This window comes from Raphanus sativus, chromosome 9 (genome assembly GCF_000801105.2).
Source record: "Raphanus sativus cultivar WK10039 chromosome 9, ASM80110v3, whole genome shotgun sequence".
NCBI classification, from domain to species: Eukaryota; Viridiplantae; Streptophyta; class Magnoliopsida; order Brassicales; family Brassicaceae; genus Raphanus; species Raphanus sativus.
The window spans coordinates 9,715,379-9,770,306 of NC_079519.1; the positions used below are offsets into that span (position 1 = coordinate 9,715,379).

At 33.8% G+C, this 54,928-nt stretch overlaps 8 protein-coding genes, 1 non-coding gene and 1 pseudogene across 10 annotated transcripts in view; 4 read left to right on the top strand and 6 right to left on the bottom strand.

Moving 5' to 3' along the window:
• Positions 1–3,117: 3,117 nt before the first annotated feature.
• On the top strand, positions 3,118–4,620 carry LOC108820794 (protein yippee-like At5g53940). The gene is made up of 5 exons (XM_018593798.2): positions 3,118–3,258; positions 3,843–3,886; positions 4,050–4,158; positions 4,258–4,313; positions 4,395–4,620. The coding sequence occupies exons 1-5, from the start codon at positions 3,163–3,165 to the stop codon at positions 4,468–4,470; spliced, it is 381 nt and encodes a 126-aa protein (XP_018449300.2). The 5' UTR covers positions 3,118–3,162; the 3' UTR covers positions 4,471–4,620.
• A 1,374-nt stretch (positions 4,621–5,994) lies between these two features.
• On the bottom strand, positions 5,995–6,101 carry LOC130500472 (small nucleolar RNA R71). Its single transcript, XR_008939096.1, has one exon. It is a non-coding gene; the product is annotated as a small nucleolar RNA R71 (small nucleolar RNA).
• A 4,693-nt stretch (positions 6,102–10,794) lies between these two features.
• Positions 10,795–11,724, top strand: LOC108836338 (uncharacterized). Its single transcript, XM_018609503.2, has one exon. The coding sequence runs from the start codon at positions 10,795–10,797 to the stop codon at positions 11,722–11,724; it is 930 nt and encodes a 309-aa protein (XP_018465005.2).
• Positions 11,725–15,577: 3,853 nt separating this feature from the next.
• On the bottom strand, positions 15,578–16,312 carry LOC108820242 (RING-H2 finger protein ATL57). Its single transcript, XM_018593208.2, has one exon. It carries the CDS (start codon positions 16,310–16,312, stop codon positions 15,578–15,580), a length of 735 nt encoding a protein of 244 aa, XP_018448710.2.
• Positions 16,313–19,968: 3,656 nt separating this feature from the next.
• LOC108820243 (phytosulfokine receptor 2-like) lies at positions 19,969–21,470 on the bottom strand (the record flags this gene model as incomplete). The annotated part of the gene is given in 2 exon segments (XM_056994726.1): positions 19,969–20,455; positions 20,457–21,470. Coding segments are annotated over 2 exon segments (1,389 nt in total), but the record flags the coding sequence as incomplete, so codon positions are not given.
• Positions 21,471–24,363: 2,893 nt separating this feature from the next.
• Positions 24,364–25,724, top strand: LOC108819476 (early nodulin-like protein 1). The gene is made up of 2 exons (XM_018592517.2): positions 24,364–24,731; positions 24,809–25,724. The coding sequence occupies exons 1-2, from the start codon at positions 24,548–24,550 to the stop codon at positions 25,570–25,572; spliced, it is 948 nt and encodes a 315-aa protein (XP_018448019.1). The 5' UTR covers positions 24,364–24,547; the 3' UTR covers positions 25,573–25,724.
• Positions 25,725–30,890: 5,166 nt separating this feature from the next.
• On the bottom strand, positions 30,891–34,167 carry LOC108818932 (uncharacterized). The gene is made up of 12 exons (XM_018591888.2): positions 33,880–34,167; positions 33,616–33,680; positions 33,444–33,542; positions 32,853–32,985; positions 32,644–32,703; positions 32,451–32,510; positions 32,244–32,366; positions 32,022–32,093; positions 31,795–31,932; positions 31,541–31,696; positions 31,343–31,447; positions 30,891–31,109 (listed from the first exon to the last, which is right to left on the bottom strand). The coding sequence occupies exons 1-12, from the start codon at positions 34,102–34,104 to the stop codon at positions 31,077–31,079; spliced, it is 1,269 nt and encodes a 422-aa protein (XP_018447390.1). The 5' UTR covers positions 34,105–34,167; the 3' UTR covers positions 30,891–31,076.
• A 6,414-nt stretch (positions 34,168–40,581) lies between these two features.
• On the top strand, positions 40,582–44,357 carry LOC108818799 (probable bifunctional methylthioribulose-1-phosphate dehydratase/enolase-phosphatase E1). Of its 2 annotated transcripts, XM_018591734.2 has the most exons (13): positions 40,582–40,902; positions 41,130–41,266; positions 41,657–41,704; positions 42,166–42,261; positions 42,355–42,474; positions 42,570–42,659; positions 42,737–42,892; positions 42,970–43,125; positions 43,217–43,366; positions 43,446–43,547; positions 43,626–43,735; positions 43,815–43,933; positions 44,047–44,357. In XM_018591734.2, the coding sequence occupies exons 1-13, from the start codon at positions 40,692–40,694 to the stop codon at positions 44,136–44,138; spliced, it is 1,587 nt and encodes a 528-aa protein (XP_018447236.1). In that variant the 5' UTR covers positions 40,582–40,691; the 3' UTR covers positions 44,139–44,357. The 2 variants fall into 2 exon arrangements, with proteins under 2 accessions (XP_018447236.1, XP_018447237.1); XM_018591735.2 differs by lacking the exon at positions 41,657–41,704 and having other exon boundaries at positions 40,603–40,902.
• Positions 44,358–45,013: 656 nt separating this feature from the next.
• LOC108821769 (G-type lectin S-receptor-like serine/threonine-protein kinase At1g11330) lies at positions 45,014–48,646 on the bottom strand (annotated as a pseudogene).
• A 5,977-nt stretch (positions 48,647–54,623) lies between these two features.
• The window catches only part of LOC108823995 (VQ motif-containing protein 33-like), a 1,210-nt gene continuing 905 nt past the window's right edge, over positions 54,624–54,928 (bottom strand). The window contains exon 1 of the mRNA XM_056993911.1: positions 54,624–54,928. This exon is cut by the window's right edge and continues 905 nt beyond it. Coding sequence (XP_056849891.1) covers positions 54,864–54,928 — 65 coding nt within the window. The 3' untranslated portion in view covers positions 54,624–54,863.

The window sequence follows — 54,928 nt, forward strand, 5'->3', positions numbered from 1 at the left end:
ATACAGATAATATCTATCTTATTAAAGCTGAAATACAATTTCGGTGTGTTTGGATACTTGGATAAGAGTATTAAAAAAATTTGGTGTGTTTGGTTACTTGGATAGCATTTATAAAGAATAAATTTGTTTGGAAACTTGGATTATAGTTAAAAAAATTGTTGGAAACTTGGATTGTAGTAAAAAAATTGTTTGGAAACTTGGATTGTATTTTTATTAAAAAAATATCTCTATCCAAATAAAATCAGCAAATCCATTTAAACTTCCTACATTTTAGGAAACCACTAATTGATTATATATGTTTTCGTGATACACAATATTTTTTCCCTAGATTTTTAAATTAAATAAATATCATTTGAATATTATAAATATCGTAGGAGGTTCGAGTTGTATCATTTTCGGTACGGGTTGGTTTGTAGCAACCTAAAAATATATCAATAAACTTTCATTTTAAATATGGCAGTAATAAATAATTTATATATTAAACTGAATTAATATATAAATATGTTATATTGCTATGTAAATAATTGTTTATAGATTCTTTAGTTGACTAATTTTTGATATAGCTTATATTGAAAGAAATTTATTTTAAAAAATTATATGAGCTGAAGAAAAAACGATATAAAAGTACTGTACATTTGAATTCAAAATCATTTCTTTTAACAACAATTAGACAAATATGTTGAATTGTATACAAATTACAATGTAAATATTTAATTAATATAGAAATATGTCACATTGTTTAAACAAAATATCAATGTAAAAGTATTGTACAGTTATATTTTAAAATCATTTATTTTAACAATAAGCCAAATAAATATATTGATTGAAAAGAGAATAAAATAAAGTCAGAGAAACACATAGTTTACCAGAGGTACTCTAATATGTCGAATTTATTATAAAGAAGTTTTAATAAGATAAATACATTCAATAATTACAAACAAATAATATTTTTCATAAAAGTGAAAAATAATATCCGCGCTTCCGAAGTGCAGGTCAAAATCTAGTATTGTATTATTAGTAATCTGTCGTATAGTATTATATGTTAGTAGATGTATTATTAATAATCTATCTTATAGTATAATATGCTAGTGGATGTGTCTAGCTTATAGTAAAATATATGCAATATAAGAAAACATGCGTAGTAGATATAATAATAAGGTAAGAAGTAAAAAACTTTGGTAATAGTTGATATTAATTATTTATAAAAAGACATGTCTAATAATAAATAGATTAATATAGCATTAATTACATAAGGTCCAACTTTAAAATCCACGTAGAAGAAGTTGTAATGTTTCTGTTTTAATAAGATAGACTAGGTAAAGACCCGTGCCTTGCACGGGGTGAGTTATTTATATAAAATATTTTTACATATTTCATAAACATTACACATTTTATATTAAAAACTTAGATGCTAACAATTTTTTTTTAAAGTATGTCATATATTTTCTGTCCCTCAAAATATAAAAATTATCATGGAAATAGCACAATATACCTCACGTTCTTGAGCATACTTTGCGTAGTCGAACATTGAAATCATTATCATAAGTGATATTTATATATTACGCATATAAAAATGGCTAGACAAAAAGACTTGGATTATTAAGATCTCTTATATAGAACGTGATGTGTTTGATTTTATTAATAAGACCAAGATTTGTCCAAGCTGAATATGGACTTAGAAAATCCAAATTGTTTGGCCTCCTTAATTGAATAAATTTTAGGTTGGCCCTAATGTTTTTAGAAAAAAATAAGTGGCCCTGATCCATTTTGTTGATATTTGTCGGTAATAAACAAAATCACTTACTCATCTCCACAAATTGAATAATTTTAGAAAAAGGATTACGGCTCAATCTAAAAACATCTCTCTCTTCGTTCTAAACTAATTCCTTCTACAATTTATAGTGTAAAGGTCAACCGTGGTATTAATAACGAAAGATTTTATAATAAAGACATTGGTGTAAATTTGACACAGAATATGGCATGTAAAATTTCGCATATTAATGGTACACGTTATATAATGTACCATTAATATTTTTCAGTGAGCAAATGATTTAAATATAATACTATGAGTTAATGAAAACTTCCTTTTCCACTTCCAAGTTTTGAAAGGTTTGTAATTCTTGCCGTGGAAAAAGTTTGATATTTATCAGTCAAATATAAGCTGCCTAATATGAGTATTATATTAAATTGCTATGAACTAAGACTGAATAGAGAGAATATTCACTCTAATGACAATATTGATTAAGTGACCGAGCCAAAACAGTGTAAGTACCAATGACACGTGAATATTAACCTGGTAAAATCGTGTACCACACGACTAACTCTGATACAGTCATAGATCAAAACCAACTCAAATGGAATATAACTTGAGCAAACAGTTGATTGAAATCCTTGCTTTGATTGAAAATATATAATATTGTTTAAAATTATACTAAGAAATACTCTTGTACGTGTGCAACTGATTAGAACGAAAACAACCCATAAGAATTGTGTTTTCGTTTTACCAGTTGGGCAGTACTCTGCTAGGCCACATTTATCTATGACTGTACTTTGCCATAACAACTGATTTTAGGTTTTTCTTCTGGTTATAAAATGTTTCGCAGCCGTTAAAGTTTCAAAAATGATAGATTTTTAAGTGCTGGTCTTTCCGGTTCAGGTAATGGAAGAGTTTTTCTGCAGGTTAGATAATAGACTATACGTTTTTTTTTCTTTTTTGATCAGAATCATCATGTGTTTAAAAGCACATGGAAATTAGAATAAACCAAACGATATGCAGGTTACATTTTTATTTACATAAAAGTTATACCAATGGCATTGTTTGTAATTACTCTAGGGATAAATGGGTACATATAAAAAGAGGCTGAGGAGAGCTCTTATGTTGACACCTCACCAAAATAGCATATTTGAAAATATATTACACTTTAAAGGTTTTTTTTATATTTTGCTTCTCTTTTAATAGTAAAGGGATAATCAATAGGAAAAGTCAACAAAAGCAACATAAGAATTTTGATCAAAAAAAAAAAGCAACATAAGAATTTTCTTGACGGGGAAAACTTTAAAATGAGCCCAATAAAGGCCCAATATATCACTTATAAGGCCTCTTGGTTCGTAAGTGACTGGTAAGAAACAAAACAGAGACGAGAGAGAAAGAAGAGAGCAAGAATGGGAAGGATATTCACGGTGGAGCTTGAGGGAAGATCTTACAGATGCAGGTTCTGCAGAACCCATCTCGCTCTCCCCGATGATCTTATCTCCAAGGTACTACTTTCATCTCTCCTCCTTCCAAACTTAAAATAGTAGATAATTCACTAGTTCACATCTTTACTTAAATTATAAATCATTTCTTCAGCTTGTTAGTTCGATTCCTATTTGTAGCATAGCTCCTTGGTGAATTATTTGTGGAAGCACTCTATATAGGTTTCTTAGATTAGCAACTAAGTCTTCATTCCTCTCCAAAAATATGAATTGCAAAAGAAATGAAGAAAAGCTTTATTTAGTTACTGATATAAATTTTTAAGTTTAGTATTTTTCTTCTGGGATTAAAGTATGAAGATTGGAGAATTAAACTTATACTTTACGATACAACATATACTTTACTAGATTTGTTATTACAGGAACTTATACTCAAACTCTTGTGTCATTAGAAAGAAGGTTTTTATCATTTGACCAACAAAAAAAAAAAAGAAAGAAGGTTTATCATTAAAATATGAGAAACTGAAGCAGTTATAGCTTATGGTATATTTTTTTTTAAAGTGCATGTTGTGCTTTTGAATATATCCATTTGGAGTGTAAACCTTGTTCTGCGTCACTGACTCATCTTTTTTTTTTTTGTGTGTGTGCAGTCTTTCCATTGCCGCAGAGGAAAGGCTTACCTGTTTAATCGTTCGTAAGTACAAACTTCTTTGATATTATTATGTACTTGTTCTGTTTCTTCAATGTCAAGCTGTGTAAAGTTTCACTTGACTATTTAACAATAATGTCAGGCTTAAGCTTTCTTTTTTTTAGCTCTCTAATGCAAGTCTTTATGCAACGAGTTTGGATATATGTAGAGTGAACATAAGTATGGGTCCTTTAGAGGAAAGAATGATGCTTTCTGGTATGCACACTGTTGCTGATATTTTCTGTTGCTGTTGCGGACAGAATGTTGGTTGGAAATATGTAAATCTCTCACCTAACTCTAACTCTTTCTTGTTAGTCTCACTACCACGTTTCTTGGGAGTTACTCATTTTTGGTTCTTGTTTTTTTTTTTTTTGTAGGAATCAGCGCATGAGAAAGCTCAGAAGTACAAAGAAGGGAAATTTGTTCTGGAAAGGTAACATCTTTCTCTTCTGAAAGTCCACACAATTTTAGCCATAAACTCTGTTTTTTATTGCAATCAATTTTGCTTTTATAGGGGAAGGATCGTGGATGAAATCGATTTATCAACAGAGGTTTACATCGATACTCCAAGCGACACAGAAGATTCTTGAATGTTAGCTTTAGATTCTTACCTTCCTTAGTTCCTTGTGTGTGTGTGTGTGGGGAATAATGTTCGTCAAGATCAGAGCTTGTTAGTGTAAAATATGTAGCATGAGGTTTATAAAAGGATGTGTTTGAGAATGAAGTTGTTGTGTTGTTTATTGTCTCAAAGACCCTCAAAGAGTTAGTTCCTTGATGGGGTCTCTTTGTTTTTTACCTTTTTTTTTCTTCTGTAAAAACTCATCCAAGAGGTTGAGTAAGTGCTTTGTGATGTCTTGCATATTTGCATTGTTTTAACCATTTATTCATAAGCATTTTCATCATATAGAATATAATTTAGACATGTTTAGGTTGCATTTTGCATGCATAAGTCTCTATTAGGTACTGGAGTGCCAAGTGAGGTTATTGGAGACATTTGAATGCACTTGGAGCTCAAAAGATGTGAAAAGGAGAATGATTGGACGAGAGGAGCCTGGAGCGACCTGCAGAGGTCGCTGTGAGACCTCGCTCCAGCCGGAGCGACCTTGACGATCAAAGCTGGAGCGACCACTCCAAGTCGCTCGGCTTTACACGGCTCGAAAACGAAGAAAATGCCTCCGGAGCGACCCCTCGCATCGACCACCCGAGGTCGCTCCCGAAGCCCAGAGCGACCTCTCGGAGCGACTGGCCGAGGTCGCTCCGCGTTATCAGTGCACAATTTTTATTATTTTCAAGGACTTTTTTGCAATTTATTGTGCACGTTTTTGCACTGAAAAACCTAATGTTTAAGTATTCTTTGTAGCCACCATTGGCAGACTATCATTTGACTTAGGAGTCTAGAAACTCCTAACATCAAATTGGCGCTGTTGCCAAATTCTAAGTTTGATTTGAACATTGAGATTTAGTCATTTGCTTGAGACTAAGTCATTTTTATTTTTGTAAGTTACTGATTCTCTTCTTCACTCTTTGTGATTTTCAGGTGTATGAACTTGAGGAGCAAGGGTACATCAAACCTTGTTCCAAGAGCCGAAGACATCAGAGCTTTAGAGAGAGAGTGTGCTAGAAAGAAAAGACAAGAAGAGCAACAGGCTCAACTGCAGCCACTGGAAGCTGCAATGGAAGAACAACAAAATCCTCAGAACCCCAATGGAGTCAACAATGTTCCACTACAAGGACCTCAACAGCGACCAGCTCGCCCCATTGGCACTTATGACCGCCCCAACATCCACGGTCCTAGACCGGGAATCCGAACCCCGGCTGTGACTGCTAACAACTTTGAGATCAAGTCAGGGCTGCTCAACTGCATAGAGAACAACAAGTATCATGGTCTGGCTGTGGAGGACCCATTTGATCACTTGGATAAGTTTGACAGCTACTGTGGTATGTCAAAGACTAATGGTGTGTCAGAGGATGCCTTAAAGCTCAAGCTATTCCCTTTCTCTTTGGGGGATAAGGCACGTCAGTGGGAGAAGTCTCTACCAAGTGACTCCATCACCACTTGGGAAGACTGCAAAAGGGCATTCTTGGAGAAGTTCTTCTCTACCTCAAGAACTGCTAAGTTGAGGAATGAGATCTCCAGCTTTCAACAGAAGAACTTGGAAGGATTCAGTGAAGCTTGGGAAAGATTCAATGGTTACCAAGCTCGGTGCCCACACCATAGATTTTCTAAGGAGAGCTTGCTGAGCACATTCTACAGAGGTGCTTTTCCTAAGTACAGAGCCAGACTGGATACAGCTAGCAATGGGTTCTTTTTGGGGAGAACTGAGGAAGAGGCAGAGGCTCTGGTTGACAACATGGTTAAGAGTGATGCAGTCTACAGTGGAGACCATGACAGAAGCAGTAGAAGTGATGACAAGCAAACAAGGAATGAGATAAAGGCTCTTCAGGAGAAGATTGACAAACTCATTGCTGATAAGGCCACACAAGCGCAGGTGAACTTTGTTGGTAACCCACAACAGGAGATACCTCGTACTGTCAATGAGGTTGAGGGTTTGGAAGGGCAAGAAGAATTGTGTTTCATCAACAGTAATGGTAGCTGGTACAAGAAGGAACCCAACTTTCAGTACAACAACTACCAACATAAGCCCTATTCAAACAACCAGCAGAGTGGTTATCAGCCTCGAAACAACCAGCAGGGCAACTATCAGCCTCAGCAAAACTCCTCTCCTAGCTCCTCTGCCCCTCAACAGAGCAGCACTGATGCCTTACTGAAACAGATCTTGGAGTCTCAGACTAGAAGTGAGAAGCATGTGGGCTATGAGCTGAAGAACCTTCACTCTAAGATTGATGGGAGCTACAATGAGCTCAACAACAAATTCACCCACCTCGCTTCTTCTGTCAAGAATTTGGAGACTCAGTTTGCTTCCATGAGCACCCACCAGAATCGCCAGCCAGGATCTCTACCTGAAAAATCTGATCAAAACCCCAAAGAAGCAAAAGCTGTCACACTCAGGAGTGGTAAGCAGTTACCACCTAGAACCCTCACCAAGGATGCTGAGAAACAAGGTGAGGAGGTAGCCATCAATCTAGATGATGAAGTGGTCATTGTTGATGAGAAGACAGATGATGAGATCTTGGAGAAGATTGAGAAAGATAAGGGTAAAAGAAATGTTGGAGAAGAGAAGAAGACAACAAAAGATGGTGAATCTGCTGCTCCAGCAAGTGAGAGCTCTCCTGTCCCCCCTCCCTATGAACCAAAGCTTCCATTCCCTGGTAGATTCAAGAAGCAGCTGCTACAGAAGTACAAGGCTTTGTTTGAGAAGCAGATGAGTGAAGCTCAGGATACAATGCCCATCATTGATGCTTTCATGCTGATTCCTCAATACAGCAAACTCTTGAAAGATGTTGTAGCTGCTAAGAAGAAGGAGATGGAGGGCATGATGGTTCTGAGTCATGAGTGCAATGTCATCATTCAGAGGCTTGATGCTCCAGAGAAGCTAGAGGATCCAGGATGCTTCACACTCCCTTGTGCTCTTGGACCTATGGTATTTGAGAAATGTCTCTGCGATTTGGGAGCTAGTGTCAGCTTGATGCCTTTGTCTGTGGCAAAGAAGCTTGGCTTCACTCAATACAAGAAGTGTAGACTCTCTCTGGTGTTCGCTGATCGATCAGTGAAGTATCCTGTGGGCATCCTAGAGAACCTCCCTGTGAAGATTGGAAGGTATGAGATACCTACAGATTTTTTGGTGCTTGAAATGGGTGAGGAGGCTCAAGACCCATTGATTCTTGGAAGGCCATTCTTAGCTACAGCAGGAGCTATTGTGAATGTGAAGGAAGGAAAGATTGACCTCCATTTGGGCAAGGAGAACATCCTCCACTTTGACATCAAGGAGAGGATGAGGAACCCCACTGTATTTGGTCAAGCCTTCACCATTGAAGAGATGAATCCTCCTCCTGCTGATGATCACTTTGATGAGCTACCACCTGAGGAAGATGGGGTGTCAACTCCACTTTCTGCACCTAGTCCAGCCTGATCCAAAGGAGGCAAAGTCAAGCTAGAGACTTAAAACAAGCTCACTTGGGAGGAAGTCCCATGAGTATCCTTGTATATATTGCATTAGTATTTGCATTATCATTTTATTGCATCAAACAATGGGAAAGTGAAGTTGTGTGCAGGTATTGAGCAGAAAGTCGGACACCAGAGCGATCTCATCGCAGCGACACCTCTAGGTCGCTCCACCTGGGAGCGACATGTCCAGAGCGAGAAGCCGAGGTCGCTCGCGTCACACGCGAGTGGAAACACAGAAACCGACCTCAGAGCGATCTTCTCCCAGCGACATACCGAAGTCGCTCCAGCTGGGAGCGACTTGTCGCAGCGACGTTCACACCTCGCTCCACGGAGGGTAACACACAATCCCACTTTTCTTTGTATTTCATATTTTAATTGGGTACCTCACTCACACAGAGACTGTGTGATTTAAGTGTGGGGGAGGTACCAAGTATTTGATCATGTTTGTTTCCATGATTTTGAGTCTCATGCATTGCATATTACATTCTTATTTGCATAGAAAAATCCAAAAAAATAAAAAAATTTTGAAAAGCACAAAAAGAATCATTTAGTTGCATCATTTGCATTTTTAGGATTGAGTCTAGAAGCATATAGGTTGCATTCATGCATTAGGGGGATTTCAACCTTGTAAAGAGCTCATGCTAAGTACTGAATTTGTTGACCTTTGTAATCATGACAAGTAGCTTGAGCACCATTTGGAAAGCTTGTAAACTTCGCGCCTTGAATGCTCCTCTTGAAACTCATTTGACTGTTGATATTCTCTCTTTGAAGCAAGCTCATGTTTTAATGTCTCTTGCATATGGTCCCTTGTGTACTAAGTCATGGATATATACACTTGAGTTGTCCCATCCTTTTTACCAATCTTCTTGACAAACTCAAGTGGTACTCCACTCCCAAAACCCATACCTCCTTTTTAAACCATCATTATTTGTTGAGTGAGGCCTCTTTGGAAAGCTTTACATGTGCATAATGTTGAGAGTATTGGGAACGACAATGCTTAGTCTCCATTCTTGCTAGATTAGTCACTTTATTGTCTAGCTATAGGAAGGGGGTGAGTGTTGTGATTGTGATTTGGGAATATGAAAGGTTTGACTCTTGTGCTTAAATGATTAGTCTTTATGGGATAAGTGGAGAAGTATCTAGCTCTTATTGTGAAAAGTCTTGGCCCCCAAATATTTAAAAAAAAAAAAAAAAAATGAGAATAAAAAGGGGGCTAGCAAAGTTGTTAGGAGCTGAGATTTGTTTTAAAATTGTGAAAATCCCTTATTGATTTCAAAAAGAAAGAGTGATGTGAAAAATGTTCTTGGGATCTTTTGGTGAGAGATGTGAGTTGGGTTTGACATTGAGGAATAATTGAATATCTTGTGTGTTTGGGAAAAGGTAGAACAATGGAGATTGAGCATTGTATGCATGAGTTGATCCCTTTCTTAGATATATTATGTGCAATGTCAAAGCTACTGTGTTTTGAGAGAAAACCACCTTAAAAGATTATTTTGAACCTCTGATTTCACTTGCATTAAAGCCTTTGTCTTACCAAACCAAATGACTTGGACCAATTGACCATTTGTGAGATGTCTATTGAGTTTGCTTCATAAATGTTAGAGAGATGTGGATTTGTGGTTTGTAGATGCATGGTTAATGAGTGTAGAGATCAAAGGAGCTGAGATAGGCTTAGAGAAGTTAGAGATGGATAAAATCTTTGTTCTTGCTATTTGGTATGATTATGCAAGGTTGTTAGGTTGAGAACAAAGAATAGTTTCTTTTGGTTATGAGTCCTCATTTTCAAACTTTTTCTCCTTGGTTCTTGAAAGTTTTACTTGTGGACAAGTAAAGGACTAGTGTGGGGGAGTTGATGTCTTGCATATTTGCATTGTTTTAACCATTCATTCATAAGCATTTTCATCATATAGAATATGATTTAGACATGTTTAGGTTGCATTTTGCATGCATAAGTCTCTATTAGGTACTGGAGTGCCAAGTGAGGTTATTGGAGACATTTGGATGCACTTGGAGCTCAAAAGATGTGAAAAGGAGGATGATTGGATGAGAGGAGCCTGGAGCGACCTGCAGAGGTCGCTGTGAGACCTCGCTCCAGCCGGAGCGACCATGACGATCAAAGCTGGAGCGACCACTCCAAGTCGCTCGGCTTTACACGGCTCGAAAACGAAGAAAATGCCTCCGGAGCGACCCCTCGCAGCGACCACCCGAGGTCGCTCCCGAAGCCCAGAGCGACCTTTCGGAGCGACTGGCCGAGGTCGCTCCGCGTTATCAGTGCACGATTTTTATTATTTTCAAGGACCTTTTTGCAATTTATTGTGCACGTTTTTGCACTGAAAAACCTAATGTTTAAGTATTCTTTGTAGCCACCATTGGCAGACTATCATTTGACTTAGGAGCCTCAAAACTCCTAACATCACTTTGATCAGGTAAACTAATAAAAGAAATCACATCTGTTCTTTTTACAATTCATCAATTTACATTTTCTTGGCTAAAAAGTTATACAGGTAACCAGTTGCATAGTCACTTATCGCCTCTTCTATAACTAGCTGATGATAGAGTTGATTGACTAAATTTTGAACAGTAGTTGTAATATTTCAAGGTCGGTCCAGGAATTTCTCCCTTTCCGAAAATCAATCCTGAGGAGACCAAACATAACTACAAGAAACACATTGTGAATGAGATAGTAACAAAGATTTTACAAGTGTCGAATTGAAAAACCCGTTTGCCTTCTTAGCTTCCGATTAGTATCCAGAACTAACATGCAGACAAATTAACAACTCATGTGAGTTCAAAGATACATCATTTCTTATGGAGATGCATATCAAATTCCCTACCGGTTGCTGAGAACATGAGGAAAAGACATATGGCAAAGGAAGCTCAGTGTGCTCGGTGTAATTCTGGAACAGAATCTATCAACAATGTTCTATTTCAGTGTCCGCTAGCAAGATTGGTATGGGCTCACTCTGCAATCCCGACGCCTCAAGGTGGAATCCTAGACAACTCCCTCTACTCTAATTTGTTTCATGCGCTAAATGTGGAGAAAGAGTACCCAAAGGATGATGTTCAATCGGACTTAGTCCCATGGTTACTTTGGAGATTATGGAAGAGTAGAAATGAGTTTCTGTTTCAAGGGAAAGACTATGAGGCGATGAGTATTCTGCAAAAAGCGAAGGAGGATGCAGAGGAATGGCGTGAAAGAGCAACATGTGAAAAAAGTGAGGTAGAAACAGAGAAGACTAGCACCCCCCTAAAGTTGAATCCAAAGCAGGTTTGGAAACCTTCCCCACCCACTTGGCTTAAATGCAATTCTGATGGAGCTTGGCACAAGGATAGAGCAAACTGTGGCCTGGGATGGATATGCAAAAATAATAAAGGGAAGCTAATATGGGCAGGTGCAAGAGCAGTACCAAGGCTTGGGTCATGTATTGAGACAGAGGCAGAGGCTTTAAAATGGGCAGCAGAGACGGTGGTGAGGTTTGGTTACATCAAAGTGATCTTCGAGTCCGATTCTTTGAACCTTATTAAGATGCTAAATGGCGAGGATCAGTTCTGGCCCATTCTCCAGCCGACACTGCAGGCAATCTACCAGCTGCTGTCTCAAATTCCTGAAGTTCTACTAAGGTTCAATCCAAGAGGTGCAAACAAGGCTGCTGACAGGATAGCAAAGGAGACTTTTACATTTATGTCTAATGTCCCTAAGTTATATTCTGTAGAGCCAAATTGGTTAAAATATCATGTGAGGAATAACATTTCTTTGTATGGTGAACCAGATGGTTAATGAAAGTTGAAAGTTGAGTTAAAAAAAAAAAAACAACTCATGTTTGGTTAAACATTTGAAAACATTTTCTATAACTTGAATCACTTTCTTTAAATTTTAGATTTTTTTTGTCATCAAAACCGATTTTAGATAACTTTAAGGGTTAATTTGGAAATGACTAAAATCACAAGTATAATTAAGTAGATAACAATGATTTTGACATAATTAAGTAACTAACATTTAAGGTAAATAACATTTAAGGTGAAAATGATCCGGTTATACCTTTTATTACAGCAAGTAACCGGTGACAAATGAAATAGAGATGACGTCGAAACTAATTTATATGGTCCACGATTTAGGCACTCTGTTCATTAAGGTAAAGTTGACATTCAAAATAGTATACCATATTGATTCATAAAGTTCTATATCATATCACCAGAATAGTACAAAATAGCATTTTTATCCCAACCTATAAATACTAAACCCTATTCTAATTCCACCCCAAGCTCTTAAATACTAAACTTTAATTTCTAATTAGTAAACCCTAAATCTCAAATATACCCTAAATCTAAATAGAATAGAACAAAATATTGCATGGAATTTCTATGATATATATTGTACTATTCTATTTATACAAAGTGGTACATGTGATAGCAAGAGAGAGAACACTTTCATACCATACAGTATCCTAAATCCAACCCCAACCTAAATACTAAACCTTAAACTCCAATCACTAAACGCAAATTCAAGTGTGAAATATAATTAAAATTTATAGTATTTTCAATAAACAAACTAAAAATAATACATAATTGTGAGACTAGAATTGTGAATTAATAATTTTGTGGTCGTATTAGGGATGATGTCGATGACCAAGTAACTTCTTTTCCTCTGTGTAATTATTAATTTAATATTTTTAACTGCAAGTTTGGCCAGTTGCATGTAATGACAAAGTAAGTATTATACATAAATTGCACTCAGTGTATAAGTATACTAAGTTTTTTTGTTTAAGTCGTCTAAACTAGTTAACTTACAATTAAACTAAGGGAAATTGGATTGTATAACACTAAAAAATCCATAATTTGCGAGATAGCCAATTGACCTACCTTTTTGATACATACATTATATTTAATGTAATAATGACATTTTGTCCCTGAAACTAACCGGAAATAAAAAAAAATAAAAATTCATAATTATTAAATGTCTAAAGTTACGTAGCATAATTAGATTCACATCCTATTTTTTGGTCACTTTTGAGAAAGTAAAAGATCTTTGTCGCCGGTTTTCTCCACCTATTCGAACCCACCATTTTGCTTCACACCTTCGCCACTGTCGGCCTTCTCTGAGTTTATTCGCTTCTGAAATCCTCCCCGTCGCCATCGTCTCCAATTCCAAATCGATTACAAGAAGACTTCGGTACAGTCCAAGTGGAGAGAAGGAGCAACCCGAACCTCTTCCCTTTCACATTGGCGCTTCGTCTCACATCAGTGCTTCATCAGATACACTTATCTCTTGTGCCCGTGAATTACTTAAAGTTGATCGGAGAAGATAAACAGTTTTTGTTATTGTGTTATATTCTATTATAAGCATATAGAATAAAAATGTAAAACAAATGTGTATTTTTTATATTTTATTATGCAATATATTTTACTATACTATTTTCCATTTAATTTGATGGTTTCTAAAAAATGCTCTATTTTGTTTAGAAATATAGTTTGTAATTTTCTTAAGTTCCCACTATTGTTACATGTTTTGAACCAGTAAAATCGTATTATAATCTATATTTTATAGTTTAATATTACATAATATATTTTAATACTACATAATATTGTGTACCTTTTAAATTTTGATATTTGGGTGTGGGGTTTATATTTGGGTTAGGGTTTAGTGATTATAATTTAGGGTTTAATATTTAGAAGGTGAGACGGTATGGTTAGGATCAGCATTAACTTCTTCCATTCAATCATAGACTATATTATTTATTTATATTCATTATATTTGGGTTTAAAGTTTAGTATTTACAATTTAAGGTTGAAATGAGATTGGGATAAGGTTTAGTGTCTAGAGACTGAGTTTAGAATATGTTTAGTATTTAAAGGTTATAGATAGAGTTATAATCCTATACTATTTTGGTGATATAGAATAGAAAACTTGGTGCATATGTATGTGGTCAATAAATGTATACGTGGATGACTTCTCTTTTTTTATTTAGAATAGTATTCAGATGTTTTTGACCTTTTTGACCTTATATTCTATTAGCCACATTATTTTCTTCTACCCTTTTACCTAGTACCTATAAGTACAAAGGATAAAACCGGATAATATGAAGCTTAAATGTTAGAAACTATATTATGTCAAAATCAATGTCATTTGCCTAATTTATATTCAAAACATGGCTAGTTTATAATTAGTATTATTGAAATTTTTTATTTATTTTCATATATTTATTTGACTATAATATATTTCAATTACAACAAAAAAATATCTATAAATTATATTTACTTATATAATATAATTTCTCAAAATCAATAACAATTTTTTACTGCTTATTTTTAAGAGATATTAAAAATAAAAATTGATTTTAATAGTAAACATCTTTTGATCAAATAATTACAAAATATTTTAGATTAACATAACACAATATACTTTAACAAGGTAGATATATTATATTTTTATTATTAAATCATATGTTTTCTTAATATTAAATTTGCTTTGAAATTTTATGTTTTAACCATAATAAAAATACCAAAGCAAATCTGAATTCATATTTTTAAGATTGTTAAAAATAAATTTCAGCTTACCATTAAATAAATCTAAGGCATAAATTATTTAGAATTTATAAAATATTTTACTTAGTGTTGATATTGATATGTGTTCAAGAGCTTCCAAAATAAATCAGTTACTTATGTATGTAATTTCCTATTGATCATTGATAAATATATGAAAATATATGCACGTTAAATGATAAATAATAAATAATTTGATATGACTTAACTATAGTAAAATAATTATATTTCAGTTTGAATTTCAAAGAATATACGCAACTTAATAAACTCACAACATGAGTAAATCGACTAATACAACTTATATCTAATAGCAAAGATTTAACTACAATAAGAATATATAATTTTATGGTAATAATTAATTTTATAAATATAATTATAGGATGACGATTCAAAACATATTAATAAATGGAAATAAAAGATTGAGCAATTGTTACAATTTAATTATTTGTAATATATATATATATATAGGCAGGAGACTTCACAATATCATCTTTATATTAATTTATTTAATTTGGAATCCTAAAGTTTAATTTATTTTTATTTTATTCTAATCACAATATATCTTAAGTTATAAATAATCATCCTAGAATATGTTTAGATATCTAAGACAACCAACCAACTAATATAAATTCAAATAAGAAATTTAATCAAAATTTTAATATATTTAGGATAAAAATTTATAATTGAATTTAAAAAAATAAATGCAAACGAGTATATCCAAATGATAACTAAATCGACTGTAAAAACAACAAAACTAACAACATATAACATATCTAAAACTGTAATATAACATTATTAATATAAATTATGCATATAAATTTTAAATTGATATAAAATTAAAAGTAAATAGCAATTAATTATTATATTATATTTACTTTATAAATATTTAGATCCGTGCTTGAACAAGGGAAACTCACCTAGTTATAACCAAAACAATAACACCTTAAACAAATTCATCACACAACAAACTTCGGTAGATCATACAAATTAAATCCAAAAGTCAAAAGAAATACATTGTCGTTGATATCTTTTATTGATAAATGATTTGGAAATCGTACAAAAACATCAGCAGTAGAACATAATTTTTAGAATTAATTTTTAGAACACAAACCATCATCTTCACATGGTAACGCGAACCTACACAATGGACAAACATGGTTAACCTTAAACCACTCCACAATACATTCATCGTCAAACTCGTGACCACAATCTAAAGTCACAATTTTTCGTCCGGTTTTAAACTCCTCCAAGCAAACTGTGCACCGATCAGCAGTTATTCTAGTCTTTTTTGTCCTGCAGCTGTCCGCATTAAAGCTGGTCTTTCGCTTTCTCTTGTATATTCTCCTACTTAAAGAGCTTACTCCTAGCTTACTTACGGGTCTAAACCGGATACTCCTCTCATACTCATCGAGTGAGGCTCGAATAGCCTCTTCTATTTGAGATTCATCGAGGTTTGATTCTTGCCTCAAAGGAACTACATCAAAGGTCAGCCGTATTGACAACGCGTAATGTGGAAAATATTCAACCGAGGAAGTTACTTCAATGGCAAGTTGGATAAGTATTTTCATTAGTACGATAGCATCAAGTTCATCGACTCTTGATTCTGTCAAGAAATGATAGAGTTCTTGTTTCCTAAGAAATTCTTCGTCGTCTTCCATGAGTTCTTTGCTAGATAATAAACATGAGAAACTAGACCGGTCTAACATCAGATCTATGTCCATTTGTGTGACGAACTCTGTGTAGATTAGGACTGTACCACTTTCTTGTAGTTCAGAATTTTTTTCGATTTGGTAATTTAACTCTGGAGTAGCTTCCATGATTTCCATTATGTGTATGTTGGACATAACAAAAAAAAAATGTGACTAGGAGAATTGAAAGTGGTATTGTATTTATAACACAATCGAGGCAGGATCCTATTTTTATAAGGATTTGGTATTCTATTTCTAGTTACATATAATTTCCTTTTTCTTTTTGGTTTCCTTTTTTTTTAACACTCTTTTTGGTTTTCCTATTTTTTGTTCTTTGCGACTTTGCCTACTTCTCTTTCCCTTTTGTTTTGGTAACTTTGTTCTTTCCCTTTTTCTAAGTTTCTAACGTTCCTTTTTTCTGTACTAATTAGCTTATTTTTTTCCCTTCCCCATCTATCTTATTAAAGCTGAAGTACAATTTCGGTGTGTTTGGATACTTGGATAAGAGTATTAAAAAAATTTGTTGTGTTTGGAAACATTGATTGTAATCTTTTAAAAAAAAATAGTTTGGAAACAAAGATAGTAGTATTAAATAGAAAAAATAATGGGCTTAAGTTATTAAGTCCATTATAAAAAAATGTTTTCAATATATATAAGAAAAATACAATACAAAACCAATTTGAAATACCAACTCAAATTATGGTTTTTATATTTCATATTAAGTTTTTAAAACATAATATATGTAATTATTTATATGATGATACGTATTAAATACTATTAATTACATGATAACTTATATGATAGTACATATAAAATACGATTAATTATATGATGAAATTATACGATATATAATAATGACTAAGGATGGGTTTTCAGACATCCATACGGGTTTGGTTCTGATCGGTTTGCGTTTCGGGTTTTCGAGGTCAAAGTTTCAGTCCTATTAGGATGTTTCTAAATTTTTGTTTGAGTTTGATTCAGATCTTTGCGGGTTTGGTTTGGGTTTGGATAACTTATTTAAATTATTTTTAAAGTTTTAAATCACTATATATTTAAAATTTCTCAAAATATATAAATAAAGTAATATATTACCTATAAATTTAAATAATATATGTCAGAATACCTAAGCTTAACATATCAATTGGTTTGATTTAAAAATTTGGATACGAAATCAATAATTATTTTAAGTATTTTTGGTGATTTGAGTATACTTTAACTATTTCAGATATTTGTTTTTGATTATCTATATATATTTTCAAGTATTTTAAACCAATTTAAAAGTATCATTCTTGATGTTTTATATACGTTAAATATAAAAATAATTAATATATAAGTATATAAATCTATTTTAGATAAATTCAGGTACACTAATACTTCGGTTCGGATCCGATTCGGTTCTCTAACTAACAAAATTTTGAATAATTTGAATATTTAATCAATTTATGTTCAGGTTTGGTACTATATTTACAGATTGGTATCAGTTATGTTCTTCGGATTAATTTTGCCAAACCCTAATAATTACATGAAAAACAAATATCATCATATTTTTTAAAATATACATCTGCGGAGGTGCGGAGATCAAAGTCTATAATCATTTATTTTAACAATAAGCCAAATAAATATGTTTATTGAAGAGCGAATAAAACAAAACTAGAGAAATACATAGTTTATCAGAGATACTCTATGTGTCGAATTTATTATAAAGAAAATTTTATTAAAATAAATAAATTCAATAATTACAAACAAATAATATATTTTATAAAAGTGAAAAATAATATCCGCGCTTTCGAAGCGCGGGTCAAAATCTAGTTACCTTTTATTTCCTTTTCTGTCAAGAGTAATGGTAAGAGAAAACATAATTACTAATAATGACCCTCGGCCTAACATATAAATCACTCATGAATCTCGGCCTAACAATGAATATCGCAATCTGTTCTTATGTGCTGTTGACAAAAATGAAGTACATGGCGGGAATCTTCTGCTATCAAAAAAGCCTTATTAGGGCAAGAAGAAACGTTAATATGACATACTGTACGTGTCTTCAGCTCAAACCAGATCCATATGTACTTCACGGCTTCAACAAGGTCTGTTTCCTCAGCTTTAAACATGTGTGATTCTTTGGTTTTGAAATGTGTTTGTAACTGCGAGTAAGCATGAATATTTTTTTTTAACGGCTTTCGTATTAATTTTTTTTTTTTAAACATACAACAACTTGAAAAAAAGAAAATACAAAATAGAACCAAACCAATAGCATTAAACTGGTTTACCAAACTGGAAAGGATACAGAAACCCCAATTGACGAGTAGGGCAAAAGAAGTGTCGGCCGCCACCGAATGTAATCCGCCGGAACCTTCCTCAGAAGAGGCACCACGTCGACTGCGATTTATCGCCTGAGCCGGAGCACCGAAGTTGAACAAACCGGAAGATGGAGCAACTGCCGACGGAAAGGAAACTGGAGAAGCAAGGCGACGAGAGCCACCAAACGCAACAGAGAAGCCCCGTAGAGGAAATGAAACCTGAAAAGAAAGGAGAGAAGCGCAAAGGGGATGAGGAAATCACCAGAAACCGGTTGGCTTCTCCGGTGCGGAGCAAGCGCTTGGGAAGATCTAGATCAGGCCCCGCAACCCACTCGCCTCCACCGCCTCCACGACCCACCGTCTCAAAACTCAGTCTGCCGTCCTCGAAGCAGACATACAAGCAGATAAGGCGTGCCACCGGAAGTCCAGAAACTGAAGAAACCCGCCACCTCAACGTCAAGCCACCACCCAAACAGAACTCGAACCATCACGCCTCTTAGCCAGAAAACTCTTCACCGCCGTGGATCTAGGGCCAAGAACCGAGGAGAGCTTGGGGTCCACTCGCCTGATCCGACCCCTCAGATCTGACTCGCGAGCTAGAGCCTCGGCCAAAAACCCCTGATCACCGCGCAAATCCCACCACCGCTTCGAAAACTCCACCCTACAAACCACCAACTATGGATCTAAACCATTTAACACAGCGAGAGGAGGATGAGATGAGACACAGAGAAGGGGCCCTCTCACGGCGAGAATCGGTCGAAACCGCCTGCCGGAGAGGCGAAACTAGGTCACCGGAAATTGCTCGCAGAGAGAAAAAAAGTAAGAGAGTGTACGTTAAATGATCGAAACATTTAAGTAAGCATGAATATATAGATCATCATCCCCTATATATTAATTAAGAAACATTTAAAAGGTTGTAACATGTATTTTTACTAATTATAAAAGAGACTTGATGGTGTGTAACTTTTATAATGTCAATTTAGTTTAGGTACGCTGCAGCGTAAAAGTTAATTGAATAATTTGTACATCCAAAATCTAATAGTTAGGAAATATTATATTAACCCAAAAATATAAGAAGCATGTATTATTTCCTTAAACATGCATACATGATATGATTAACATAATATGGTGGGGTCAGGAAGTAGTGTAGGAGGAGATAGAGGCCAAGATGTTGTAGGAATGATGGCCCTTCACGAAGCACTTAGAAGCGTCTGTCTTAATTCCGACTGGATTTACTCTGTTTTCTGGACCATTCGTCCCGGACTGTACAAAACACACATATCTTCTCTATCGTCTATTGTTGTTCTTTCTTACATCTTATTGTTGTTGTAACATATATGTTTTTTTTCTGTTATGTCAAAAATATTTTTAACATTTTGAAGATACTTTATAAGCACGTTACTGATTTGTTAGCCCTACACACACACGAATAAGATGATCTAAGTGCACCACCGTGTGTCACCTGAGAAGTATGATTCTTTCTTTTGCTGTGTTTCTATCTTGGATCAAGAAAAGTTCATAGCTTTACATGTATATCAAAAACCACTGATCTACACTCTTTCATTTCATTCCCAAAACTAAAGAAAGATCCTTTACAAAAGGGTTTGTTTCATTCTTCTTCAACAGACTCTACTGGAAAATCTTCAAGCCAAGCAACAACGTCTTCAATCAACGGTCTCCTTCTAGGGTCATGATCAATGCATTTGCACGCAATCTCCAACACCTCCAAAACCTCCTCCTCCTCCACATCTTCTTCACGTATCGTTGCATCAATAATCTCAGCTTCACGCTTCTCAGCCTTCATCCGAAACACCCGAGACACCAAATCCCTACAACCTTTCCCTTTACAAACCTCCACTGGTCTACTCCCCGTGACAAGCTCCAAAAGCACCACACCGAAACTGTAAACATCTCCTCTACACGTGGCTATCAAAGACTGGCTATACTCTGGAGGTATATAACCCAACGTCCCCACCAAATCAGTCTGTCACATGAGTATCGTACGGCCTAATCAACCTCGCTAACCCGAAATCCACAAGATGAGCTTCAAACCTGTCGTCTAATAAAATATTAGACGACTTCACGTCCCTGTGGATAACGTTAGGTTCACAGACTTTATGCAAGTAAGCAAGCCCACGCGCCGCTCCTTGAGCTATCTTCAACCTCACTTCCCATCTGAGAGCCGTACTACTCTCGTGCAGCCAATAATCTAAGCTCCCGGTCTCCATAAACGAGTAGATAAGCAGCCTATCGCTCCCGTGCTTGCAGTAGCCTTGAAGAGAGACGAGATTCTTGTGCTCAGCTCTCGACAGTGCTTCGACTTCAGCTTGGAACTCACGTTCCATCTGCCCGCAGTCACCAGAGAGCTTCTTGACCGCCGCTTTTGAGCCGTCGGGTAGATTGGACTTGTAGACAAGACCGAACCCGCCGCATCCTATAATGTTTGCCTGACTGAAACTGTTTGTAGACTTGAGCAGATCCGCTACAGTCAGGTCTTTGCATCCACAGCTATGGAAGAGCACGATCTTTGATGATGATGATGATAAGGGAGCTTCCTCGTCAACGTCGTTGACTCGATCATCAGCGTCTTTTCTCGAGAGTCTTAGTAGGATAACAGAGAGAAGCAGAGTGATCCCTAGGGCCAGACTTATCGCAAGTACAACAATGCTGCTTCTACCGAACTTTCCATTATTGTTATCATGACTACGTGAAGAGCCTTTACTCATCATAACATCGCAAGGAGAGTTAATGGAGCGACAAAGTCCCAAGTTTCCTTCAAAGCTCGAGTGAGGGAAGCTGTAGAACTGACCACCTGAAGGTATGCCCCCCGTGAGATGATTGTAAGCAACGCTGAACCTCGACAAGAAAGTGAGGCTCTGGAAAGAAGGAGGAATGGAACCGTGGAGATGGTTGTAAGAAAAATCAAGAAGCTCCAAGTTGTCAAGACCTGAGATGGTCTCAGGTATCGTTCCCGTGAAGTTGTTCCTGCTCAAGTGAATTAAGAAAATTGATTAGCCTTTTGCTTATATTTAATAATATATTAAATATAACTTTAAATATTTAAATATCTACAAACATGTTTTTGCTGGAAACCAGATACTCATTCCGTTTCTGAATAAATGTTAATTTGACATTTTTTCACACATATTAAGAAAGTGACGGAAATATATGTAATTTGTCATTAATTACACATTTCTGATCAATAGTATTTGAGATAAATAAAATTATTTATAAATCAATGCAGTTTGCAATTAATTTTCAGGTGAAAATAAGTATAATTTGCATTGAAATTGTAAAGTGATATTTTTTTGTATAACAAGAAAAAAAGTTAAAATGACACTTGTTATGAAACAGAGTAAATATTAAGATTTTGGTGGATAAACACATTTTTGCAATTCTGTCATACGATATTAAGATTTTAAGACTATGGAGGAAAATACACAATTTTTGGGTCTGGTGGAAAAATGCAATTTTTAGTTTTAACGAAAACCACAATCATGCGGTTATAACAGAAAATGATGTTTTAGTGATTTTAGCAGAAAAATGATATTATGGTCTCGTGGAAACACAATTTTGTAATTTTAAAAGGAAAACAAGAATTTGCGGTTTAGAAAACATGATTTTGCAGTTTTGGTGAAAAACTTGATTTTGAGATTTTAATGCGAAAATACGATTTTGCAATTTTAGAGGGAAAACATAATTTTCAACTTTAGCAAGAAAACATAACTTTTCGGTTTTTGTGGAAAACATGATTGTCCCAATTTATTAAGAAAACATAATTGTGTGGTTTTGGCGGAAAGATATAATTTTGCAATTTGGACGAGAAAACTTAATTTTATGGTTTTGTCGAGAAAATACGATTTACGATATTTTTTTTTTAAAAAGCAGACTTTAATGATTTTGAATGAACACATGATTTTGCAATTTTTGCAGAAAACTGGATCTTGTAATTTTTACAGGAAAATATAAAATTTTAATGGCTCAATTTTGTGTTTTTCAGAAAAAAAAAACGAGTTTAGGTGTTGACGAAAAACCTTAATTTTAGGGTTGTAGTGAGAAAATATGAATAAGTTTGGTCCAATTAAACAGCCAAAATATAATGTCTATATATGAGAAATTTAGGTTTGGTTTATTAAAAGTAATTTAGATAAATGATTTGGCATAGTAAAATTAGTTTAAAATTTTAGCCTGGTTATATATTTGATTTGAATTTATGTTCATTATAACATTTTATTGGTTTGGTTATGAATACCTCAATGTACACTACAATTCATTCTAATCTAAACCATTTTAACCTAATCCAATAAATCTGTTAACTCATCATGTCAATTAATCTATTTGTACTCGATTTTTCTATAGATTAAAATCGGGAAAATCGCATAAAAAATCTTGAGAGTGGCACTTCAAACATTCAAAATAGCATTGGTGTCATAAAAAAACCTTCAACTTGGCTTACTTTTTCATCAAGTTAAAAATTGACCTGCTGTACACAGGTAAAAGCGATGATGTATAGGTTTTTTTGAAAAAAAAAATTATTTAATTAATAAAATCAATAAAAATTAGAAAATTAATTAAAAATCAGATAACTAAATAAAAAATCCAGAAAGTAAATAAAAATTCAAAAAGTATACAAAATTCAGAAAATTAAATAAAATTTCAAAATAAGTAATATTAAATTAAAAATATAGAAAATTATATAAAAAATCAGAAGAATAATTATAAATTAATGAAGAACACAAAAAAAAAAAAATCATAATGCTTTTCTAAATTAGAAGATTATTTTAAAGAAAACAAATATATTATCGTTGACAATAACAATTTCAAACATATCACTGATGACGATGGTGATGGTGATTTTTCACATAACCATTAACAGTGACGTTTTTGACATCTCTCAAAAGATAGTTTTTGACATCATCGTTAAAAATAAAGGTAGATATGTCTATAAAGATTTTTCTGACAATCATCATTTAAAACAATATCTACAGTTTTAAAAAACCTTCACATATCTACCGTTTTAAATGATGGTTGTCGAAAACATAGTTATTGACATGTTTACCATCATTTTTAACGATGATATCGGAAACTATCATTATGAATATGTCAAAACATCACTGTTAATGGTTATGTGAGAAATCACCATCATCATCAGTGATATGTTTGAAATTGTTATTGTCAACGATAATATATTCGTTTTCTTTAAAAATAATCTTCTAATTTAAAAAGCATTATGAATTTTTCATTTTATATTTTTGTGTTTTTTCTTTAATTTATAGTTAATCTTCTGAATTTTTAATTTAATATTACTTATTTTTGAAATTTTGTTTAATTTTCTGAATTTTGTTATACTTTTTTGAATTTTTATTTAATTTTCTGAAATTTTATTTAGTTATCTGATTTTTAATTAATTTCTGATTTGGATTTCATATTATTGATTTTATTAATTAAATAATTATTTTTTTGGAAAAAAACCGACACATCATCACTTTTACTTGTACAGGAGGTCAGTTTTTTACTTGATGGAAAAATAAGCCAAGTTGAAGGTTTTTTATGACACCAATGCAAAGTGTTAGTCGAAAAACTTCAAGGTTTAAAGTGTTAGTAGGTGTCATTCTCAAGGTTTTTTATGCGATTTTCCCGATTAAAATCTGTGATTTGAATTTAATTTTTACCAAATTTTTATCCATTTGGACACCTATAAAATTTCCTTATTCAGAAGTAAATAAAAAAAGTTGGTAAAAATCAGAAGTTCAGTCATCTGTCATGGTAAATGGGTTAATACGGGAGTCAATTTCTCACACGTCTAAACATAAATGCCTTAAAATTTTCTTCATAACGTTCAAAATCCTAATTACATTGCCAAAAGTATTCTCTTTTATTAAAGAAAGAAAGCAAGCAGTGACCTGTCACAAATGTTTTTCCATTTCTATAAGATTCACAAATTGTATTCATCCTCTTTAAAGTCCCCTAAGCTTCTATATAATCACTACATAACTTTTCTTTTCTCCACAAATTACAAAAACAAACACATAAACCCCTATTATTAGATCTCCCTTCTAGCCGCTTCTCGAAAACCATGGTGGCCCTCATGAAAAGTCTCTGTTTTTCTTTCATCATCCTCGCTTCTCTTGCGACCCTCTTCTCAGTCGCTGATGCACGTAGGTTCTACGTCGGAGGTAGCCGCGGTTGGGTCATGAATCCACGCGAGAGCTACAATACTTGGGCTGAAAGAAACCGTTTTCAAGTCAATGATACTCTCTGTAAGCTTCTTTATTTTCTTGTGGTTTAGAATTTTATTTAATCTTTGGTACTGACAAAAAGCTTGAATACTTTGCAGACTTTAAGTATGCCAAGGGATCGGACTCAGTGCAACAGGTGATGAAAGCAGATTACGACGGTTGTAACATTAGGAATCCGTTAGAAAAGTTCGATAACGGAGAGTCCGAGGTTACTCTTAACCGATCTGGTCCGTTTTTTTTCATTAGTGGTAATCAAGATCGCTGTCTGAAGGGACAGAAGTTGATCGTTGTTGTCCTAGCCATCAGACATCCCAAGAAGGTTCCTGTTTCTCCGGCTCAACCTCCAAAAGCTCACTCCCCTGATTCTCCTGTTGCACCGGCGAAAGCTCCTTCAACTGCTCAACCTCCAAAATCTCACTCTCCTGTTTCTCCGGTGGCTCCGGCGAAGGGTCCGTCTACTGCCGAAGCTCCAAAGGCTCATTCCCCTGTTTCTCCACCGGCGAAAGCTCCGTCTACGACCCAGCCTCCAGAGTCGAACGCCCCTGTTTCTCCTATTTCTCCGTCTAAAGCTCCGTCAACGGCCGATTCTCCAAAAGCTCACTCTCCTGTTTCTCCAGCTGCACCGGCGAAAGCTCCGTCAACGGTCCAACCTCCAACAACAACTCAAACGCCTGATCATTCACCGGCTTCTCCAGCGCCTGAGAATACTCCACCGTCGTTTCCAACTCCTCCTCAATCAACTCCTGCCGACAACATCAATGCGCCAGCGGCAAGTACCAAAAATACAGCAAGTGTTGTGGCCGTTACTTCGGTTATGACCACAGTATTAGGTGTGGCTTTTACTGTCTTAATGTTCGCTTGAGTTTTTCGTGTTTGGTTTACATTTTTTTTGTTTTGTTGCTGAGTTTTTTATTTACTCTTTTATCTGTTTATTATTATTTCTCCCGAGTGTCGTTATTTTGTTGCATTATTGGACTTTTGTTTGTTATTAATATCGTTGCGTTGTTGTTCTAAGCCTATATCATTCAACTCTTGCATGATTTATTTATAGGTGTTTGTTCTTTTTTTGAATAAAAATGAGCATCCGATTTAATAAGTACAATATAACCTCTTTAAATTAATCATCGATAGATTAATATCTCTATAAATTAATTAATAAAATTTCATAGTCCCAAATTAAGTTTTTGGTTCAACTAATATCTCGATAAATTAATAATTTTTATAAATTAATAAAAAAATATAGTTTTGGTGTAATCCAAACATTATTAATTTATAGAAGTTTTACTGTATTTGGTTAGGGTTGGATTTGAGAATCATAAACATTTATTAAAAGAATTATGTAAAACAGCTTATAATTTAGAAGTTTATGTTTATATAAAACCTATAAAATTTTCGGAAGTCAATACCGATATTTTATTGGATTTGGTCTAAAATGCGGGAAACAAATATTTTTGAAAAACAATAATGTGTTGTTATAAGCATTATATGATTCTGACTCTTGCATGATTTACTTATATGCGTTTGTTCCGTGATTAAATAAAATGAACCTCCAATTTAATTAAAGTCTAGTCGACTTTTTAATAAGCATGATTCCCTGCCTAACGTTTATAATGCCTAATAGAGAATCTAGATTATTATATAGGCATCAGTTACAAAATAAAAAAAATACACTAGATATATTGTATAATATATAAAATATCATTAAAATAATAAAATTTAGATTATTTGATTATCATAATATTTAAGTTATTACTATAAAAATAGCAAGTGTCTTAAACGTCTACTAGATTTTTATCTGCACTTTGAAAAGCGCAGGATTTTTTTCTCAATTAGGTTTAAGTTCGGTCGTGATTTTATGTTTTAAAAACAAAGATATATAAAATTTATTCGTTTATGTATGAATTTGAGCTAAGATGCTTTGCTCTAGTTAGTTTGCATATTTTGTACATTGAATCGGTTCTCAATTAAGTTTCAATTGGTGCTCTGTAATTTGTTATGTTAAAATATATAAAAATTTATCTGATACATTTGTTTATTGTCGGTAGATTATTTTAATATTTTATGTTTGGTTATGTTAGTTTGGTTATTTTTCAAAGATGATTTATTATAAAACAATTTTCATTACTATAGTGAAAATCTGATATGGATTGTCGATATCAAAATCAAGATGAGTTTTTTCTACCATATATCTAAAGTGAGTATTTCTTGATTATTTTATCGTGACAATCAGATCCGTACTTTATAAGAAAAATTGTTTTCTATACATTTTAATTTGAAATATAAATATTTTAACCCATTTTCCGAAGCCGGAGAAATTTATGGTTGGAAATTATAGTAAACTATATTTTTCTATTTTTATATATATAATTTATGTTAAAATTTGTACATTTTATATAAAAACATCAAAGATGATAATAAATATTGTAACAAAGAAAAAAAGCAAGTTCATCATGTATACAAATAAAAATGTGACTATTTAATTCAAATTCTATGTGAAACTATATTAGGCAATTTAAATTTGATAAGATATATACTGATATTTGTTTGTTTAATGAATATTGTTTGTTCAGATTTTCTAAAGATCTCTTTAAGATATTTTAGGTCATTTAAATATTTAATAATTATTTTATTTCAGTGGCATTCATGTAAATAGTTTGAAAAATCAAAAAGATGTCTAAAATATGTCTACTGTTTTAATTGTATTGATAAACACTTCTGAAAATAATCGCAAGTGTCTAGCCTTAGACTTGTATAAACTTGTTCTATTTCGGTTTGATTATCCAAATTTTAAAACAGACGGCAAAACTAAACCCTGGCGGCTGCTTAATAAGTTTGCGTAAAACACTGATAAGTGCAAAACCTCTTCTTGTTTGTCGTAAGTTTTAGAAAGAATTCTACGAAAAGGAGAAAAGCTTGTTACAAAAAAAAGAAAAGGAGAAAAGGTTCCAAATCAAGCCGCGGCGATGATCACGAGTTTTATTGGATATGTTCACGTAACAATTATTTTAAAAAAGTGTAGAGCCAAAAGAAAAGAATCGTTGGTATTTTTTTCAGAAAAAAAGAGATCTATGGCTGGCCATTTTTAATAAACATGTCATAATGTGGAGGTGGGCATAACCCTAAGCCAAAGAAGGGTTTGATTCCACATAAATGAAAATGATAATTAATGTTCACATTCAAATACAATATTTTCAGTAGTTTATGTTCAAACAATAATGAATTTCAGTCACTATCGCCTTAATTGCGGGTCAAGATGATATATATGAGATATACCAAATTTTAGCAAAAACAAAAGATGATATATATGAAATATATAGGTCGTCGATTACACTCATTCTAATTTCTAAAAGCCATGCGTCGTTTTGGAAACGTCCGTAGTTATCTTCTAATTATGGTGACTAGATATATCCAGAGGAAAGAGGACATTTCTTAGAACTTTCGCGACATGTTTTATCGCTTTCGTGTAAAACATTTGAAACATTTCATATCGAATTGAAAAAAATGATAGACAATTCCAAGAACTATCTGTTTATGGTCTATCACATCAGTCAATATTTAATAATCTATCATTACAACTTACAACAATCATAAGTTTCAAAAAAAAAAAAAACTTACAACAATGAGCCTGAAATGAAAATTTCCACCTTAGATTTGAATACTATTGGTCACCGAACCATATTTCTAGAATTAGTTTTTGAGCTTACAAAATTTTTGGAATCCCCCAATTATACCAACAATATTTATTTATGTCATACTCCCTCAGTTTAATTTTAGCTGTAGATTTATAAATACACGTATATTTCCAAAATAAAAATACAATTACCTATATAATTAACCATATTTCAACTAATATAAAAATAAAATAAAAAATCTTATTAATAAATTTGGTATGAAAAACTCTAAAATAACACTTATTTTTTTTTTGAAACGGTCTTTCTTCGTAAAACGACAGTTAAATCAAAACGGAAAGAATATTAAGAACAGCTTTCAAGAAAATGCTGACATAAAAATTACAATCTGTGGGCAGTAATCTTTTAAGACTTTAGAGAGTACTAATTCGTTTCAAAATTAATTTTTATTTTAGATTTTTGCATACTGATTAAAAAACTAGTGAAATAGTTAAAATTTTTTTTATTTGACTATTATAATTGCACAACATTTATTGTTTATATTAATTTAATTAGGGACAAATAATATCAATTGATAGAAAATATTGCATTAAAATTATATAATGGAAAGAATATTAAGAACAGCTTTCAAGAAAATGCTGACATAAAATTACAATCTGTGGGCAGTAATCTTTTAAGACTTTAGAGAGTACTAATTCGTTTCAAAATTAATTTTTATTTTAGATTTTTGCATACTGATTAAAAAACTAGTGAAATAGTTAAAAAAAAATTTATTTGACTATTATAATTGCACAACATTTATTGTTTATATTAATTTAATTAGGGACAAATAATATCAATTGATAGAAAATATTGCATTAAAATTATATAACGACACTTATTTTATGTCAAATACTTAACGTTGCAACGATATTTAATTTGAAACAGGGAAATACGAAATAAAACTGTATTTAAAACCTTAACTCAACTGAACAAAATTTCAAAAAAAAATTGTGGAAAATTAAGTTGCTATTTTGCTAACTATTCTTATTTTTATGAATTACCAAAAAAATGGATCAATATTCATGATCGATTTAAAAACTAGAAGTTTCGTCACAACTTGTGTGCGTCAACCTAAATGTTTTTGTCTACGACACTTTTCCAATTGAATTAAACACTACTTGCTTATAATTCTCAAACAAATGCATACGAATGAGTCAGCTGCAGATGCTTGTATAATTCAACGGCCAAATAAACGGTAGCTACGTATTAATAAAGCAAAAAATACAAATTTGACATACAATATTAAGATTTGAGATATTTTTTGTATAACAAGAAAATAGGTTAGAATGACACTTGTTATAACAGAGGGAATATTAAGATTTTGGTGGATAAACACAATTTTGCAATTCTGACATACAATATTAAGATTTTAAGACTATGGAGAAAATACACAATTATTATACAAAAAAAAAATACAAATTTGAAAACGAGTAATGTATATAATTGTAGTGAATGGTTTGGACGGTCGATGATGCATGTTTAAATCACATTTCAAAATAATATATGCCAATGCTCCACGTAAGTGACAGACAACATCCAATTTCCTTAACTAAAATAATAATTTTCTACGCTATTCAATTAGATAATCACACATCATATATTGTTTATATAGAAACCCATTAGAAAAAAATTAATATAGAAACCCCATGCCAGAAAGTCTAAAGTCTCTGTTGTTGTTGTTATTAGTATTATTATTAATAAAATTTGATATTTAGTTCTCGATTATTTCAGACAGTATTTGAGTTATATTCGTTCTATTTAATTTACTTATCATTTTAGGTGTACATAAGTCAAAAATATCTAATTTTCATGTTTTTAAAATAAAAAGTTATTATCTATATACTTAATCATATTTTGATTAATATAAAAATAAACTGTAAATATTAATAACAAATTTTTGGATTGGAATTTTAAGATTAGAAAAAAGCAAAAAACAAAATAGCAAATGCTGTAAAATGTTATATTTTCTTTTTAATCAAATTTAATATTTTCTTAAAAAGGCTAAAGACTACACCTTACTATTTTGATTCTTTAATTCTTTTGTAATTGAGTTTTTATATGATCAATAAATTTTAAATTTCATCAAAAGAATTATTAAAAGAAATAAACTTATTTTGAAACAAATCACACTACAATGATAATTAAACTAAAACGTAAGGAAGTATGATATTTGATTAAGCCAAAGATAATCCTAACATATTTTCCACAAGAAGACAAGGCCGAAAAGCTCAGAGTCGAAGCAATTAGTCTTATCACTTTCAGAAACGAGTTTGATATTATACTTATCTAATAATCTACTGATACGTGTAAAGAGACAAATATTTTTATCAAAGACTGGTTTATGTTCGAGTCAAAATGATGTTAACATATAATTAAATAAATAGAAAAGGTAGTAACCACGCATGAAAAAACACGTAAGTAATGGAGATGACGATGGTCGACAGCAAAGTTCAAAACATGAGAGGCAGAACAACGTGACAAGGTAAAAAGAACAGTGGTACACGTGGAATACGCGATGAATCGGTCATATAAAGATGTCCTCAACAACAAATATTTTTAATATAAAGATTGACTGACTCAAGTCAAGTGCCATAGACTCACCAAGTTATTGTGAAAACATATTTTCATAAGTGAAGCACAAACTCGATTCAAAAATCCAATTTATCTCCAGCTCTGTTTCGATGAACCGGGACTGTTAAAAGAACCACCACTTCCTTTGCCGGTTCCCCTGTGTCAGAAACAGAGAGATCATAAGTTAAGCAAAAGGGAGAAAGATCAAAGCAAGTCACAAGAATAACATATAACAAATGAGTTGATGGAGAATTGTAACGGTTGAATGGATTCGTAGATCATCACACAAACTTTCTATGCATGAAGACCCAAACTATGATCCTAGCTTCTTGTATTGTATGTTCTAATTTGGAGGAACCTTATTTATAATATAACCGATTCGATAGCTACCTTTGGATTAGTCTTCTGAGACTTTAACAAGATGGGCTGGGGAAGAACAGACATGCTTGAGTCTTGGACGAACGGTCTCACTTTCTCCTCCAGCATTTCCTCTACCTACAAGCCATAAGGAGGATAATGAAACATTTTATGCATTTAGAACCTCACGAGTGTAAACAGATAGTGTCAAAGATGTTCCTTATGATTAACCTTTTCTTGACGCCACTTGGCTTCCCATTGTGCATCCAAGATCTTGTCAGCGATTTCCCTTTGCGCATTGAGAAGAACTGTCTTCTCGTACAGCTTTGCTGGGTTTTTGAGATCCTCTTCACTCCAAGAGGAAGTATTCAGTGGGAGATTCAGTTCCTGAACATCTCTACCAGTTAGTTAGTTCTACATTACACTGGTCTCTGGAACTCTGGAACAAGAATGCTAAAACCTAAAAGAAGAAAGAGAGAGCTTACACCCCAGTGCTGAGGACGAGGAGGTGGATTGAGCTTTGTGACTTCAGCCTCCAGAGCTTTCTTAGCCTTGTAAAAAGGTACATTTTTCACAATGACGGGGTCTTCCTGAGCACGGACAGGATCAATGGAGAACAAGGCCTGTAAAAAAACCATGAGAACTAAATGGTGAAACAGTTCCTCAGATTTTGAATCAAATCTTTATAAAACCACAAAGAGGCGGATCTTACATCCTGCAAATATTCCCAGCCAGGGTTTCTCTTAGCCACCAAGTCCCTAAGTTGATCATAGCGCATTGATTCCTGGACGCAGAAAGAAGATTCAACTTTCAGACAAAAGAGTAGACTAAAGCATTCACGGTATGTTTCGATTAACCTTCAGTAAACTCTAAAGTGATCAACCAGAAATTTGCGATGCTTGGATCTTTCATGCTGTGAAAAAGAGGTACTAACCTCGTATTGCAACCATATTTTCTTCTTGATATCTTCATCATAATCAAACCCACCCACAATCTGAGGCAAAGTGATCAACCAGAAATTTGCGATGCTTGGATCTTTCATGCTGTGAACAATATGCTGAAATGTGAAAAAGGACTCGTTATGAGGTGGTACACATGGCTAAGCAATCGTGTCTATAAACATAACTTTTGTGGTGCTCACCTCGTAGGGATAATCCATCTTCCGCAGGACATTGTATGCTTTCCATGGAGGTTCCATGATCTGCAAAACGAATGGTCATGTCATCAGTTTAGGTTATTTAACAAGAGATAGTTCTCTCTGGTCACTAAGTAGTAAAGTATACACCCACTAGGGATTTATGTAGATGTTAAGCTGAGAAGAAGTAAGTACATACATCATCAGCTGAGATCCTGACTTGCAGCTTATTCTTGCACTCAGTACAGCTCATCACACCCTGCAATATCAGTAGACCTTCCATCAAATTACTCATGTCAAAAAGAAGCCTATATAGTTCACTGTTAGCACACAGGCAAGCGCCTTATGTCATGGACCTGAGAATTCGAGAGGTATAAATCAAATTAATAACAGGAAAAAAAAACGTACTGTTCCATCACAAGTTGGACAGTCTTTCGTTGGCAAGGGTGCAGTAAGGTTGATGGAGGAAGGGAGATGAACCAACTCAGCGCGATTGTCAACTATGGCATCTGCTACACATTCTGCTGTTGGCTTCTCTCCACTACAGAAAGTAAAAATATTCATAATCTTTCATGTATGATAGATAGAAGACAACTTGGGTAACATACACCCTGAAACTGCTCATCTAAGGTTACTTACTTCTTTCGAAATTACATGGACATAAAATGGTATTAAAACACTAGCCAGACCAAAAAATTCTACAGAGATAAATCTGAATACTTGCACAACCATAAAGCAAAGTGTACGGCTTATGAAAAAAAAAACTGAAAATTATAACAAGACAGGATGACACTAGTTGTATCAAACTATGTCTACCTAAACCATCACTGTTAGGTAACAAAGGAACGGTCAATTAATCTAACTGGTTATAAAATCGTTGCTAAGAACATTTTTTATGGATTCACCAAAGTGATGGATTTTTAGAGTAATCCTCACGGAGTCCAAGTAGCTGAAGCAGTAGTAACTAGGGGGGGGGGTTAACAAGAAAACAATCCCCACCTTCTCAAGTTATAATCTTTGATCTGGTAGTGAACACTCCCTGTTCCTTTGCACATGGTGCACCGTAACGCCTGCCACCCGTTACATGTTTTGCAATCCCTAACCCAACAGACAAAAGAATGTGTTCTGATCAGTCATCTCAAAGCATCACTTCAAAAACATGAAAACCAACCTTTGGCAGATGACTTTCTTCCCCAAGTCCAAGGCAATGTCATAAGTCCCAAGCGTAGCAACCGCCTAACAATCCATGAAACTCAAATGATGAACTCAGATACAAATTCATAGTAAAGTTGGAAACTTTAACCAGTTCCTTGAAAGCATTAGACATGGAGAATTAAGGAGAAATTAACATTTTTATACGGCTAAATCAAGATAAAGGTCGACACTTTTCTCTACAAAGTAAACCATAGGAGAGCTGAAACGTCAACAAACTCACGAAAACAGAGAGATAGGATATCTTGGAGATGAGTTCGGGGATGCCAAAGCCGCGAGGAGCAGAGCCGGCGATGTCGAAGGCGAGAGTGAAAGGAGACAAGACGAGTTTGATTGGGAAGTCGAGGATGTCTATGACTTTTTGTCCATGGCGAGTCGAGAACTCCTTGAACTGAGAATCGGCGAACTGTGTCACGTTCTGTATCAACCGACCTGGTCCTCTCGACATTGGAGGAGAAGAAGATAAGAGCTTCCTCTCAGTCTCTCTGGTCTGGATGTTGTTTTATTGAGGTTTTTGTTCGCAGAGAGTGTGGGGGTTGTACACTATTCTTATCCTGGATTTGGATTCTTCGCTAACCAAACATGTTCCCTGTTAATAGACTACGTGCCGTTTACAGTGAGAGAAAACGACGCAAAGTTATTCACATAGAAATCTTGCATGTTTTTGGAGTAAAGAGATTTTATTGGTTTGTGATTTAAAGAGTTTTGAAGTCTTGGAAAGTGTCAAAACATACAAAAATTTAGTTTAGTTGTTCATTTGGTATAAAACCAATTTTATCTATTTTGTCTCATTTTTACCTTTCTCATCTGAAACTTCATTAAATAAATAACTTTATGAATCAAAAATTATTAAAAATATAAACAATAAATAAAACACCCATATACAAGGATATACATAAAGAGTTTTGATAAAAAAATTTAAATTATTTAGTTTCTTAATTTTAAAAGATTTATAATTATTTTATATCTTATTAAACTTTTTCTGGTATAAAACCATTTTTATCTATTTTGTCTCATTTTTACCTTTCTTATTTCTGAAACTTAATTAAATAAATAGTTTTATGAATCAAAAAAATTATTGAAAATAGAAAAAATAAATAAAACATTCATATACACAAGCTGATTTTTTGTTGGAAAAACTTGATAAATAAAAAATTTAAATTACATTTTATTAAAAGTAGATTTTGTCTTCTACGGAAAATGAGTTAGTAGAAAAAGAATTCTACATTAAACAAGTGCACCTACTTTTTTTAGAACGAACCATCTATTTTTAATTAAAATTCTAAATATGTAGAATATGAATTCTACTAATTGTAAAAATAGCTACTTTCCAGTCGAATGCAGTTTCTGTTTTTCTGAAGTATTCTAAAATTTCCAGAATACGAAATCTAGACACTACTTGAACATCTACGTGAGTTAGAAATTGCATTCCAGATTTTTGACATTGTTCTATACAGTGTAAAATGTGTCTTCTATGGATAAAATTTTTCTTTTTGCGAAAATTAAAAAAAAATCAGTTAAAAAAATATTCTAAAAATATTTGAATTTTCTAAAACGTGTTTTGATCGATTTGCTTTGTCAAAATATCAGAGAAATTTTTTTTCCTTTTTATCAAACTTTTTTAAAAATATTTTTGCTTTTTAGATATTTTCATATTTTTTGAATATCAAATAGATATAAATTTAAAATAGTTAACATATTTAAATATATAATTGCAATTTAAGAAATTTTTGGTATTCAAAATATTTTAATTTAGATTAGATTCAGGTCTGTTTATCTGGATATTAAAATTTTAGATCTATGTGAGTACTTAATCAATTTTAGTTTGTGTTTAATATTTTTTTGAAATCTAGTTAGATTCGGTTCTACGGATCCAAATATTTTACTCATACTTACTTTTTTCTACTAATATAAAGCAAAATAAAATAAATTTAAAACAAATATTTTGGCTTATTTAACATATATAATTATTGGACTATACTTAAATAATATTAATAGAAATGGTTGGTCGTTATATCAATATTGTTGGGCATATTGCAAAATTGACGTAGTCTATAACTACTAATGTTTATTTTCTTATAAAAAAATCTTGGTGAATATAATAAACACAATATAATCGGGTGAAAAGTGTTACAGATGCGTGGAAAATAATGTAAGTATGAGTAATTTCTGATTTTTTTCTAATGTTACATATTTCAATCGTTTTCACAGATTTTATTTTTTAAAGCTTTTCTAATTTCTGATTTTCTCTAATGTTTTGATTAGGCCTGGGCATAAAATCTGGAACTCGAAATCCGAACCGAACCCGAACCGAAAAACCCGATCTGTTATCCGACCCGAAATGTAAAAATACCCGAACGGGTCTTGTAGGGTGGTATAAAAAATATCCGAACCCGAAGTGTTATTAACCGAACCCGAACGGGTAACCCGAAAAAAACCCGAAACTAATAGTTAATATAAATATTTTGAAATATATATAAGTATTTTAGTTATTAAATTTAATATTCGTGGTAATATGATATATAATAATAAATATTAACAATATTAAAAATATTTTAAGTACACAATTAGTTATAAATAAGTAATTTATAATCTGTTCATTGGAATAACAAGTCTACTCTCTATAATATAATGTATATTCTTTACAAATAATGTTTGTTTTTATACTTGATTTAATATTTTATTGTTATTTTAGCAATTTTATGTGTGATAGATTAATTTTTATTAATTTAGTTGTTTTTCTTTATGTTTTTCTTTAAGTTTTTGTTTTCTTTACTTTGGTTATATCCGAACCGAACCGATATAACCCGAACCGAACCGATATAACCCGAACCCGAATGATATATGGTCACTTTATGGGTTTTAGGATGCAATATAATTTTTAACCGAATCCGAAGTGTTATTATCCGAACCCGACCCGTACTAATGGAATTTTACTATGGGACCTAGGAACGTAAACCCGAAAATCCGAAAAACCCGACCCGAATGCCAACGGGTACCCGAACGCCCAGACCTAGTTTTGATTATGTTTCTGGTTAAATGTGAAAATTCCGTAAGGAAAAAAAATATTTGGTTGAATTAAAGATCCGCCTTTGTATGTGTGGTGTTTTTATCTTCTCGGTGTGGTTCTTTTAAGATCCATCTTGTATCTGTTTTTTTCCGTTTCTTCTCTATGTCAATTGCAGATCTGTTTGTGTAAGCGTGTTGTTCTTTAGATGCTTGTGGTGTTGAGGAGGTCCTTCGTTAGTCTCTAAGATGTGGGCGGTTCGATTTCTTGGTCGCTGCGGTGGCTTGCTTGATTAATTTGACCAGATTTGTATTTTTTCTGGTGTACGGTGTTGGTTGATGCCGTCTCTAATGTGGGTTACTAATTCTTCCATAAGATTTGGTTAAATCTCTATCATTTGAGTCGTTTGCGGTTGGCATTTTAGTCTGTAGTGCTCATCTCTTCCTTGGTTTCTGGCAAATCGAAGAACCTCCAATTTTGTCTCTCCATGGTTGGGGCTGTTGTCTCTGGGAACAGGTGGTTCACATAACATTTTCTTCGCCGGATATCGTCTCGAGGAAGAGGTGATTTCTTTACACTGTCTTCGCCGGCTTATCAATGGTTTTATTCTGGCTTTGGTTGATTTACGGTTCTCTCCGCCCTACCAGCTCTTGTTCTGTCGGCGGAGACCCGGTGTGCATGCTTTATGTCTCCGGAGGAAGAGTTCATGTCTCTGATCGTGATGGCTGTTCATGTGGTGGGTGGAGCTAGTATCTTTCTCGTTGATTCATGTATGGGTTTAAGACCTGGTTAAATTTAATGTAGTTGATGTTTTGGGTTTTGTGGGCCGTTTTGTTTGTTGTTGTTAGTGCTGGGCTTTGTCCACTTTGGACCTAGATCTTTAATAAAATATCAGATGACAAAAAAAAAGAATATATGTCTTTTGGACAAGAGTTGTTTACATAGAAAGACACTTTCTGTCTTTCCTTTACAATAAGAGTCACTTCTCACATGTGAGACACTTTTTAGTGGGGTCCAGATGTGTTTTTGACAAATTTATCCTTACGGGAAACAATAAGTTGTGGACAGCGAATTGTGGACGATAAATTCTGGACAGCAAATTATGACTATGTAGAATAATTTGTGGACGGTAATTTATGGACAGTACAAATATTTTGATATTTAGTTAGCGTAATCATTAGACACAATATTCTTTCCACATGATTGCATAGAAAACTTCATGATTCTGCTATTTTCATGCATAAAATTTCATTCTATGTGAACAACATTCTAATATTGTTTAAACCAATGAATTGCGGACATACAAATTGTGGATGGGCTAGTCATGGATATACCATCATAGATCCACTATCAATAGATTGATGAAACCATTTTTGTGGATTAGTAAAAAGAAAGTACACTAATAAAACAACAATTTGAAAAGCTCATTCATTATTTCTTACAAGAAACAACGAAAAAAGAGGATCTGGAGATTAAATGCTCCACATAAGCAAAAACATCAACTAGACAAAGAGTAACAGAGAAGAGAAAAAGTACCAAATTTGATAGAAGTAACTCGAAATACTGCTTGTTTTTACTCTGTTGCCTAATCCACTCACAACACTTCCTGTTATTAGGGCGTACTTCAGCTTCTTCCTTCTTGTTTCTCTGCTTTTCGAGTCAAAATCAACTTATCCTGCACACAAGTCGCCAACTACCAAATCAATCAAAAGAAAAACTAAGAACGTGTATTTTTCATAGTCAACAATCTAGAAATATGGTAAAATTTGAAGCTTTCAGGCAGATTTTGATAATGTGACATCCATGTACACACACCTTGACTACACTACACTACGATTCCCAGTAGCAAATTACTTTCTTAAAATTATCAAACTGATGGCAGAATTTGTTCTCAGCTGATGGCACTACTAACTAAGTTCAACATGGATAATGAAATGAACAATCATAATGTATAAGCTACAAAGATGATCCTATTTTATACTTCTATCCACAAGTAAAGATTCAATCTTTTTCTTAAGAATCAATCTTGCATAGGTCACGATAAGCTCAAACTAGAGAACCTAACCTTCAAAAAATCTCACCTAATGTTCAGACATCAATTCAATTACGGAACCAACACAATACTGAAGCTTATAACAGTAAAAAGATCCAAACTTTGAAGCAAATTAACCATTTGCCACAACTTTAAAATGCATAAATGGAGAGAGAAGAGATGGGAGAGAGATTACTGGAAAGAGAGGAGGAGAGAAGAACGAAGAGATGGGGCCACTGGTGATAGAGTAAATAGTGGAGAAGACATAGAAGGAGGAGATGAGAACGCCGATGCTCACGGCTGCGTAGATCGTGACGAAGAGAGGGATCGAATTCGTCGCCAACCCTAGATCTCTTTCTTTTTCCCTAAATCTCCATTACAGAAAGCTTTGTTTTTTATAGAAGATCTTTTGGTGTTTAATCTTCTTCTTCTCCGACAGTTGATGTGATCGTTAGGTGATATGTAAATAAAATGGAAAATAGATGTTTTGGAGAGAAGCATGAGAATGATAAGACAGAGTGAAGAGGAGAGAAGAAGGAGGTTTTGTTTAGGTTGCTGCTATTGACAATGGATTGTTTCGGTTGATGCCAATTAAGCTTGTGTTCTTGATTCAATTTAGATAACGAGAGAGAAATAGGATGTTTGGGTAGAGAAAATAAATTTTGAGTTAGAAGAAGGGTAAGATGGACAAAAAACACTTAGAATGTGCCTCTCAAGTGGAATGTGCCTTAGAATGAAATTACAAAGTGATAAAGTGTCTTGGAGAGTAAAAAAATCTTTGGACAATAGCATGATATTTGCTAGAGTTACTGTAGTTCTGAAATTTGTGTTTTGAGTTATCATTGTTTTTCAAGCTTTTTATTGTTATAAGGTTAAGTTGTGATGATAAACTGTATATGTATTTTTTCTACTTAAGAAATACTAAACTATTTTAGCATTGTGATTGTTATAGTTTGTGGTGTTATTTGTTGTGTCACTTAAACTTATTGTTTATTTGTTTTTTAATTTGTTTCTTGTATTGTTGAGAGTACATAAATTATATTAACGCTGTTGAGAGTATCTTTTGATTTCTCAAAATTTTTCTCCAGTTTACTTGTGTAAATGTATTAAGTAATCATTTTTATTATTCTTGTTATGTTTGTTATATGTGTTTCTTATTTCTAGTTTGTAAATTTTACCGGAATTTAAAAACAAATACATGAAATACATGAAGACTTGTAGAAATATAAAATGAGTGACAATTGGTTATGAGCACTCGGAACATCCACCAAGAAGACACATGGTTAATAGAGAATAATTTGAGTATAAAACTTTTTTACTTCCATTAGTATAAATTGGGCAGGAAAATGCACTTCGTCGTACTCACTTTTCATTAACTTATAAAATACTGTAGTTTGTTAAACCCATTTGGCTTTTGATATTTATCATCGTCATATGAAGAATAGAGCATAAAATTCTCCGAGTTGTTGTGTATTTGTTTAGTTGGAAATTATCTTTAGTTCACTGTTTCTGAATGTGTGGGGTTTGTGCGTTCTTGTAAAATTTATGTTACTCCATTTTAGAATTTTCTTCATTTTTTCCTTTTGTGTCAGCAAACTAACACGTGTTTGTTGATTTTTCCTGATTTTTCCGTTTTATCAAATACAACCTTTTTGATACTTTCTCGAGTCTCTGCTCTCGCAGTTACTTTGCTCAACACGCACGAACAATCCAATAGATTTGCCTTTGATCAAAATTTTTACTGACATAGGAGTAAAAATTTTGTATTAGCAAACTACTGAATCCTAGAGCATGGAAAATGCTTTGCCTTAAAAATGCAAACTTGACGCAAGTTTTGGTCTTTTTAAAAAAATATATAAAAAAGGAATCATATTCTGTGGAAAAGCAGCCAAAAGAGATTGAATACTCGCGAGATAAAGTAAAACCTGCCTTTCGTTCCTCCTAAAAAAGCTCCAACCTTTTTACAATCAATCACTGAACTTCGCTCCGAGAATCAATGGCGGCGGCGGCTGCAGCGACGACGATCGGTTTCCCGCAGGCGTATCTGGAGGGTAAAGAGGTGAAGGAGACGAGTTCGCTGGTGACTGAGCTCTGCCGTCATTTCTACACACAAGGTTGGGTTTCTGGAACAGGCGGTAGCATCACCATGAAGGTTCACGATGCTTCTATCCCTAAACCCGATCAACTCATCATCATGTCCCCTTCAGGTTTCTCTCTCTTACCATCTCAAAAATTGATTGCAATCTTCTTCGCTATCACAAACTTGTATGTGCCTTTGCTGTCTGAATTAATCTTGTCGGAACTCCGAGACATGTGTTTGATCTGTTTTATGTGCGACAATCACTATATTGTATGTGTAGAGAAACCTCGCCATGTGTGTTATTGAGTTTTTATTTGGTTCACCGGCTTGCTGATTAATTGCTGTGTGTTGAAGGTGTTCAAAAGGAGAGGATGCAACCTGAGGATATGTACATTTTATCTCCTAATGGATCAATCATATCTACACCTTCTCCGAAGCCTTACCCTAATAAGCCTCCCAAGTGTACTGATTGTGCTCCTCTTTTCATGAAGGTATTTCTGGTTTTGTCTCTCACCTTACAAATATAAGTAAAAATGATTTTTCTATTTTGGGTTTTCTGTGTAACTAGCTTTGGTCTGTTTCTACTTTTAATCGAATGGTAGTTTCTTTGCTGAATGTGCATTTTATGTGTTTTTTTTTTCATCTCATTTTTAAGCAATACTTAAGACTTTTGTTGAAATTTTGAGCAGCATTAACAATTTTCAAGTTAAATCTGTTTTCTGTCAAGAAGGATTTTTAGTCATGATCAAAAAGTATGTTAAGAGCTCGTCGCTCCTTTTTAGTGGTAGCTTCACCTTCCTCTCATTTAGAATGGCATCATATACGTTGATTGCTTGCTAATGACTGTTGGATTGCAATCCAAAAACTAAAAATAAGTGCAGAACAGGCGGCTTTCTTTGGGGAAACGCTTGCGAAAACTCGGTTACAAGGTAACACTTGTCCAATCTGAGCAATAGTCCACTCGTTGGATGTCTCAGTGGGTTTCTTCGACCCATTGAACCTCATTGCACTGGTAGATATAGATTCAGTCTAGTGTTAGAACAAGAACAATGGGTTCAGTCAAGTGTAGAGTTGTATTGTTGAAAATGTTTTACACAGACAATCTTGAAAAGGGATGTTTGGTTCTACTTATTAACAGTGCGATTGCCGGATCATTGCTTGTAATGTGTAGACTTACATTTGATTTGCATGTATGTTTCAACAAGTTGTACAACGTCTGCTTTAATGCTCTTTGCAAGTAAACATTCCATTATTTTATTTTATTTGTCTAATCTCTAGTTACAGTAGATAACTGACATTAATAAAAAAATTGCATAGCATTGACTTTGTTATATAGTAGTGAACTAGTGATTAACTATTGTTATGAGGTACTTTTAACTTTGTGATGCAGGCATATGAGATGCGAAATGCTGGAGCTGTTATTCATAGCCATGGCATGGAATCTTGTCTTGTGACAATGCTTAACCCACAAGCCAAAGAATTTCGTGTAAGCCTGGAATGTTAGACAGATTCAAAAAGTCCCTATAAATACCATTTTAAAACTTTTTTTTTAATCTTAAATCTTTCTTACATATCGCAGATAACTCACATGGAGATGATAAAAGGGATTCAAGGTCACGGATACTATGACGAACTTGTTGTCCCGATCATAGAGAACACAGCTTATGAGAACGAACTAACAGATTCACTCACCAAAGCTGTATGTGTATATAATATCCTAGACAGCTTGAATTGATCATATGCAACCAAAGAATGGTTTTCATTAGGTTTGACATATATGGCTCCCATTTTCAGATAGAAGCCTATCCAAAAGCAACCGCAGTGTTGGTACGCAATCATGGAGTCTACATTTGGGGTGATTCTTGGATCCATGCTAAGACACAGGTTTGTGCAAATGGCTTCAAACAACTAGTTCTGTATCGTTATGTTCATAGAAACTTTTGATTCTCACTGGATTCCAGGCTGAATGTTACCACTATCTGTTCGATGCTGCCATCAAGCTTCATCAACTGGGTCTGGATGCTGCTACACCAGACCATGGGCCTATTCGAAGTCCCACAAAATTCTCTGTAAAATCAGGAGTCAAGGATTCACAAAACCAAACAGAACCACCTCGGGTATAAAGTCAATGATGATCTCTCTTGTCACATTGTGTTATATCCCTAATTAGTTATACTCTTTTTTGGTTGCACAGAGATGCATTGTCCTGGACATTGAAGGAACAACTACGCCCATAACATTCGTCACAGATGTTCTCTTTCCCTATGCTCGTGAAAACGTTGGAAAGCATTTGAATTTGACGTACGACACAGCAGAAACACAAGAGGATATCAAGTTGTTGCGGTCTCAGGTTAATAACAACGAATTTATTATCCTCCACAAACTTTTCTTTATCGTCTTGTAAGTGATCAAACGCTCATCTCTGGTATTTTTGTTGGCAGGTTGAAGAAGACTTGAGAGAGGGTTTAGCCGGTGCTGTTCCTATACCTCATGCTGATGAAGGAAAAGAGAAGGTCATTGCAGCTGTGGTCTCTAATGTAGAGGCAATGGTCAAAGCCGATAGAAAGATCACTGCTTTAAAGGAATTGCAAGTGAGAGAACAAAACAAGTTTCTACCTTTTTTGTTTTGTTTATTTTGATATAAGTACGTGAAGAATGTTTGTATTGCAGGGTCACATATGGAGAACAGGTTTTGAATGTAATGAACTGAAGTCTGTTGTTTTCGACGATGTAGCAGAGGCTCTAGAGAAATGGCATTCTTCAGGAATAAAGGTGTCTCTGTTCATATAGTTTTTAGAGAAATGGCGTGTGTTTTTGTTTGCAGGTCTAATGTATTTGATCGGTGGATAGGTTTACATATATTCTAGTGGTAGTCGATTAGCGCAAAGGCTTCTCTTTGGGAACACAAACTATGGAGACCTGAGGAAGTATTTATCAGGCTTTTTCGACACTACAATCGGGTATAACAAAAGCTCTATCAGTAGAGTATATGATCTAGGTGATTGCACATGACATCTCTCATACGTTTCTTGGATGCAGAAACAAGAAAGAAAGCAAGAGTTACAAGGAGATTACAGAAACATTGGGAGTGGATGATCCTTCAGAGATTCTTTTTGTCACAGATGTTTATCAAGAAGCTACTGCTGCAAAAGCTGCAGGTAAAATAAAATAAAAAAACACAAACAAAACTCACTGAATCTTATTTTACTTCAAAACCGGTTTGAGATTCTTTTTAAAGGAATTGATTGTTTTTCTCAATTCTGCAAAAAAGGTCTGGAGGCAGTTATATCGATTCGACCTGGTAACGCTTCTCTTCCAGAGAGTCACGGGTTCAAGACTGTCACATCGTTCTCCCAAATTTAGAGATTCCTCTATATATGGTTCCTATGGTGTTGTATTTCACATGAGCACAGTTACCAAATAAAATAGACTTGGTAATAAATATAAATGTGGAGCTCAGCTTGACAAAGCTCAAATCCGATTAGTTTGTGAAATGAATAAAGTTTGGTCTATGCATGTTACAATACTTGACAGGATTGATTTGAGTGACAATGCTTATAGATCGGACCTCATGTTGAGATCTTTCATGTGAAAGTTAACATAAAATAAGTCAACTAACTGTTGACTAGTATTACTATTTACACAAACGATAAACATATAACTTTTCGTTGACATCATCGGTAATTTATAGAATATCTTTAAGAGATTTAGAAGGTGAAAAAGGAACCAGTATGCCAGTATGTACAAAATCTTTAAACAGTACATAACTTCTCTTAAATACATCTCTTATTGTTTAATGTATGTGTAAAATGCATGTGGAATGTTGGGATCAATACGGTATGCCAACTATGCAATGACACTGAAGAAACATGTCACCATCTCTTCTTCAGCTGTAGCTACTCAACGCATGTCTAGAAAGGGGAGGGTATATTCACCACAGATTGGGGTGAAATAATTGAGATTATTTCTCATCCTAGACCAACTCCCACAAGATAAACATTCCTGGTCAGGTACACGTTCCAAGCAGCAGTGCATTCATTATGGAGAGAGCATTACTCTCGGCGTCATGGAGAGCAACCACGAGACGTAAGCTGTCTAGTAAAATTCGTGGACCAAACAGTGAGACTCAGACTACTGTCCATTCAGGGGAAGGGCCACTTTGAGGATGGACTAATCATTTGGTTTGGAGCAAGAGAAGAGCAAGCACAAGAGTAAAAGGAAATCTTTCTTTAGTATCGCTTAGATTAAATTCTTTCATTCTTTAGATAAAAAAACAAATGCACTATATGTAGTAATGGTTTTGATCATTCGTTCAAAAAATAAATCTAAATGTACGCAGAATAACAAAATTTGCAAAACATAGCAGACCCCCGACCTTACATATTATGTAAACAGCCATATTGGCTTGGTGAGGTTAACGCCCTGTTACAGCTGTGAGGCTCACATCATTGATAGAGATACTATTCTGGTCAGAAGATCCTCTTCTTGCTATTAGCGCACGCTGTTTCGGCTCTTGGAGATTCGTGTTTTCGGTGGTTAGCATCCAAATCACGGTTGAAATATTTGGTCTCTCGTTTGCAGCTTCTTGCGCACACAACAAACCAATCTGAACACATCTCGTTATATCTTTCTTGAAAGACTCATCAAAGACGGTTGGATCTGCTAGAGAAGCAGGCTCACCTTCATTCCACAGCTTCCACGCCTGTAAAAGGGCCAAACTACATGTAAGTTTAAAAGCTAGTGAATTTGCTAAACATTGTATTATTAGTTCACACGTACATAAGCTAAAAGGTTTAGATTATTCTCTTCCTTGTGAGAGTTTTTTCTCCCACTTATGATCTCTAAAAGTATAACCCCCAGGCTAAAAATGTCTAATTTTTCTGAAATTAAACCTTCCATAGTATATTCAGGTGACATATAGCCGCTGCAATAACAAAAAAAAAACTCATTCATAATGGTTATGATAAAACCCGTTTTTCAAAATATTTGTTTTTGTAATAATGAGAATGGATACTTACTAAGTTCCAACAACCCTTCTTGTGTTAGCTTCATCTTCATTTGCTCGGAAAACTCTTGCAAGCCCGAAATCAGATATTTTTGGATTTAAATTGTCATCTAACAAAATGTTGCTTACTTTTAGATCTCTGTGTATGATCTTTAGTCTTGAATCTCTGTGAAGATACAAAAGACCTCTGCAAATTCCTTCCATTATGTTGAACCGAGTCTTCCAATCAAGAATCTTTTGCTTCAATGGGTCTGAACAAAAAAAGCTAACAAAATCATTATCTTTCTCTTCCATTATCCCAAGTATAAAACAGAGGAGATAAGTTTTACCAAATAGATAGGCATCCAAGCTTTTATTTGGCAAATATTCGTAGACTAGCAGTCTTTCTTCACCTTCAATGCAACAGCCAAGCAACTTCACCAGATTCCGATGTTGCAACTTGGAAATCACAACCACTTCGTTCATAAGCTCCTCAAGTCCTTGTCCTGATGCCTGTGAGAGCCTCTTCACTGCAATTTCTTGCCCTTCCATCAATTTTCCCTGTTTTCAAAAGTTTACTTTACAATCAGTTACTAGTCTGAGACTCTTTTCAAAATGGATTCTTGTTTTATGCATGTTTCACCTTATAAACAGGACCGAATCCACCTTGTCCGAGCTTGTTCCTGAGAGAGAATCTATCGGTTTGCTGTGTCTAACACTTGAAACTCAAAGAGTGGAAGCTCCTTGAGCTTAACTTGGTTAGAAGCAGTCTCATTACCATTTGTAAGTGCTTCCATTTTCTTAAACATTAGCTCTATACTTGTATCTGGTAAAGCAATAAAGCAAACAAATTATAGTAAAAGGAACAATCTGAAGCGCAATTTTTTGGCATCATCAATGAACTCTAACCTGGACGTTTTTTGAATTTCCTGCATGCTAAAAGGAGGCAGACAGCAGCAACGAACACAACGCCTAGCACGGGTGCAACGATGATAATTGCTCGATTGCTATGTGTTTCTACAAGATTTGATGAGAAAACATATCAATTAAGGGTCTGCCATTCGCAGAACAACAACTGAACAACTGCGATATGATTCTAATAGTAACAAAAATATTAGAAATTTATGTTATTATTAACTACAATATTGTTTGTAAGGGCACCACAACCGTGTACACCATAAAAATCCATTAAAAAATGTTTTCTATTTTTTTAAATTATTTTTTTTGGATTTAAAAAAAAAACTAACCAATTGCGGGCAGCCACGTATCAGTGAGGCCCGCGAACAGTTAAGAGACTCCACCAGATGAAATCCTTACTGAAGGAATTTAACAGCTCAAACCTGCACAAAAACCTAAAAAGCATAGACCCCATATATTTTTATAATAATTTTTTTAAGGATTCCAGCTACGTACCGCCGTTGCATGTGCTCTAAGCATACAAAGTTTATGAAGGAAACAAGTGGGACTAGTAGAGGGGTTTTCACTCACTGAGTTCAGAATGCGGAAGTCGAATATAAAGATCAATGCCAGCGCTCAAGAATGATCGCATATCAACTAAGTTTCCACCCCAAAGCATGCATCCGATTCCTCGATCATAAGCATAAGCAGTGCAAGAACAGTTATCTATACATTGCTTAGGACAATCTTGCTCATTAGCGTCAGATTGTACCGCATTGATTGGTATTTTCATCTTCTGCAGTCTCAGAAACACATCTCCTTTTCCTCCTCCATTGCTCTGCCTCTCGCACCGCAACTGACCTTTCCTCACACATCCATCACTCCAATTCCTTGCGTTCCACTCTGTGCTGTTCCTCGGCACAAACCCTTTCACGCATTCACAAGGCGGATCTTCCTGGGAACTGCAGCTCCCGTATGGACAACATACACCGAATGCATCACAGTATGTAGATGGAACACTTGCACGGATCCTCCAGTCTCTCAAAGAAGTACTCCAATCTCTCTGATATATGGTACCATCAGGATCCAAGTTAAAGTGATACATGAAAGAATCATTAGCAAATGACATTGAAAATGTCCCTTGCTTGTCATTGATAAGATTAAACCCATCAAGAAACAGAAGAGAATCCATATCCGGTAAACCGATGAAAACCTGGCCGTTCCACGGTCCACTAAGCCAGATAGGAACATTGTTCTTCCAGATCAGAAGCTCAGGAAACGTGAGCTCGGGAAACGTCAAAGGAGCAAGGCCAGCTGTGTAGTTCCCTGTTGAAGGATCTTGAGAGCTTCTCCATGAAGTAAGCTTTAGATTCTCTCCGGTTCTGTTGTTGGTCCCAAGAGTCATTGTTGGCAAGAAAGAGTTACAAGGATGCTTGAAACTCTCCCAGAGAATCTCTCCGCTGTTTCGGTTATCTTGTAACGCGAGATTCCCAGTATCCATCAGCTGGACCCAAGTAGCATTTGGATACACTGGTACTGTGACTTTGGTCGACCATAGAAGGCGGTTTCGACCATCGGTAACCACGAGGTTTCCGTCGTCGGAGATGGAAACAACACCGGAAGTGTCGTTGATGGGAGTGTCTCTGTTAGCAACCCAAACCACAGTTTGCTTTGGAATCTTGTCGTACCAAATCCCAACGTAACGTAACCGAGTAGTGGAGTTTACAGGAGTGAAGAAACCAAACCTGAAAGCACCACTTTTGGAGAGAAGGGTATTTGTGTCGTTGATCGGAGTAGTGAAGGTGATTCTGTCTTGGCCGAAACAGAGCCTAAAGGGGAAGCAAGAGAATGTTGCAAGTAGAAGAAGAACAAAACGACGACCTGTGTTCAGCAGAACCACCATAACTAGTTTTAAACAGACTAGTTCTAGTTTTGCTTTGCTCTGTGGAAGAGTTTCCTGTAAGAGAAAAGTATAAATTAATATTCTCTACATTTAAAATAGATAATGTTTTGTAAAGTTTTTGATGTTTTAAAAATACATTATGTGTTCATATTTTATATTTATTTTATTTTTATTAAAATTCTGTGATCAATAATATTTTATAATTTTTGATGATTGGCTGAATTAATTTTAATTTTAATATAAACTTGTAAAGAAAAAGTAAGAATTAGTCGTCTTTGTCTGTATATAAGAAGACGTAGAAGAAGATGATGATGTAGTTTTTATTTGAACGAAGAGTTATTCTATGGTGTAGTATTGTGTTTGGTGACTTTGCTATTGATGGCAGCGTGGGACGGACCAAGAAAGAAAGCGTGAGAGAGTTCATTTGAGTTGACTTTATTGTGAAAGCTGTGTCATGGACAGTCAAACTAGGTGTCTTATCGTAGGAAAATTAAGAGAGTTCAGACGTTGGTTCAAAAAGATGGTCCAAGTTCATAAACGTTTTGTAAGATTCATTCCCTGCAAGACAAAGGTAACTTGTATTTGTAAAGCATCGAAAGAGTGAAAGATCTTTAAAAAAAAATACTTTAAAACCCTTACGATTCTTTTTTTTTTCCTGGAACAACTCTATGTGGAAGATGCTCCACTCTTTCATACATAAAGTCAGTTTATGAAAAATTGAATTAGAGGAAGGAAGATCCCCCAAACTCATACTAACAATCCGAAGCACTGACTCAAATTTTGTAGCATTCTAGAGATTCAGATTCTATTGGGATTATGTAAAATGGGCCATAAGCTTTAATCTCTAAAGAATGTATCTAGGACATGAGTAATATATACAACTTCACATTGAAATTCCAAATAAAACACCATCAAAGAAACATAAAAAAATTAGTAAGAGAATACACATATACACAAACACCATCATCATTTTCGAACCATAATGGATGTCTTGTCTTCTTCATCATTTTCTTCTCCAGACCAAATGTTCTTAAGCCAGCTCCAACAACATGTACACTCACCTCCTTTTAGTGTTTTCACCTCCAGTAATAAGGTCTGCAAATCATAAACAAATCTATTTATATATATACACAAAAACATTATACATGTCTATTCACTGTACACATTCCTAAATCTGACGAGCAAAGGGAAAATGGCACTAACGAAAAAAAAATGAGAAAAAGATAGAATGCAGAGATAAAATGAGATGAAAGAAATTCTCTTTTATATAAGAAATATGCTTGGACAAGTTTATATGCACATAGTGAAAAACTAATTTACAGGAAGTGTTTCTCATATGACTTCATCACTCATATGTGATGGTAAATAGTATTGAACAATAACTAAGAAACCAAGTCTAGATCTATCATAAACAAACACACCAGCCATAAACACAATCGCGATTAATATGACAAGTTAAAAAGTATATCATACTGATCTTCAAGATGTACATAGAGCAGAATCTCAAAAATAACAAGCAGTGACGTTGCCATCACATAATAAAAAGAAGTCCACTGCCAAAAACCAGAACTTTAAAAATTATAAAGCAACATGATACTAACAAAGAGAAAAGATGATAAACACAAAAGATATCATATAGATGGAGCAGACAATAAAATATACCACGAGAAATCATAAGACAAAACAATCACAAGGGTGTAAATATAAATCTGCAAAAAAGAACAGAGTCAAAAGATGATAAAAACTTATACTTTAGACATCACTAAACACAAAAATATTCATTTTTTTATAGTTTGTATCCAATACCCTTTTTGACACAGCTCACAATTCAAAATTTGATTGTGTGAAATTGGAGATTGTGTGCAGAAAATTTCAAGAGGCATACACATAAAAGAAGAGAAAACGATTTTTCAAGTCGGCAGATGATGAGTTTCCATGACAGATGATGACAATAATTTACGATGAAACCCTTTTACTTTTTGTGTGTGACTGAGTATAAAAGTGAAGAACAATTTTTAAATTAACATTAGATTTAGATTAATGCTACAACTATTAGCTAGATGTTTATTTGTTAAAAATAATCGAAGTAACATATTGTTAGAAAAATCTAAAGTTTTATATTTTAAGTCAATATAAAATATAAAAAATGAAAATATTACATTAAACATCTATCTGAAAAATGTACAGCTTTTACATTTTTATTATTTCTAAATATTTTAATGTGAAAATACCACTTATCTCGCTCTCAACCACATCGTTATAAATGTCTCTGTCACTCATATGACAACTCATATGACAGAAAGAGCTATCAAAAGTGATATAGTCACAGATACACATATTGATAAAAGAGTCCCACTCCGAAGAATCATTTTATCTCTAATAGTCTTAGTTATAGTGCCACTGGGCGAATCCAACCACCATCCATAAGAGTATACAATTTCCAATAAAAGTATGCTATGCAATGACCATAAACAAAAGCCAAGGACAAAGCTTGAAATTAATTATTCTATATTTGCCTAAACCAGTTTTCAGTCAGTCATGACCGGCTATACATTACTCTCTTAAGGGTAACATCACGTGAAGGTTTAAGCATTTTACAAGAAGAAAAAGACTGAGCAACTGGAGTGAATAACATTCACTACAAAGAAATCTTCAATTGCATCTCCAGTAGTAATGTCCGCAAATTATAAGCAAATCTATTTATATATATACACACAAAAAATATTATATATGTCTATTCACTATAGATGTTCCTAAATCTGACGAGTAAAGGGGAAAATGACACCAACGAAAAAAATGAAAAAAAAAACAGAATGCAAAGATGAAAGAAATTCTCTTTTATATAGAAAAATATGTTTGGACAAGTTCACATGACTAACTTACAGGAAGTGTTTCCCATATGACTTCATCACTTATATGATGGTAAATAGTATTGAACAATAACTAAGAAGCCAAGTCTAGAACTATCATAAACAAACACACCAGCCATAAACACAACCGCGATTAATATTGCAAGTTAAAGAGTATGTCATACTGATCTTCAAGATGTAGATAGAGCAGGATCTCAAAAACAATAAGCAGTGGCGTTGCCATCACGTAATGAAAAAGAGTCCACTGCCACAAACCAGAATTTTAAAAATTACAAAGCAATATGATGCTAACAAAGAGAAAAAGTGATAAATACAAAAGATGTCATAGATGGAGCATACGGTGAAATATATCACAAGAAATAATAGCACGAAACAGCCACAAGGGTGTAACTATAGATCTGCAAAAAGAACAGAGTCAACGGATTATAAAGGCTTACACTTTAGACATCACTAAAACACGAAAGATCCAATTTTTATAGTTTGTTTCCAATACCCTTTTGACACAACTCACAATTCAAAAGTTAATTGTGTGAAATTGAAGATTTTGTGAAGAAAATTTCAAGAGGCAGACACATAAAAGAAGAGAACATGATTTGTTCTTATCGAAGGTTTTTTTTTCAAGTCGGTAGATCATGAGTTTCCATGACAGATGATGACAAGCTAATTTTACGATAAAATCTTTTTACTTTTTGTGTATGACTGTTTATAAAATTGAAAAACAATTTTAAAATTAACATTAGATCTAGATTAATGCTACAACTATTAGCTAGATATTTTTTTATTAAAAATAATCGAAGTGACATGTTGTTAGAAGCTAAATAAGAACAAACTTTTAAAAAATATTTGTATGATTTGTAAAATAGTTAAATTGTATTTTCTAAGTTTATGATTTATAGAATAAATAGACAAATTTTACGTAATAAATATAGAAAACTTAATTTAATTTTTATCTAAAATGAATTCAACATTTTAAAAATATATTTAAATAGTTTGTATATTTGTTTATCCGCCCGTAGAGCGGGTTTAATCCTAGTAATAATAATAATAAACAAAAAGTTATTAAACAATTTAGAATCAAGCTTTGGTTCATCACTAAATAAACACCAAAATTTAACAATAATATTATGGATTTTAGTGAGACATATAGTCCGACTGTTCGCACATCAACTAAATATGAATTGTGATCTCTGTTGCCCCAAGAAAAGTCTGGAACAACACAACAAAATAGTGCATATAATTCCCTAATATCTAACAAATTGTAAAAGTAGATAAGTAATGTGTTATCAAAGATTTTTTGTCGTTAAGATACTGACTCAACTAATACTCTGCAAATCATATTGACAACTCTGCGTCTATATGAATGATGAAAGACAATTGTTTCTAAACACGATTTCAAAGATTTAGAAGGACGCTAAGAACATCTTCAAGCTTATCTTATATATTTTCTATATTTTCTTTTAAAAGTCGTATATCTCTCTAATGAAATTATTATAGTTTCTAAGAAGAATATAGATAATTATATAAAGATATTCTTCTATATCCTTAGAAATAGTAACACTTCTATAAAAACATATTTTATATTTTAGAGTAAATCCGTCTTCATAATAGAGTTCTTCTATATATTTTAAAAGAAACTATAGATATAAGATATAAGTAAAGTTAAAAAAAAAACTATAGATATAAGTTAGAAATAGCTTAATATGCTTCTCTTTTTTTTTCTAACATTCTTTTAGGTTAATGAAATATAGTAGATAAAGAATAATTTGAGTAATAGTTTCTTTTTTTGAAGAAGGGCCAATTTGAGTAATAGTTGACTAGCATTTTATGGACGGGTTTTAAAGTTTTTCTAATAGAAAAGAATAAGCCAAAAACAAATAAAATATTTGTTATATATGTTAAGTTAGATGGACTGCATGTATCATATTCTGAAACCATATAAATTTAGATGAACTTCCAACTACTGATATGAAAAACTTTATATATATAACCCAGAAGATAGGCTGTATCATTAAGCTGGCTAGTTATGCAGAAATTTGATACAACCTCGTCTTGAATTTAGATGATATAATGTAATATAGGAAAAATATAAGTTAACCGGTCGCATATCTAAAAATTGTATATCCAATTATGAATAGAAAAAGGGTGGGAAAATCAGAGTGAGTTGCTTGTAATGCGAAGCAAAGATAATTTCGCCTTTTGCCTTGTTTTCAACCCTCATCATAACGGAATACTTATTTCGTTTTTTACTTTCTTTTATTCGTTCTTTCCAAATTTCATTATTTAAATTCATTTTCAAGATTTTTTTTCCATGTCCTTTCAAGTCAAAAGACAAATCAACAGAAGAACAGTATTAACGTATAGCTAGTTCTTTTCTTTTTCAATGATAATGTATAGATAGAAGAGGAGAAAGTCCAAAGAAATGTAGCAGAAAGACCATACGTGCTTCCATGATTAGTCCATCAAATTCAAAGTCATCGCACCGAAATAGTCCATACTACGTGTCGAACCTATTAGACACATAGTTGTCCCACATCGGATATTGGAAGGGATCTTTAGTAATATATAAGATAGATGAGCCACTCCACTAATCACCAATTGATTTTAAGTGTGAAGCACATCTAGCTTAACATGGTATCAGAGCCCGATCCATACAGTCCAACCCGATCCACATCGATCCAGCCCAAAGTCGCTCCATCAATCCTTGCCCGAACATTCCGAGATTGACGCTCAGAAAGCCATCATCTCGAGGAGGCGTATTAGACACATAGTTGTCCCACATCGTATATTGGAAGGGATCTTTAGTAATATATAAGATAGATGAGCCACTCCACTAATCACCAATTGATTTTAAGTGTGAAGCCCATCTAGCTTAACAGAACCTGGTCATAAATCTCTTTCAAGACTCAACAGTCTATTTCATATCCTGTCTTTGAAACTTTCTATTTCATATTACTAGTCAAACTTCCGATAAAAACTTGTTGACAAAGACCATATGCTCCACTCATGTTTTCCAATCGCAAACATCTATGATTTGATATTGTTTTCTGAAGTTAAGAATTGAAAATTTGACATAAAAGGTTAATAGGAATATTAAGTCTATATTATAAATTCGAGCATAGACATGGATCTATTCTCTATATTCGATCTCGATATCGAGTGGTACACGTTGAGCTACACGATCATACATCCATATGAGGACAAGTATAAACGATCTTTTCATTAAAAAAATAATGTCTTAAATCAGTATCATGGTTCATGCAATATATCTACCGTCCAATTAGCTAAATTGCAACGAATTATTGAATATATAAACCGCATTAACATTACAGTTGCTCCATTACTAAGAAGTTATATATCTTAGTTATAGTTAAAAGCAAAGTCCAAGAATATATTTAACTTAATATCATATATAGAATGTGAACACTCGTCAGGATTTATAGATTCCTCGGAGAAGTAACCGGAAAAAGAGGAAGAAGCAGTGGCTGAAAGTCTCTAGGAG

Bases quoted from the DNA above. Each gene is read 5' to 3' on its own strand.
- LOC108836338 (XM_018609503.2), top strand. From the start codon at position 10,795: ATGAGGAAAAGACATATGGCAAAGGAAGCTCAGTGTGCTCGGTGTAAT.
- LOC108818799 (XM_018591734.2), top strand. From the start codon at position 40,692: ATGGCGGCGGCGGCTGCAGCGACGACGATCGGTTTCCCGCAGGCGTAT. The intron at 41,705-42,165 runs GTAACACTTGTC...TTTGTGATGCAG, and splicing joins TGCGAAAACTCGGTTACAAG to GCATATGAGATGCGAAATGC. The intron at 42,475-42,569 runs GTATGTGTATAT...TCCCATTTTCAG, and splicing joins CAGATTCACTCACCAAAGCT to ATAGAAGCCTATCCAAAAGC.
- LOC108819476 (XM_018592517.2), top strand. From the start codon at position 24,548: ATGGTGGCCCTCATGAAAAGTCTCTGTTTTTCTTTCATCATCCTCGCT. The intron at 24,732-24,808 runs GTAAGCTTCTTT...AATACTTTGCAG, and splicing joins TCAAGTCAATGATACTCTCT to ACTTTAAGTATGCCAAGGGA.
- LOC108820242 (XM_018593208.2), bottom strand. From the start codon at position 16,312: ATGGAAATCATGGAAGCTACTCCAGAGTTAAATTACCAAATCGAAAAA.
- LOC108818932 (XM_018591888.2), bottom strand. From the start codon at position 34,104: ATGTCGAGAGGACCAGGTCGGTTGATACAGAACGTGACACAGTTCGCC. The intron at 33,681-33,879 runs GTGAGTTTGTTG...ATGGATTGTTAG, and splicing joins TATCCTATCTCTCTGTTTTC to GCGGTTGCTACGCTTGGGAC. The intron at 31,933-32,021 runs GTAAGATCCGCC...GTTTTTTTACAG, and splicing joins GCTGGGAATATTTGCAGGAT to GCCTTGTTCTCCATTGATCC.
- LOC108820794 (XM_018593798.2), top strand. From the start codon at position 3,163: ATGGGAAGGATATTCACGGTGGAGCTTGAGGGAAGATCTTACAGATGC. The intron at 3,887-4,049 runs GTAAGTACAAAC...GGATATATGTAG, and splicing joins GCTTACCTGTTTAATCGTTC to AGTGAACATAAGTATGGGTC. The intron at 4,314-4,394 runs GTAACATCTTTC...TTGCTTTTATAG, and splicing joins GGGAAATTTGTTCTGGAAAG to GGGAAGGATCGTGGATGAAA.